General features: G+C 36.9%; 4 protein-coding genes and 1 long non-coding RNA gene across 10 annotated transcripts in view; all 5 read left to right on the forward strand.

The window, feature by feature from the left end:
• The window catches only part of LOC113760603 (putative disease resistance protein RGA3), a 2,404-nt gene extending 584 nt beyond the window's left edge, over positions 1–1,820 (forward strand). Inside the window, exons 1-2 of the mRNA XM_027303253.1 lie at positions 1–1,655; positions 1,747–1,820. The exon at positions 1–1,655 is cut by the window's left edge and continues 584 nt beyond it. Coding sequence (XP_027159054.1) covers positions 1–1,655; positions 1,747–1,820 — 1,729 coding nt within the window. The remainder of the gene's footprint in view (positions 1,656–1,746) is intronic.
• Positions 1,821–33,811: 31,991 nt separating this feature from the next.
• Positions 33,812–36,280, forward strand: LOC113760621 (putative disease resistance protein RGA3). Its single transcript, XM_027303277.1, has one exon. The coding sequence runs from the start codon at positions 33,812–33,814 to the stop codon at positions 36,278–36,280; it is 2,469 nt and encodes an 822-aa protein (XP_027159078.1).
• LOC113776939 lies at positions 35,806–37,848 on the forward strand. Of its 2 annotated transcripts, none has more exons than XM_027321995.1 (2): positions 35,806–36,979; positions 37,699–37,848. In XM_027321995.1, the coding sequence occupies exon 1, from the start codon at positions 36,306–36,308 to the stop codon at positions 36,942–36,944; it is 639 nt and encodes a 212-aa protein (XP_027177796.1). In that variant the 5' UTR covers positions 35,806–36,305; the 3' UTR covers positions 36,945–36,979; positions 37,699–37,848. The 2 variants fall into 2 exon arrangements, with proteins under 2 accessions (XP_027177796.1, XP_027177800.1); XM_027321999.1 differs by lacking the exon at positions 37,699–37,848 and adding an exon at positions 37,330–37,353.
• Positions 37,849–40,157: 2,309 nt separating this feature from the next.
• On the forward strand, positions 40,158–41,480 carry LOC113776953. The gene is made up of 3 exons (XR_003469137.1): positions 40,158–40,617; positions 40,736–40,962; positions 41,175–41,480. It is a non-coding gene; the product is annotated as an uncharacterized LOC113776953 (long non-coding RNA).
• Positions 41,481–44,499: 3,019 nt separating this feature from the next.
• On the forward strand, positions 44,500–52,725 carry LOC113768361 (putative disease resistance protein RGA1). 5 transcript variants are annotated; one of them, XR_003468078.1, is made up of 6 exons: positions 44,500–47,843; positions 50,281–50,480; positions 50,569–50,782; positions 51,776–51,842; positions 51,950–52,176; positions 52,298–52,725. XR_003468078.1 is itself a non-coding variant. In XM_027312879.1 (2 exons), the coding sequence occupies exon 1, from the start codon at positions 44,779–44,781 to the stop codon at positions 47,812–47,814; it is 3,036 nt and encodes a 1,011-aa protein (XP_027168680.1). In that variant the 5' UTR covers positions 44,500–44,778; the 3' UTR covers positions 47,815–47,843; positions 48,750–49,264. The 5 variants fall into 5 exon arrangements, 1 of the variants encoding a protein (XP_027168680.1); XR_003468070.1 differs by lacking the exon at positions 50,569–50,782 and having other exon boundaries at positions 51,931–52,176; XR_003468068.1 differs by lacking the exon at positions 50,569–50,782.
• The last annotated feature ends 11,306 nt before the right edge of the window (positions 52,726–64,031 follow it).

The following is a 64,031-nucleotide window of genomic DNA, read 5'->3' on the forward strand; positions in this document are numbered from 1 at the left end:
TCCCATAAATGGTATGGGAGGTCTAGGCAAAACAACTTTGGCTAAATCGATATACAACAATCACCAAATTGATGGGCACTTTCAGAAAAAGATTTGGGTTTGCGTATCGAAAAAAGTTCCAAGGGTGGAGCTTTTCAAACTCATTTTAGGCCAATTGAAGGACAAAAAGGATGAAGTGGGAGATAGGCAAAACATCGTTCAAGAAGTTGGGAAGGAACTAGGGAAATTAAGATATCTTCTGGTTCTAGATGATGTGTGGGATGATAATCAGGCATTGTGGGATGACTTCTTCACCACCTTGAAGGGACTCAATCCAATCAATCCACCCAAAGGAAGCTGGTGTCTAATCACTACTCGTTTGCATCTAGTAGCAGATAAAGGCTATCCCTTAGGAAGACTACCTGGTGATCATTGTTGGTCTATCATAAAAGGAAAAGTAGTTGAAGGGGAAGAAGTACCTAACGAATTGGATGCAATTAAAGACAGAGCTATACAAATATGTAATGGATTACCACTGGTCGCAAGTGTACTTGGCGGTTTGTTGCGCTTGAGGAAAGATAAATGGCGATCAATTTTGGAGGATAGACTTTTGAATTTGAATGAAGCCATGCAAATACTTCAGTTGAGTTTTGATAATCTACCATCACCAGCCATCAAGAAATGTTTTGCATATTGTTCTATTTTTCCCAAGGATACTGAGATGGAAGGGGATATGCTGATCGAACTTTGGATGGCAGAAGGCTTCCTTCAAGTAGATGTCAAGAACAGAACAATGGAGAACAAAACAATGGAGGAAATTGGAGAATATTACTTGGAAATTTTATTGCAAAGTTCTTTGCTGGAAGAAATAAGAGATGATGGGGAAAGGTATTATAAAATGCATGATATGGTGCACGATGTCTCAAAATCAATAATGTCAAAGTCTACTAGATTCATTAATTCGGAGACTGGTTCAGAAGACAATAGTAATCAGGTTCGTTGTCTTGTAATAGACTCATTTGGAGAAGGCACAAAAAATCTTTTTGAGAGTCGATCAAATTTGCTTCATACATTGTTTCTAAGTCAGGGTAGCTTATCTGATGATATGCTAATGAAGTTGAAGAATTTGCATGTTCTCAATTTGTCTGGTGTACAAAATCAGAATCTGCCAATCTCAATTGGCAAACTGATACACTTGAGGTACATTGAGGATTCTAGAAGTGAAACTTTGCCGGAATCTGTTTGCAAACTTTATAATTTGCAGACACTGAGGCTAAATAGTTTATTTCTTCCGAAGGGGACGTGCGATTTGATTAGCTTGAGACATCTCCACTTTTACACCACTAATAAAGAATTTCAAATGCCACTGAATATGGGACGGCTGACTTGCCTTCAGACACTTGAGTTCTTTAACGTGAGTCGAGAGAAGGGTCGACGAATTGGAGAGTTTGGAAGCTTGAAAAACCTCAAAGGCAAATTGGAGATACGCAATCTGGAACTAGTAAAAGGTAAGGAAGGAGCTGAGGAAGCAAAACTATCTGAAAAGGCGAATCTATTTGGGCTGGAACTTAAGTGGGCCCGTGAACGAGAAGGCGGCGACTACAACGACGAAGATGTGTTAGATGGCCTTCGACCCCACCCAAATTTGGAGGAGTTGGAAATTAGGAATTTTATGGGCGATCAATTTCCTCGATGGTTAATGGATTTGCCAACAACAACAACAACACTCCCCAAGTTAGCGAGTTTGGCATTTTATCACTGCCACAGATGCAGAGAACTCCTTCCCCTGCAAAACTTTACGTCTCTTAAAGAGTTGGAGATTTATCATTGTGATGGGTTAACGTATCTGCCCTGTGACATGCTGCACTCTTGTACCTCTCTCCAGAAGCTTCAGGTGACTAATTGCGACAATCTTATCTCCTTTCCGCTTGATTTGCAACAAACACCTTCTCTCTTGGAGTTGGAATTATTTTGGTGTCCCAAACTGAAAACAAGCATGACGCCCAAAGGATTTGGTTTCCTAACCCGTTTAAGGGAGCTTATAATTGGTCCCTTCTCAGATGATCATGAAAATTCTTCAATTTACAATGAGTTTGATTGGTCTGGATTGATATCCTCCTCCTCCTCTTCGTCATCCGCACTCCGTGAATTACAATTATATGGGTTGCTCAACATGGAGTCACTGCCACATCAGATCCAATACTTGACCACTCTCACGTCACTAACGCTGCGTAACTTTGGAGGTATAAAAGCTCTGCCAGATTGGTTCGGAACCTTCGCTGCTCTTGAAGACCTATATTTATCTGGTTTCAAAGAGCTTCGACATCTACCCTCTGAGGATGCCATGAGAAGTCTCACCAAACTAAAAAAGCTGCAGGTTTATGGTTCTCCTCTATTAAAAGAAAGATGCACTCCTGAGAGCAGCGGCCCCGACTCCCAGTGGTCCAAAGTTTCTCACATTCAAGACCTACGCATAAGTTGATTAACCACTCATCTTCAGATCAAATTCAACCATGTAAGATTGCCTCCTACCTACTTTCTTAATTTGCTTTACAATCAATCTCCCCTTCTCTTCACCTCCCCCTCTGATTAACCTTCTCGTGAGAAAACCTAAAAAGTCCACATGGTTATTTTCACAATTTTCTCTTCTCCCTTTTTATCGTCCTACTTATTATCTTTCAAAGCTACAGCAATTAGCATTTCTTATAAGGTCCAAAATATTGGTGCTCCTCATTTACTCGTTACAACATAATACTCTTGTAACTATCAATTCTGTTCTGTTTCGTGCTTTGATGTTTTACTGTATCTCTGTTCATATTCTGTTCTATGCTTTGTTTTTGTAGGATTGATAGAAGAATAGCTTCACGAACAGAGGTTAGAATTTTGAAGCTTCTTCAGCACCGTCTATATGGCTAGACCGCAATAACTTTTGGCCTACATTTCCTACAAATAGCCTATCAACGTTTAGAACAACTAGCAGCGTAGTTTTGTTTATTTTACATGGTCTGCTTCTGTGGATTTTAAGTTATTATTGCTAAAGTCTCTGCGATTCTAAGGGGATTGAACTTTTACCTCTAGATAATGAACTCGCATACTTATCTGAATCATTTGACTAGCAATTGCTCTATCAGAGTCATAAATGAACTTTCATATTTTTGAGGTAGCCAAGGAAGGTGTGTACTGTTTGAGCAATGAAGTTGCACAAAACTGGGTGGAGCATCTTCCAACATTTAACTCTAAGCGCAAAGTTTTGAAGCGTTCCAACATCTTCTTAATTTGCTTGTTGCGACTTGCTACTGTTAATGAATCCACCTTGATAGAGGCTTTTAAGCTCTCTCTGCTTTTATGATTGTTGGTTGCTTCTTTTTTTAAGGTAAGTTTCTCCTTTTGGGGCTTCAGTTACAATGACAGAAAAACTACAATTATCTGAAAATTTCCATTAGTTTTATTCTATGCTATTCGCCGCCTTCAGTTTGAGTTTTTGTGCTTTGCAGTGATTTTGGGCACAAACCTCAACAGGGATCCTCATCGATGGCTCTTACCTACTGTCTTTACTTTTTGAAAGTCCTACAATTCGTTGCTGAACAAGATCCTGCTTCGGCTGAATAGCAACATCTAGGATGGCATTCTCTTTTCCTCTGTGCCTCTGGTGGTCAAAGTCTGAGATATCTATTGGGGTATGGTTCTTTTAAACTATCGAAATGATTCAGTGATGTGTAGTCATGATAATGAGGAGCTGATTTACATGTTTTAGAACTCAAATTGTCATCTCTAGCATACTGCTCAGAATTAGAGGTTAGAACTAACTGGTGGTTTGGTAGCAATTAAACGTGGATCTCTATTGTGCCTCAGTGGCCCACAGCTCTATTGTTTCTCAATGCCTCAATGTGAAATGCTTTGCCCGCACTACAAATTGTCCATTATTATTTTCATTTTATGAGTTGTAATTACTTGCTTTATGGTTGGAACCAAACTACTGTAATTGTAAACACGACTTAGTACTTGCTTATCTATTTAGTTTCATAACAAACAAGACATATTTTAGCCTTTTGTAGGAATGACAGAACAAAATTATTGCTGAATTTTCTGAACTTTCTGATTAGCTTTCTTGTTCACATATTGTCTCAACTCGAGTTTTCTGTTCTGCAATGATTTCAGGCTCAAATGTGAACTAGAATCTACAATTGCACTTACTTATTGATTGAATTACACAGCTTGTAACTTTTGAAAACTTTGTTGAATCAAATCCTGTTTCAATTGGACAGAAATGATTAGGATGGCACACTACAGGCACACTTTTCTTTCTTCCTAGTGTGTAAAACCTGATAAAATGCTCTATCTGTGTCAGCTGGCCTCTACAAACTGCCCACCAGAATTTCTTTCCCCAGCTTATGTAATGTCTTTCAAGATCAAAAGCCATCATTACCATGAATTTCTGCTAATGATCATGGGGGGTATGGTTGGCGATAGAGCTTGTATTAAAGAAACAGATTGACAATGAGGAGCTTGCAAATTTTCAAGAAGTACTGTAAGGTTAGCGAATTTGTTTAAATGGATTAGTAGATGTACTTAGTATCAAGTCTTATTTCCTGCTCATTAGTTTTAGAACAAAGGTAACAAAAAAAAAAAAAAAAGCTTTCTTTCTGTAAGATTCCTAGTCAAAAAATGACATGGAATTTGCTCTTCTATCTTTATTGTAATGCAGGCAAACATGCCTTCCTGAGATTTTCAATCTAAAAGCTCCTCATCCAACTAAGTACTCTAAAAGTTCATTTGGTTATCAATTTGCTAAAAAAGAATGAAAATGCGTTTACATTCATGAAATAGATTGTTAAATCAAAGTTTGATGGAACACAGAAAATTATAGATAGGCAATGATGGACAAAGATTTTAGGGGTCAATTTCTAGTTTTTTGTTTCTTCAGGACAATATACTCCAGTAAAATCATTACTAAATTCTTTTAAATCTATCCAATATCAGGTGATAGAAATTGTACAATAAGATGATTTTGTTGCAAAATATCTGAAGGTTTTAAACGTCTGCTTCCAAGATGTTGTCTAGAAATCTAACAGTAAGGTCAGTTGTCTGCTTTGTTGAACTTTTCTTGGCCTTTTCAGTCTGATTCAGAAAATCTCAATAAGCGTTGTTCCGGGAAGAAAACAATATTGCTAACCATATATTAAATTCAATTATGGAATACAGATGTTCAAGAGGAGATTATTTGATGTGGACAGTTAAACATGATGTCAAAGCTGAAAACTTTTTGTAGTTACATCTACAGTACAAAATTCTTTGTTTTAAATAAAAAATAGCAGTTTACTTTTGTATTTCCATCATGTCTGCTATTTCTCTTTAAACTTGAGATTCTACCGGGATGGAAATGCCTGTTGGAAATGTATTTATCATCTTGCTCCAAATTAGCTGATTATTGGTATTCTTATTATGTCTCTTAAATGATGGGATTCTACTTTCTATAGCTATGATCTCTTTACCTAAATCCAATGGTCAATCGAGTTACTCTCACTGCCTTTGGATGTGAGATTGGTGGTCTGATAATTTATAATCATCTTCCATTACTTAATGTTGGGTTTTCAGCAGTTTAATAACCAATTCATTAACTAAAACCTTCAAAAATTGTCACGTTACGACATTTTTCAAGCTGCAAAAACTTGGTAGACTATCCTCTACTGAAGTTCAAGTTCAAATAATAATATGATATTTTCAGAGTCAAATAGTTGTAATTAGCTCTGCCTGTTGCATCTTGCAGTCTCTCTGCCTTTCATGCTTGTGGGTGCCACTCATTATCGTTATTGTCATAGACTGACCAGAAAGATTTGATATCTTCTTACCGATTTAGGTTGGAAAAGAAGAACAAAAACAAATGTTGATTTAGCTTTCTGAATATTAAGCCATGCATGGCTCCATATCAATCTCAACTAACGGAACTAAACAATCTTTTTGGTTAATTTCTAATGTCAAATTGGCATTTCTCCAGTTGTATTACATCTTATTTTCTGTTGCAAATTTCTCCCGTTGCATCACATTCAAAGCTTTTGTTGCATATTTGTTTCAGTGACCAAAATGTAGGAGATTTTCTTGGGTTATCTGAATCACGTTTTGGATGAACCAGCACTAAAACAAATGCACTAATGTGGGTGGAATTAAGAATTTAGTTTTGTCCTAATTTTTAATGCTAATGATTTATATATAGGGTAAATTATATTTTACCCCCTGTGGTTTACCTCTTTTTTACATAACCCCACTATGGTTTCAAAAGCTATACATAACTCCCTTATGATTTGGATTAAAGTGTCAAAGCGATGGAAATAGTCACTCGTAACGGCGTCACCTAAAATGTCAAAATTACCCTTATGTAAAATAGAAAATTATGTATTAACCAAGGGGGGTTATGTGTATATTTTGAAAATCATAAGGGGTTATATAGTAAAATATTAAACCATAAGGGGATTATCTGGTAAAATATAAAAATCATACGGGGTAATGTGTCATGTATTTATAAGGGTAATTTCGATATTTTTAGAAGTTCCGTTACGAGTGACTATTTCCGTCACTTTGATACTTTAATCCAAACTATGAGGGGGTTATATATAGTTTTTGAAACCATAGGAGGGTTAGGTCAAAAAACAGTGAACCATAGGGGGGTAAAATATAATTGATCCTTATATATATATATATATATATAAAAGGTTTACCTCAAGGACCTTCAAAGTGTGTTTTGATGTCTTCAAAGTACCTCTTAAATTTCCGTCTTTAATAATTCTTGCCTCGATATTTTCTAATGTCTAATGATTTTATTTTAAAATAGGGTAACTTCAAGTAACTTCAAAGTGTGTTTTCAATGACCTTGCAAAATGTATGAAGATAAATTTTTAATGGGGCTGCAAATGCATATTTCAAATTAGTCTTTGCTAAAGTTCATTCGACCTAAGATTTTTTTTTTAAATTAATCAACCAAAAGGACGGATTGACAGCCCTAGGTGTATTCTATACAAATCGTGGATAAACTCACCATTAAATGCATGCAAACTAATTAAGAAATGGAGAAAAGAAATTGAATGGGTCAAGACAACTGCAAATATTGAGGATCTCCAACTTTTGAAATGGAAAGATGCTCAAAAAGTTAAAAGGTTTAGGTTGCAAATGAACAAGAAGAAATTATAGGCACAAGTTTTAAGAGTATACAAAGATCCTTTGTAGTTTTAGGTGATTCTTGTTTTTTCGAAACATTATGATAGCACATTTTTATGTTCATACTTTATTTTCATACATGAGAAGTAAAAATTCGGAGAATTGAATCCAGGACCTTATATTCTTGAAGTACTTTAATCATTAAATCAAAACGTACTTAACCTATTTATTTCTTGTTTCATTTTACCGTTCTGTTTGAATTCTATGGTCTATTTGTCAAGGCTATAAAGTGTTGGATTGGTTACTAGAAAAGTGCATTTTGATTTGTATATGAGTTTGAGTTCTTCGTTGAAGGTTTGTTTCATTTACTTAAAGTTCATTTACTCAAACGTCTATGTTCAATTGTTCAATTGTTTAGGAATTTTCTGATACACTTGTCGGTGCAGTGCTAATAATTGAGATGGCCAAGCTGCCCTAATATAATAACAAATTAACAATTGAGATACAAACTGAATCTTTCAAGTAAAACGCCAAGTAACTTTGGTGGAAAATGCATTTTCAAGTTTGCCAAAAGATGCAGTACTCTTCTTCTAAGCTGAGAGGGGCTCATTGGATAATTTGTTTAGGAATTTTCTGTATACACTTGTTAGTGCAGCGCTAATAATTGAGATGGCCAAAGCCGCCCTGACATAATAACAAATTAACAATTGAGACCCGAACGTGACTCGTCCATTTCTATATACTAGTAATGGAGCACGTTCTTTGCACGTAAACATATGCTTTTAGATTCTTTTTGCTTTAAAATTTTTAGAAAATTAACTATTTTGAAGGAATAAATGTAATTGAGACAAACAAATGTGATATTTAATATTTATATTATTTTATATTTTTTTTGGAACGTAGTGTGCCCTAACCAATACAAATGCACAAGCAATAAATCATTCATTATTCCAAGAGCACTTTTATATTGTAACATTATCCGTATTTTTTTTAAAATTTTGGTTAAATTTAGATGACCTAAATGCTCATTTTTATGCCATTTGAGTTTAAACTTTTTTATTTTTTGAATAATTTGTTGCTCCCCTTTAAATTATTCTATGAATTGTTTATTAGTTTTAGTGAGGATTTTTAATTATTATTACATTTTGCTAGCTGTGGATTGTAAAATGATCTATTGTACTATTGTAATTATAATAGTATCTAAATATATTGAAATTCCATTGTTCGAATTTAAATCGCTTAACTTTGAAGAGAAATGTTTTGATTTAGTGAAATTTATTTGCATTTCTTATTGATGACATGCTTTATGATTATAGAGTTTATATGATTAAAAATTATAAGAATTAAAATTATTTATTATATAATAGTCAAACTGAACTTGGATATATTTTTATTCATCTTTGAAGTACTCCTTGAAATTGATATTTATAAAAAAAATTTGGCTTAATTCACCATAATTCAAAGGGATGTTTCACCCTTGTAATTATTATTATGATTGGCATTGATGAATATAATATTTATTACTTGTAGTTTTATACTATTAGTTGTTACAAGAATATGATTGATAAAATTCATTAAATTTAATCTTTATTGCAATTTAAATAAATAAATTCCCAACATAAAACTCTTTGCCTACCTTGGTACTCCATTTGCTATTATATATTGTATTAAAGTTTTTTTACTCAACACTAATATACGCATATTAAGAAGGTGTTCTTAAGGCTTAATTTATTTATATCCTAAAAATAAAAAGGCTTGCGGTACTTTTTAAGAGACTCATAGTACCAATTTGTTATGTTTTGTTTCATATTTGAAATACTCTCTAAGCTTGGATTTTGTAAATAAATTTGTTCTTCTTTCTTTTGATAAATAAGAAAAGTAAGCAATCTTTCATTTCTATAACTACTTACATGTTTGATATTATTTATTAACGATGAAATGCAATGCAATTTGTTCATTTATTAGAGGGGAGTATAATTTTGGCATCACAAAAACTAATATCATTTTTTTTTGCTTACACTACTAACCACTAAGATTCACCATACTCTATTATAATTTATAAATAAAATTTGTTCTTCTTTTTTTGATTTAATTCACTATAACTCAGGGGAATATTTTTCATTCTTGTAATTGTTCGCATAACTGATATTAATTATTGATGAAATGCAATGAATTGGTTGTTTCTTTTTTGGTTTAATTCACCACAATTCAAAAAATGTTTCTTTGTAACGGTTAGCATAATTCTTATTAATTATTGAGGAAATGCAATGTAATTTGTCCATTTATTGGTGTCAAGGATAATATTGGTATCAAGTTTTTGCTTACACTCATACTAAAGGTTCATCATGCTTTTTATATAGTAATAGATAGATATTTTCTCCTGCTAGTATTATACATTGTTAATATTTTAGCTGGAAATGTTAGCTGTGCCCACCATTTTCCCAGTATTATTTTTAAATATCTTGAACAACCCAAGCGCCCCCAGCATTGGCGCAAAGCAACTACTCGCTGGAATGATAATTTACTAAACCAAACAACATTGAACACATATAAAAAGCATTGGTTGTTCATCACAGATATTGATTTAGATTTCAGAAAATTTTTTTTTTTTTTTCCGAAACGATATATGGTTGTATTCCTTTTCAAAAGATGTACAAGTACGAGCAAAGGCTCGATGAAACTTTACAAGCGGTCATTTAACTACTAAGGAAACAAAATTTCCTCATCAAAAGTAATGCCTAAAGCATAAGAACTAAGCTTGGAGCTTAGATGATAGTTATCATTTTAAACTAGACAAAAGGAGCACATATGAAACAAAAGTCTAAGATATGGGTTTTCAGAACAATTGACTGAACAAAAAAGTGTCATGCAGTTTCCACCAGTTAGCTTTATGGGTTTTCTATAGATATGGTGTCCTCAGTTTGATTGTCTGTTTTGCCGTGATTTTGGCTAATTAAAAAGCTCAATGGGAAACCCTGTTGGCCCCTAAACAATGCCTTTACTTTTGGAATTCATTTGATTCTTAGCTGAACCGCATCACGGCACTGTCTTTTTATTCTTTATGTCTCATCTAGCAAAGCTTGTGATTTGTTGTTTATGTAGCGAGATGTCTTTCCTAATCTCCAAGAGAAAACTATCGATTTAGCTTTGCGAATAATTAAGCAAGTGATTTGTTGTTGTGAATATAGAGAGTGATGAATGAATTTAAGAGCTGATTACACTTTGATTACATCTGAGACATGAGTAACACTTTATTTCTTTGAACTTAAGATGAATGTATAAAATGTTTAACAACACAAAGATTCGGTCCAAAAATTTAATGGAATCACATTAATGCCCGGAAAAGATAGCCTTTATGTGGGGAACAGGCTTAGTCAATTAGCTAAAGTCGAGACTACAAGAATTAAAGATCCAAGGTTTAAAACTCTTGTTTCTTAGTTGCTTCTTACACCTCACCCTTCCTTACTAATATTTTTTTTAAAATTTTTTGAAGCTTCTTTTAATTTTTGGAAAAAAATGTACATTTTACACCCAAAAAAATATCACCCGTGGATCACTTCCTGTAGTTTTTGGCCACCTTGATTTTGTAAGCGACATAAAATCAATATTTGACGAAAAAATTCATCTAACAATGACAGGGTGTCGAGCCTGTGCAATAATAAATACCTGCTCAAATAAAATACAAATTCTGTATATAGCGGTAAGCAGGGTCGAATCCACAGGGACTGGGGATAATTTAATTTCTTCTCAAGTTCCAGATATGGGGGTTTTTGAAAATGAGAGTAACTAAATTATTTGGAATAAATTAAAATAAAATAAAATAACTACAACTCAAATAACTAATTATCACAATAAAAATAATAATGGACGAACTCTAACCAAGAGACAACTTCGGAGATGGTTCACTTAATTCGATCACAGATGCAAGGATTATTCCAGTTACTATCTGATAAATTAGTTATAGTTGTCATATACGCGATAAACAACCAACTCTTCCTCAATTTGTCGATAGTCAAGGTACGACCGTTGATTATTTCTCTAATCAGGAAACAACCCTAGGTACGACCATAGAAGTTCAATTCCCTAATTGCATGAATAATTAGAAGAGCCTAATTCTAACCAATCAACACGCTACGAGGGTCTCTTTAAGTTAGTCTGTCTATCTCCCTGACACAAACCCAATCATGCCAGTTGCCACCAGTTTAGAATAATTAAACAATTACGGATTTAACTACCCTAATTAGCTTCAGGTTATTGAATTAATCTAGAATCCGGGCCCTGGATAATCGAATAATAAAACAACCATATGAACATAAAGCAGAAGATAGACGAATACCAGAAAATAATAGGAAATAAATAAAAACTAATTCGATCTCACAAATTTAGTAGAACCAAGTCCTCCGTTGTTCCTCGACTAGATGAGAAACTTAGCCACGTCTCATGAGAAAATCTCCACGTAATTTAATTGAGGTCCAGGCCATCAAAAGAACCAAGAAAGAATAAAACTAAACTATGCTAAAAAAAACTCTCCGTAGCCTTTCTTCCGGTTGTCCTTATATAGCCAAAAGGAAATGACTAAAGCTATCTATCCAGTGGTCCCCACGAATAAGGAACAAAAACAACTCTTTGCACGTTTGTTTCCTTTCAATTCAAATGACTAATGCCTTTCTTCTCTCCGTGGTCCCCGCACAAATTGAGAAAGGACTGTACATAAAGTGAAGTTCTCTGAAGTCCTTCTTTCTTTAGTTTCCTCTTGATAGTCAAACACTTCAACACTCCAAGATACTCCTAATCCGCAAAAAAGAAATGCTGTCCGCGTATATCACCATGTGGGCCAGGTCTGTGGCTTAGTTGAAGTCTCAATTATCTTCAGAAAGTCCCTCCTTTTTTGTAGTTTTCTGCTTCACTCCCTGAAATTGGGTCCAATACCAAATATAAGTAAATATTAATAATAAAAACAATATTTGGCAAGGATAAAAGGGAAAATTAACAATAAAATTACTAACAATTAACACCCTATCAATTCCCCCCACACCTGAATCATGCTTGCCCTCAAGCATGAGAACAGCAATTGAATATCAAAATTTTGACAATGGCTATCGCTCCAACTACCGTATTGCCAAGATATCCAGAAAACATATATCAAGCTTCACAAGTTAAGATCCAAGAAAAATCACCCCGGTTAGCTTTCCAACTACCAACTCCTCCAATTTAAAGCAAACTAATCTAAGAAAAAGGAATGGTTGCTCACATTTATCAGCAAATGGTCCAACTATTAACCAACATCTCGACATTAAGATCACAAATCGGCAAGCTGACTTTTCATATACGAACACAATATTCACTTTTTTTTCCACATTTTTCTACTTTTCTCTTTTTTCTTTCTTTTTTTTTCTTCTCTTTCTCTTTTTTTTTCTTTTCTCAATAGTAACAAAAGACTTAGTCGCTAGCCATTAGAGCCTTTTGACGCGAACTCCAACATTGGCCAGATGAAGGAGCCCGGTTACTCAGCTCCAATCGCTACCGGACCACGCACTCATAGCAACTACTACCTTTTGACGCGAAAATCAACACTTTAGGTGAAGATCCCCGGTTATTCAGTAGTAACTACTAGCGGAGTACAGTCAACTCTTATTTACAACCATATAGCACGATATCTAAAAGCAACACAAGAATAACAGCAGCCAGCCTCAAATTTCCAGACATGGAGAACTAAAATTAATAACTGGACCAATTCACATGAAAAATACCAACAATCATTCCCTATGCCTAGAAAAATTAACCAAAAATTGGAAAAGTTAAGCAATTATTGATATTCACCAAAGAGATGTTCCCAAACTCAACCACATCAACTTGATACCTTTTTATTAATAAACTTGGCAATAACAGAATTAGAGACAACAATCCAGCATCAAACTTAGAAAATAAACGAAAAAGGAGATAAATATCAAACTAAAACAAAGGAAAAACCTCTAGAACCTAAAAACAAAAATACTAGCACCACAATGATTCCCCCCCCCACACCTAATTCACACATTGCCCTCAATGTGATAATGTAAAAGTAGAAGGAAGGAGAGGGGCAATGGTACTTCCCTGAAGTCATCAAAACAGGGGTGGTTCAGGTGGAAATTGTGGATCAAGGCCTGCATGGTGCATAAATTCTGCGTCAGGTTATGCAGGTTGACGTCAATGTGGGTCATCCAAGTCTCTAGTCTCTCAACTCGCATCTGGAACTGGTGCCATTCGTGGCTTCACCATGGACTCTAGATATCACTCTAAGCAACAAGAGACTACAATTGCCAACAAATAATGAAAGCTGGAAATTCAAAGCAAGAACAATTTAAAGCCAACCTAATGAACAAAATGCACAATTCAATCACCCAGAGGTCATACATACACCCCAACACTTATAGCAATGGCAATCAATAAGCACTTGTGGTCCCAATTCAGTCAGATGTAGAAACAAAGCAGTCCGAGATTACCAACACAACTAGTACCATTGGTGCACATAAGATGAATAAATTATAAGCCAAACACCTCAACCAGTACCACTGGTGCACATGTAGAAAAGAAGTAAATCACGCGGCCAAACCAAACAATAAAATGCACACCTAAGGCACCCAAAGGCCGTAAAGGTACCCCAATGAACTAAGTAATTGAGATGAACAAGACAAAATACTCCCACACAAGGCAATTAGAGGCAACCCACTTCAATAAGCAAATGCAAAGTCACATTCATATCCTAATTCAGCAAACGGACGCAGAAAAGGACCCACCATACCCGAGCACAGCTCCCAACAATGCAACAAAAAAACAACTCGAACAACTAAGAGCGGTACTAGTGGCTAATCAAAATAACAAATTCAGCAATTGGACACAACTCCACCCAAAATCTCAACAACTGTCTCCAATTGGACAGTCAATTACACAGTTCAACCTACTAAAAATAGCAAATGACCCAAGAGAGGGGGAATTCCAGCAATCACAGTGCAGAATTCGGGCAACACTTTAAGCACAAGAGCCCAGTAGTCAATTAGGCAGTCAAGCACTTAAGATTAAGAAATTTGAGGCAAACTACTGCTACCAGTACCACTGGTAAATGCTCAAGGAAAAAGTAAATCAGATGGCCAACCAAAGCCACTAAGAAATACAAACAGCACCAGACAATGCTCCAAGAGCCTAAACAACCGACAGTTATATCAGACTAGGCAAATCAGCTGCAGGACATAACCCAACCCACTGGCTCCAGTAACACAGATGCAATCCAAACAAATTTACTCAATGAAATCGCAATCATCAAAATCCCATCAACATCAAGAAATTGGAATCGGGGACCAGAAAATTAATAAAGAAAAACCTGGCACCAGGGAGGTTGGGCTGTTGGCGTGCGGCGGTGGTCGAAATGGTGGCAAGCTGGTGGTGCTCGCGTGGTGGTGGCGTCGTATGGAGAGAGGCGCGGCGAGCCTTGGCCGCGAGCTGGTGGTGGAGTGAGTGGGTAGGAGGAGCTGCGCGCAGGTGAAGATTCGGCCGTGGGCTGTGGGTGAAGTGGAGAGAGAGCAGAGGGAGCTTGGTGGCAACCTTGGTCTCTGTCGGCAGCTGTGGCGGCTAGGAGTTGTGTCAGGGAGGAATAATTAGGGAGGTGGCCGTCGACGGAAGTCTGTCAGCTTGGGCTTCGTCGACAAGCTGTGGCGGCGCGCGAAGAGCTGGTGGCACACGAGGCGAAGCTGGAGCTGGAGAGAGGCGCAGCTGAGGTCACGTGGCTGCAGAGGTGGAGAAAGGAGGAGATCTGGCGGCTGGCGGTGGACAGCGACAGCGTGCGTAGAAAGATCGGCAGCCGAAAGAAAAAAAAAAGAAGAAAAAGGGAAACAGGGGCAGCGGAGAAGAAGGAAGAAAGAAAGAAAAAGAAGAAAGAAAGAAAGAAAAGAAGGAAAAAGAAGAAAAGAGAAAAGGGAAATATTTTTTTTTTTTCAAAATTACTCCAACGTAAATCGTCCAAATTGGAAATTACTTTAAAAAAAATTTATTATTTTTTTTTTGTAATAATAAAATTTTTTAAAATTTTTTTTTTTTGAATTCATTTTTGGGTCGTCAAATACCGCGTGGGCACGCCAAGATTGTAAAACGTCCACTGACCATGAGACTTGAATTTAGACGCTTAACGCGTGCCCTCCTCGCGTGGGCACGCCAAGATTAGCTATTCTGGTCATAGTGAGGAAACATCAAGAGTGATTAGTACCCAAGTGAGAAATGACATATTTAAGAAATTGAACACAAAAATAACAAAATCAACAATTGGGTTGCCTCCCAAAAAGCGCCTTTCTTTAATGTCTTTGGCTAGACATGCTATGCTTGTTCACGGAGGATAAAATCTTGTAGCTCGTTTCAATGCTTCATCTTCAATGTGATCCTGATAACCCTCATAGATGGAGTAATCTTTGAGCACACGAGCTACGGTCTTCCATGGACTAGTTGATGGCGCCAAATAATCAAGCATTGATCGCAATTCTTCATCCACTCCTCCATCAAGAGCACTCAACGGTTCAAGATATTTGACCATAGCTACTCTTAACTTATTTCTGCCATGAGACTCAAAAACTTCCGGTATAACAAAATCAATTTCATTAACAGAAATTATAGAGTAAGAGTTAAGAAAATGCGGGTTAGGGAATGGAGGTGGTGTCACCACATTTGATGATTCTTCACTGGATTCTTTCACTTGAATGGGTTGCGGTTGGGGTTCCATTTCTTCCTTTTCGGCTTCTTTTTCAACTGCATCTGTAGATCTCTCATTTTGATACTCTTGCATCTCCTCATCACTAGTCAAGCAAGTTACACTCTCATTTTCTTCAAAATCAACAATGGTTTTCGAGGGCAATTCTTCAAATTGAGAAGCCAATCGATTTATTCTGGATGTCAATAGACATATTTGATCTTCCAGATTACTCATTGCATCCTTCATCATCTCATTCCTCATTTGTGTCTCCTGTTGGAATCGGTATGTATTAGTAGCTATTGATTCAATTATTTCTTCAAGAGACATACCTGACATAGAAGATGATTCTTGAGACTCATACTGCTGAAAATTCATTGGCCCTGTTGTATAATTATAATTGGAGTTATCCCACCATCCTTGATCATACCCGTTTGGATTAGGGTTATACCACGTTTGAGACCAGGGTGAAAAATCTCCATAATTATTGAGTGGGACACTCAGATTATCTTGATATTCGGGGCACATACCGGTTGAATGATCCCTGGCATAACAAATTTTACAGGTTGCAGCAGCCATTCTTTCTCTAATAGAGTTTAGTGCCTCTGCATATGCAGACTTAGCAAAAAAACAAGACTCATTGCCTTCCCCGGAAACAAAATCCAGTCTATCACCAAAATACGGAGTGTTAGAAGCCATAAACTATATAAAAAAAATAAGAGAAAAATAAATAAAAAAATAAAAATAAAAACAAGATGAACTAAAAAAGAAACAAATTAATTTGGCACCAGTCCCCGGCAACGGCGCCAAAAATTGACAGGGTGTCGAGCCTGTGCAATAATAAATACCTGCTCAAGTAAAATACAAATTCTGTATATAGCGGTAAGCAGGGTCGAATCCACAGGGACTGGGGATAATTTAATTTCTTCTCAAGTTCCAGATATGGGGGTTTTTGAAAATGAGAGTAACTAAATTATTTGGAATAAATTAAAATAAAATAAAATAACTACAACTCAAATAACTAATTATCACAATAAAAATAATAATGGACGAACTCTAGCCAAGAGACAACTTCGGAGATGGTTCACTTAATTCGATCACAGATGCAAGGATTATTCCAGTTACTATCTGATAAATTAGTTATAGTTGTCATATACGCGATAAACAACCAACTCTTCCTCAATTTGTCGATAGTCAAGGTACGACCGTTGACTATTTCTCTAATCAGGAAACAACCCTAGGTACGACCATAGAAGTTCAATTCCCTAATTGCATGAATAATTAGAAGAGCCTAATTCTAACCAATCAACACGCTACGAGGGTCTCTTTAAGTTAGCCTGTCTATCTCCCTGACACAAACCCAATCATGCCAGTTGCCACCAGTTTAGAATAATTAAACAATTACGGATTTAACTACCCTAATTGGCTTCAGGTCATTGAATTAATCTAGAATCCGGGCCCTGGATAATCGAATAATAAAACAACCATATGAACATAAAGCAGAAGATAGACGAATACCAGTGAATAATAGAAATAAATAAAAACTAATTCGATCTCACAAATTTAGTAGAACCAAGTCCTCCGTTGTTCCTCTACTAGATGAGAAACTTAGTCACGCCTCATGAGAAAATCTCCACGTAATTTAATTGAGGTCCAGGCCATCAAAGGAACCCAGAAAGAATAAAACTAACCTATGCTAAAAGCTCTCTGTAGCCTTTCTTACGATTGTCCTTATATAGCCAAAAGGAAATGACTAAAGCTATCTATCCAGTGGTCCCCACGAATAAGGAACAAAAACAACTCTTTGCACGTTTGTTTCCTTTCAATTCAAATGACTAATGCCTTTCTTCTCTCCGTGGTCCCCGCACAAATTGAGAAAGGGTTGTACATAAAGTGAAGTTCTCTGAAGTCCTTCTTTCTTTAGTTTCCTCTTGATAGTCAAACACTTCAACACTCCAAGATACTCCTAATCCGCAAAAAAGAAATGCAGTCCGCATATATCACCATGTGGGCCAGGTCTGTGGCTTATTTGAAGTCTCAATTATCTTCAGAAAGTCCCTCCTTTTTTGTAGTTTTCTGCTTCACTCCCTGAAATTGGGTCCAATACCAAATATAAGTAAATATTAATAATAAAAACAATATTTGGCAAGGATAAAAGGGAAAATTAACAATAAAATTACTAATAATTAACACCCTATCAAACAAACAAAATGTAAGAGACATTTTAAATGATTTTTCCAAAAACAAAGTATAATAAAGAGCAAAAAAAAAAACCCAGCATTGATTTAGAAACATTCAAGTAAAATGCCAATCAGTTTTGGTGGAAAATGCATTCAAGTTTGCCAAAAAGAAGCACTTAAGTTGTTGTTTTAGGTGCAATAATTGAGATAGCAAAGCCGCCCTAATATAACAATTGAGAGTTTGGGACTCAAACCCCAGCCATCCACTTCTATAATTTTTCTGCTATTATTATTGCTAATATTTTAGGTGGAAATGCTAGTTGTACTGTACCTACCTTTATTTTCGGCATTTTTTTCAAATATCAGGGATTAGACTTTTTGAGCATCCGAAGGCCCCGGCATTAGCGTAAACTAAGCAATCTCTGTAATCATAATTAACTAAAACCAAGCAGGATTCGAGGAAGAAGCAAGTGGCTTCATAATTCATACCAAGTAAGAAATTTTTTTTTTTTTTTTTATGTAGCAAGATGTCTTTCTTAATCTCCAAGAGAAAACTATTGATTTAGCTTTGTAAATAACTAAGCAAGTGGCTTCATAATTCAGACCAAGTAAGGGGAAAAAAAAGAAAAAGAAACTTTGACCAAAACCTTGACCCTTTTCTTTTGTCCTCCTCCATCTTCTTCCAATTTATTAGTTTGATTTTGACTCTTTACTATTGAGCATTAGTTTTAATGAAGAATATAACAGTGACACTTTAATTCAAATTATGAGGGAGTTATAATAGGTTTTTAAAGCATAGAGGAGTAATGTACTAAAGCATCAAATCACAGGGGTAAAAGATAATTTATCATAATAATAATAATAATAATAATATTAATATTAACTAGTTACCTAAAAATAATAAAAATCAACTTCTTAGAAAGAAGGAAGGGAATACGTTTTCCACACAAAAGTTTCAGATGAACTCATTTCTACATCGACGAGGGAAGGCTAGTTTCCTCCGGTAGAATTTTTTGGATATAGACTTTTTTCATCTGAATTGACAAGTAAATAAATGAATAAGTAGGGGAACATTGTTTGAAGAATAATAATATGGAAAAAAATTTTTGAATATCCCTCGCATTTTTCTAAATGAATTTTTTCGTCATTTACTTTGAAAATATTAATTTTACATCAATTACAAATTCAAGTCTGCAAACTTTAGTCCCAATCTAAAATTTCAACAATTTTTTTAGTTTGAAATCACCACGTGACTCACATGTGATTATTTTCTAGGTACAAAAAGATTAGAGCTCACTTATTTATGGGCAAAAGTGAATATAAATTGGGTCAGATCTAATTTTTTTAAAGAAAAATGAATATAATTTGGGTTGGATTCTACTTTTTTATGACAAAAATGAATATAAATCAGATCATTTATTAAATACAAATGATATCTAAATCTTTTTGTCTCTAAAAATGATCACGTGTGAGTCAAGGATAAAATTAAGAAGTGATTGAAAACTTAGATTGGAAATAAATTTTATTAACTTGAATTTATGAGAGACGTAAAATTAATATTTTAAAAGTAAAGAATTAAGACGAAATGTGAGAGATGTTTTGATATATGCCAGCGGGTCTCTCCTTCTTCCATTTGAATTCCTGGGAAAATCTATTCCTTTTTCTCCTCCACAGCTACCAACCTATACCACTGCCATTTGCCGGTCAATCGCCATTCACTTGCCAGAGTTGTCCCCGCTGATTTGTGCTGCTTTCGAAAGTCCCTCTGATTCTAAGCATTTCCTTTTTCCCTTATTTTTTTCTTTTTAAATTTCTGAGCAACGTAACTGGTTTCGGCAATTTCTACCTAGTTCTTGAACTACATTCGGAAGAGTTTTTCTAGACTATCTCGTGGTGGTAGCATTTGATGGTTAGAATTGCACATTATTCGCCTTTTTCACTTGACACTGGCAAACTTATTAGGTTAAGAAACTACAGTAAATTTTCTGCACAAGCCCCAAAAATCGCCAACATTAGACTAGTGCATGGGTATTTATAAAGTTCAAGTTTCGATCGCTGATTCGAAATTTTGCTTCTGTTTAATGAGAGTTATGAATTGAAATTATTGATGAGATTCTTTGTATTATTAATGGGATTCTTGTAAGAAATGCATTTCTCTTTTTAGCTGAAATGCTGTTTTGCATTTTCTACTTGGTATCTGCACTGTTTTCTTTTTCCTGTGAAAAGTAATGGAAGGAATTAGACAGAAATGTAGACAATTTCAAACATATTGGAACTGAAAGTTAATGTCATTTGAAATAATTAGGGTGCGAAATCACAAAGATTGCAGCTCCTTTAATTTCGACCTCTTTGTTTTAATTTGGCCAGATTCCCTTTCGTCTCTGCTCGGACCAATTAGGAAATAGAAAATGTGGTGTTATCCCCATAGAAACGGATTCAAGAGTTGAATTAGTCAGCTTTCCCCTCCCCACCCAGCGCCCCCCCCCCCCCCCCCCAACCCCAAAAAAAAAAAAAAAAAAAACCGTTCTCTGGTCTACCAGAACTTTCACTGGAATTTCTTCCATGACAAACTTTCTGTCTTTATCTTCTGAATTTCCATGGCAACCAAATGGTCGACATGTGATCACATGGTGGAGAAGAGTTAAAGTGGGGGTAAGGAATAAACAACTACTTTCTCTAATCCAAGGTCAGAGAGATCAGCATGGTGGTCCTCATTGAAGATATCAAGGCTCTAGCTAATTTGTTTTAATTATGTTCCTTTTGTTTAGAAAATACCAACGATATGGATCTATATATGTACTCATCTTAGCACATAATGCTCCAAGTTTAAATTGTCATGAGAGGATATACCCCAATCCTTAGTGCAACTTTGCACTGTTGGTTAGCAAATGGACCTTGTCCAATTACTAAACAATTACATTCTCAGTTGTTTAATAAAAACTCCTATCGTTCAAGCAAAAAAAAAAAAAAAAAAAGATCACATGTTAGAGATCTACGAGTTGGAATCCCTGTTTAGTTGAGTTAAAGAATTACTATGATACTAGTAGTAATGTATACTTCGAGATTTGGAAGGTGATCACCAAAGTAAAGTGGATCTTTATGCAAATCATAGGGGGTGAGTTAAGCATATATTATTATTCTATGATATGTATTTTTAAAGATCATTTGGTTCAATCACTGTAACTGGTGGTACATTTTGTGTATTTTTTACTTTACATAAAATTACAAGGGATTTATATGGCCATTTTAAAATCTTCGAGGGTTCATAATATTGTAAAAAATCACGAGGGGATTATATATAATTTACTCACACTTAAACAAGTGTACGTTGTAAGGTGAGTAAAAATTGCATAAGAGATGTTATTTTTCAAAAAGCACATGTGCTTGGTTCCCCCACCTTCCCCCTTTATTTTTAATTTTTGGGATAATTACAGAAACGTCCCTCGAGGTTTCTGACAATTTCATCTAGTACACTTGAGATTTTTAATGTTACACTTACCTCCCTTGACCCTATAAAATGACCATAATAACCTTAATATATTAATATTTTCAAGCAATTAAATAATACGCTCCTAATCTTGTGCATAGGAATGTACCACACAATTAAATATTTAATGGAAACAAAAACAAGGTTCACTTATAAAATAACTAATTATGTCCTAAACATAATTCTAACACGTTACAAATTAATTTTAGCTTGGTTTGAAAGATCTAAAGATGGATAGAAGAAGATGTAAGTTGAAGATTTAAATGTAACGGAGCATGTATTGGTACTCCAACATTTGTGAGATGGGATGCTATATTAATATAGTTAGTGAAATTTTTTTAAGTTTAACAGTATTGATGGTGGTAGTGGTCATGATGATATTGGTACTAATTCGAGATGTAGGAATATGAAAAGTTTAAAATAGTAGGGATGAGGGTTAAAAATGGGTTCAAGATTTTGTGCCTATTCTATATTTTTTTATAGAATTTTATAAGAAGATAAAATGAACTTCACAATTTCATGAGGGCAATTTGGGTTATTCATTCAAAATTTTGACCATTGAATAGTTTTTGTTACCAAAATGATAAACTCAAGGGAGGTAAGAGTAATTTTTAAAATCTCAAGGGAACTAAGTGAAATTGTTAAAAATTTGAAGGGAACTAAGTGAAATTATCTCTTTATCCCCCCTCCCCCTCTCTTTAGGTGCACCATGAGCCGTAACACGTAAGCGTTCTTAACAGCAGTTTGTTTTCCTTTTGTCGAATTCTATAGTTTTACTGATACAGGAGATTAATAGAAGGAATTCAAGTAATTAATTAATTAGCATATTTCGAGAAAATTTAGAAGAGCTGAAAATAAATATCTCAATTTGTCACATCCAATAGATCTGACTTGACATATATATTGTTTTAGCATAAGTTTTCAATGATCTATTAGTTGAGGATGGTGTGCCTATATTGAATGCTAAACAATTTCTGTCTCTATTTTAAAAAATTGGATTGTTAGGTTTCGAAGTGCGTTTTTAATCATCCATGACTTTGCATATCCATCGACTTGTTGGTCTGTTTCTCAGCATTTGGAAAATGCAGCCAAAGGAAGTTTATCATCTAATATTTATACTCGAAAATAAAAATTTAAAAAAGTTCGTCATCGAATGTCAAAAAAAAAAAAAAAATCCTGGGTTCGACACTAAAGAAACACTTTGAAACTTTACCATTCAGTTGTTAGATTTTACTATAAAGGAAAGACGGGAAAAAAAATAAAGGTTTTTAAAATCCCTATAAACTCCCCATGTTGGTATTACTTTCACTATCTATTGCAATAAAAAAAAACCCCGTAGTTACAAACATTTGAAACCTATGTCTACAAATCATGTAAGAATTTGTGTAATATTACCTAGACTGAGTTATATCAAAGATAGATGTTTGCTATTCTTCCTTTAATTTTTATTTTTTGATTTGCTATTTAGTTTAAACTAATTGAATAAATATGGCACACTTTAAGCTAATTGAATTTTATTGGGGTAATATGAAGTGCTTTTAGAGATATCGAGAATTTTGAAAAAGAAGTTATGATATCATTAGTATGATAATTACTTTACGATAAAAGATTATTATTTAGACTCCACTAGCCATTTTATCAAGAAAAGCTGCATGGAAGAGAGTACCGCATTGCCATTGTAAGTGCTTGAGATTGAGTTCACGATTTATGCATTGGATGGTACATATAGATTTTTGATGGAGTTTAACAATTGTCTTGGACTCAAGCCATGATGGGATAGATTTTAATGGGAAGAGAAAAAAGGAAGTGAGTATGATAAAAAGCAACCTAGTTGCTTCCATAAGTAAAGCAGTAGGCAATTATTTTCCCTTACACAAAGTCGTTAATAATTGTATAAATAAGTATACAAAAGTAAAAATGTAACAGAGGATTTGCAAGTTAGGTAGGTTTTTATAAACAGATTTTCTTAAAAAAATACATATTTATCTTAAATTTCTGTTTTAAAAAATTCTGCCTCTTTATTTTCTAATGCTAATGATTTATTTATAAAAAGGCTTACCTCAAGGGCCTCCTCAAAGTGTATTTTCCATGACATTACAAAAGGTTTAATTAAATGATAACAGAATTTTCTTTCGAAAAAAAAAATAAACATGCCTATTCATCTTAAATTTCCATATTAGTAATTCTTGCCTCTTTATTTTCCAATGTCTAATGACTTATTTAAAAATAGGGTTACCTTATATTTTCAATGACCTTACAAAAGGTTTAATAAAATGATGACTAGTAAATTTACTTCACCAAGAGAATAAATTTTTAACAGTGTTGTGAACCAGAGAAAACAAAAGACCAAAAGTCCTAACACTTTCTAATGCTTAAACTTATTATACTTTTATTTATGCAGTAATAAGAGATGGATAATAGATAGATAGAAGCAAATGCATATTGCAGATGGTTTATTGCCCTCCCCGTTTGGAAGGTGAGTTTTTTGAGTGTTTGTATAAAACTTTACTGTAGATCACTGTAGAAGTTGTAGAAAAACTTTTGTGAGATGAAGAAAAAACTTTCTTTCCTTTTCCTTTTCTTTCTTTCTTTTTCTTTTTTCTTTTTCTTTCTTTCTTTCTTTTTTCTTTTCCTTCCTCCCTTCCCCTCCCCCCCCCCCCGCGTTCCCTCTCCCGAAACTGCTAATGAAGCAGCAACTTTTTTCTTTTCTTTTTTTTTTCTTGTTTTCTCTCCGCTCTCCTACCTGCCACCCCTCCCGCTCTCTCTCCCCTTCCTTCCCCTTCCTTCCCCCGCCACCCCCTCTTCCCCATCCTCTCTCTTGCCGGCAGATGAAGCACCAACAGGAAATTTTTTTTTTTTTGCAATTTTCCTCTCCCCCTCTCCTCCCCTTCCCCCGCCACTCTCACCCTCTCCTGGTGCGACCTGGTCTTGCGACCAGATCGGCCAGAGGGGAAGGGGAAGGTGGTGGGGGAGGAAGAGGGGAAGGATGGTAGGGGAGGAAGAGGGGGATAGGGAGAAAGGAAAAAAAAAAAAAAGAAGACCGGCACCGGAAGAGGTGATCGGCACCAGAACCGGCGACGGGGGTGGTGGCGGCGACGGAGGTGGCGGTGGGTTGGGGTGGGGGAGGAAGAAGAAGAAAAAGGGAAGGGATTTTTTGTATGTTTTGGGTATTTTGAATTGTGTAGGTAAAAAACTTTGTGAAGGTTTTTGGAGTTCCTATAGCAAAAGTTGTTAAAAAACTAATATTATACAAACTTGGTAAAAAACCAAGGTTCCAAACAGGCAGCCAGAAGATTTGCATATTTTTTTGTTAGCCTAGCTCAAAGCTTGATTCACAGCCATAGAGCTAGCCTGTATAAATTGTGGTTGTTAAAATGCATGCAAGTTAATTGTGAAGTGGAGGAAAGAAGTTGAATCGGTCAAGACAACTACAAATATCAAGGAATCTCCAATTTTTAGAAGAAAAGATACACAAAAAAATTAAAACATTTAGGTTCCAAATTAATAAAAAGGAACTATAGGCATGATATTCTATGGTCCCTTTAGTATTCTATAAAAAGTAAAAGGGCAAATTACATTTTACCCCCCTATGGTTTAGCATTTTTTTACTTAACCCCCATATGATTTCAAAAGCTATACATAACCCCCTCATGGTTTGGATTAAAGTGTTAAAGTGACGGCAATAGTCACTCGTAACGGAACTTCTAAAAATGTCGAAATTACCCTTATAAATACATGACACATTAACCCCGTATGATTTTTATATTTTACTATATAACCCCCTTATGGTTTAATACTTTACCATATAACCCCCTTATGGTTTTCAAAATATATACACATAACCCCCCTTGATTAATAAATAATTTTCAACTTTACATAAGGGTATTTTTTACATTTTAGGTAACTCCGTTACGAATGGTCATTCCCATCATTTTGATACTTTAATCCAAACCATAAGAGGGTTATATATAGTTTTTGAAACCATAGGAGGGTTATGTAAAAAAAGGTTAAATCACAGGGGGGTAAAGTGAAATTTGCCCAAAGTAAAATAAGTGTTTTGGACTCGATGATTGTCCTATTAATGGGATCGTATTTTCATATTAGGTTAATAAAAAAGAAACTATAAGCATGACATTTAGGTTTGTTCATTTCTATGTTTAAATTTTATTTTCGTACATGAAAATTCTGTTCATTTTACCGTAAATGGAATGATGCGATCTACATTATTTATTTCTTATTTCATTTTACTTTGCTGAGTGTATTTTTTATTTGTGTTTGAGTTGATCGTTGAAGGATTGTTTTTACTCCAATGACTCGGCAATAACAATCCATGAGATCAAGCAAAGTCGCAGCATTGAGAGTAGAGCCATCCACTTCTATATTCTAGGTGGAAATGCCAGTTGTACTTGTACCTACCATTTTTTCCATTATTTTTTTACATTTGAAAATCCTTGGATTCCTTGTTGAAATAATAAATCATGGCAATCTCCTTTGATACTCTCTGTCTTCAAACTGTCAATAATGTTAGCAACTACCAAAAAAAAAAAAACAATGGACGAAATCTCAAGTATGAACAAAGAAGTATGAATAACGAACAAGTAGGCAGGGGAGGATTTAGAATTTTGTTCTCTAATTTTCCCCAATTATAAATGTACGGCTCCTCCAAGTTCTCATATAGATACATATATTACTAAATCTATTCTAATTCTAATACCCAAACATAACTCAATTCTATTTTCTAAACCAACTTTGATACCAATTTTAATCTAGTTACTATCTACTAAATCTACTTCTAAAACTACGATACAAACTTCTAAATAGCTTGGTTTAAATTTTGTCAACAAATACCCTTAGATTATAAAGTTTAATTACTTTCCAAAGCAATTCTTAGCAAAAATATAAGAAAAAGAGCGTCAAGTTTTCAATGTCAAATTTATTGTTTGACGAGCAATAGTTCTACCTTATGATAGAATACTTTTCAGGGTACTTTACGAGGGATACATTTTCTTTCTAAATTGGAGATGAAGTTATTGTCGTCATACTCTTTTAGAGTTTGTGAATTTTTAGGCTGATGGAATTACCACATTTTGGAACAAGTAGTTTTGACCATTTCTTTTTGAGTTAGTGTTCCTTTTGATTGAAAAAATATATTGACAAATAAAAATTGGATGGCATTCAAAGTTGTTAAAAAAAAAGTCACTAATTCAACATTTAGAGTCGGTGATTATATTTTTCTATGGTTTTGCTAGCAAAAATATAAAAAGAAGGAATAAGAAGAGAAAGGAAAAGGAAAACAAAAAATAATTCTAGATCCCATTCTTTGTATATGCATGACAGGTGCCGAACCTGTGCAATAATAATAAATAAATCCTAACTACCACCTGAAACAGTCAGTAATCAATTCGAGTACTGGAGCAGGGACTCTAGGTGTGCAATGGGTTACTTGATTCACCCTGTTCCCGAAGAGTTTGCTTAATCCGATGTACCTGAATTAATTATTTAACTGAATTCCCTAACTAGTAGACAGTGGTAAGCAGGGTCGTCTCCTCAGGGACTGGAGAGAAATCTATTTCTTTTCAAGTCAAGATTAATGGGGGGTTTTAGGATTAAATGCTAACTAAACAATTTAACTGCAGAAAAGTAATTAATTAAAAGAAATAATTAGGAGAGTTCTAGCCAAGGGTACACTTCAGAAATGGTTCATGCACTGATCATTGATGCAGAAATAATTCCAACATTTATTAATAGAGTGGTTATAGTTGTCTCGCACGCGCTAAACAACCAACCCTTCCTTAATTTATCGATAGCTAAGGTACGACCGTTAGCTATTTCTCTAACCCAAAAACAACCCTAGGTACGACCGTAGGATTTACTTTCTAGATTGCATTAATAATTAGAAAGGCCCAATCCTAATTAACAAACACGCTACGAGGGTTTGTTTAAACTAGATCGTATGTTTCCCTGACATAAACCCAATTACGCCAGTTGCTACTAGGATAGAGGTAACGAACAATTACGGATTCAATTACCTCTATTTAGGAAAATAGCCTATATGAATAATCAATTATTGCGCACTAATCAATCATCCACACGAGTTATAACGGTTAAAAGCAGGAAACATATGAATACCAATAAATGGAGGAAGCAATTAAAATAAATTAGATCTCACAGTAATTGTTGAACCAAATCTTCAATTGTGCCCCTTGACTAGCATTAGGAGGTTAGTTCTCCATTGAGAGTAACTCACGCAATTCCATTGAAGGAAATTGCGTCAATATTTTACAACAGAGGAACTACTCTGCGGACCAGAGCCAAGCGGCTGCCTTCTTTCTTCTTATTCCCTGCCAAGTCCTAATCACGTGAGATCCCTAGCTCCCTAGTAATCCCGCGGGATCCGGCCTCTTCCCCTCTTCAAAGTCGGCTGGCCTTTTGTAGCCTTTTCTCCCTTCAATTTCGGTCAAAGCAATATTGGAAGACAATTGCAATGGTCCCCCCTTTCCAAGGCCAACAACCGTGGCTTTTTCCTTAGTTTCCTAATGGAAATCTACCACCAAATAGAACTAGTTTCCTAAATAGCAAAATAAACCACAAAAGAAAGTATTTCAAGTTTCCTAATTCAACCATAAGACTAATAATTAGAATTCAAGTCTTCCAAATCTTCCTCTACAGCTGCCCAGAGTTTGAATCGAACTTGGAAATCGATCCCGAACGTGCCACTATCAAATTAATTGGAAGATTGCCCCTTTTTGTCACGTTTTTCTCTTTTTCCTACAATTTAGCACCATTAACCAAATATAAGTATAATCCATCAATTAACGCAATATTTGGCTGAAATCAAGGGAAGAATAATTATAGATTTAGCGACAAATAATGACTTATCAATTTCCCCCACACCTAAACAATGCTTGTCCTCAAGCATGAGAACATAAACCAAGTAATCAAATTCAAAAAAAATGGCTATTGCTCAAATCTTCTATTGCCACGATATAATTAAAACTTATGTCAAGTATTAGTGGCAATTTTCAAGAAATATCTCTCCAGTTAGTTTTGAAGATTAAGGACTCTTTCAATTTATGACTAACTATTCTAAGAATATAAAATATTCAACCAGTATCCATAAGCAAATGGTTCGACTATTAAGCAAAATCTCAACAATAAAATTCATGGGTCAGCGGGCTAGCAATTCATTCATATTTTTCACTATTAGCACATATTTTTTTTTCTAGAATATCCCCACACATGAATGATGATTTTTTTTTTTTAGGGGGACCGCTTAGTTTTTAGCCATTCAAGCGTTTTGACGCGAACTCCGACATTGGCCATATGAAGGAGCCCGGTTACTCAGCCATCATCGCTTAAAAACCACATACTCATAGCTATCGTTGCTTTTTGACGCGAAAGTCGACATTTGTGGTGAAGACTCCCGGTTACTAGACAACGATACTAGCGGAGTATAGCTGAATACTATCCATAAATAAGCACCAAAAATGAAATTAAATACCACACAAACCCACTTCATTTCTTAAACATGGAGAACTAAGATTAATAGCTGAACCAATTTGCACAAAAAAATGCTAGACAAATATTTACAATACTTAGAAAAGTTAACCAAAAAGTGGAAAAGTCACAAAATCTCAAATATTCACCCGAAAGATACCCTTAAAATCAACCATGTCATACTCAACACCTTAAACTGTAAACTCTTAGCAATAGAAAAATTTGAGACATCTAACCATCGTTTATCAGGAATAATCACAAATAAGTACAAAGATAGGCAAAAATTGGACAAAATTCGACTAAGTCAAACAAAAAATTCCAACAAAAATGCCTACACTTGCACTTTTTCAATAAAACACCGATATACTACTCCCCCCACACCTAGATCTTACATTATTCCCAATGTAAGCAATAAAGAATAGAATTCAAAGCAAAAAGGGATAATGAAACTTCCCTGATCATCAAAGGAGGGGTTGTGGCACAACTGTAGGTGAGAGGTACAAGACATGTAGAGCTTGATGGCAAAACTGATGAAGATGAAGGTTATGATCGGCAGCTAAAGATGTCGGGTGACTCACGATGGATGAGGAAGAATTAAATGCGATGAGCAGCGATAATCAAGAATCGACGACCCACGTTGAATAGCGCAATGGTGGTGGTAGAATTTGAGGTCCTTTGGTTGCGGTCTTGAAACACTGCGTTAGACGTGGGCACGCCTAACTGCTATAGAGTCCGCAGATCCTGAACGAAAATTCTTTCCCTCAGGCGTGACCACCTGGCGTGGGCACGTCTAATTGCTATAGAGTCCGCAGATCCTGAACGAAAATTTCTTTCCCTCAGGCGTGACCACCTGGCGTGGGCACGTCTAACTGCTATAGAGTCCGCAGATCCTGAACGAAAATTTCTTTCCCTCAGGCATGACCACCTGACGTGGGCACGTCTAACTCCCACTTTCCTGCCACCAAGCAACAAATCACTAAATGCAACTAACACTTAACAAAAACTCCAAAAACATAAGAAAATTAAAACAAAAGCCTTGGGTTGCCTCCCAAACAGCGCCTTTCTTTAATGTCTTTGGCTAGACATCGTCCTGTTTATTCATGGAGGATAAAATCGCGTAGCTCGCTTCAGTGCTTCATCTTCTATGTAATCCTGATAGCCCTCGTAAATAGAGTAATTCTTGACCACACGAGCTACGATTTTCCTTGGACTAGTAGATGGCGCCAAACAATCAAGTAATGACCTTAAGTCTTCATTCACTCCTCCATCACAAGCACTTACTGGTTTGAGATATTTTGCCATCGTGGCTCTTAACTTGTTCCTGTCATGAAACTCAAAATTTTCTGGTATAATAAAATCAATCTCACTAACAGGAATTAAAGAATAAGAGTCAGGAAAATATTGATCAAGGAATGGAGGAGATGTCACCGCATTTGGAGATTGTTCACTGGATTCATTCACTTGAACCATTTGATGTTGGGGTCTCAATTTTTTCTCTTCAACTTTCTTTTCAACTGCATCTTTAGATTCTTCTTCTTGAGACTCTTGCAGTACCATGTCATTTGTCAGAATAATTGCACTCTCATCTTCCTCATGGTCGATAATAGTCGGTGAGGGCAATTCTTCATAAACTGGAGAAATCAATTTGCTCGTTTTAAATGCCCATTCAAGCCTTACTTCTTTCATCTCTTTACTCATCCTTTGTGTCTCCTGTTGAAGTTGATGTACCTCCTGTTGAATTTGATATGTGTTAGTAGCTATTAATTCAACTATTTCTTCAAGAGACATACCTGACATGGATGACGGTTCTTGAGACTCATACTGCTGAAAATTCATTGGCCCTGTTGTATAATTATAACTGGAGTTATCCCACCATCCTTGATCATACCCGTTTGGATTAGGGTTATACCACGTTTGAGACCATGGTGAAAAATCTCCATAATTATTGAGTGGGACACTCAGATTTTCTTGATATTCGGGGCACATACCGGTTGAATGATCCCTGGCATAACAAATTTTACAGGTTGCAGCAGCCATTCTTTTTTTAATAGAGTTTATTGCCTCTAAATATGCAAACTTAGAAAAACAATCAGTCTCATTGCCTTCCCCGAAAATAAAATCCAGTATATCACCAAAATACGGAGTGTTAGAAGCCATAAACTATATAATAAAAAAAAATAAGAGAAAAATAAATAAATAAAAATAAAAACAAGATGAACTCAAAAAGAAACAAATTAATCTGACACCAGTCCCCGGCAACGGCGCCAAAAATTGACAGGTGCCGAACCTGTGCAATAATAATAAATAAATCCTAACTACCACCTGAAACAGTCAGTAATCAATTCGAGTACTGGAGCAGGGACTCTAGGTGTGCAATGGGTTACTTGATTCACCCTGTTCCCGAAGAGTTTGCTTAATCCGATGTACCTGAATTAATTATTTAACTGAATTCCCTAACTAGTAGACAGTGGTAAGCAGGGTCGTCTCCTCAGGGACTGGAGAGAAATCTATTTCTTTTCAAGTCAAGATTAATGGGGGGTTTTAGGATTAAATGCTAACTAAACAATTTAACTGCAGAAAAGTAATTAATTAAAAGAAATAATTAGGAGAGTTCTAGCCAAGGGTACACTTCAGAAATGGTTCATGCACTGATCATTGATGCAGAAATAATTCCAACATTTATTAATAGAGTGGTTATAGTTGTCTCGCACGCGCTAAACAACCAACCCTTCCTTAATTTATCGATAGCTAAGGTACGACCGTTAGCTATTTCTCTAACCCAAAAACAACCCTAGGTACGACCGTAGGATTTACTTTCTAGATTGCATTAATAATTAGAAAGGCCCAATCCTAATTAACAAACACGCTACGAGGGTTTGTTTAAACTAGATCGTATGTTTCCCTGACATAAACCCAATTACGCCAGTTGCTACTAGGATAGAGGTAACGAACAATTACGGATTCAATTACCTCTATTTAGGAAAATAGCCTATATGAATAATCAATTATTGCGCACTAATCAATCATCCACACGAGTTATAACGGTTAAAAGCAGGAAACATATGAATACCAATAAATGGAGGAAGCAATTAAAATAAATTAGATCTCACAGTAATTGTTGAACCAAATCTTCAATTGTGCCCCTTGACTAGCATTAGGAGGTTAGTTCTCCATTGAGAGTAACTCACGCAATTCCATTGAAGGAAATTGCGTCAATATTTTACAACAGAGGAACTACTCTGCGGACCAGAGCCAAGCGGCTGCCTTCTTTCTTCTTATTCCCTGCCAAGTCCTAATCACGTGAGATCCCTAGCTCCCTAGTAATCCCGCGGGATCCGGCCTCTTCCCCTCTTCAAAGTCGGCTGGCCTTTTGTAGCCTTTTCTCCCTTCAATTTCGGTCAAAGCAATATTGGAAGACAATTGCAATGGTCCCCCCTTTCCAAGGCCAACAACCGTGGCTTTTTCCTTAGTTTCCTAATGGAAATCTACCACCAAATAGAACTAGTTTCCTAAATAGCAAAATAAACCACAAAAGAAAGTATTTCAAGTTTCCTAATTCAACCATAAGACTAATAATTAGAATTCAAGTCTTCCAAATCTTCCTCTACAGCTGCCCAGAGTTTGAATCGAACTTGGAAATCGATCCCGAACGTGCCACTATCAAATTAATTGGAAGATTGCCCCTTTTTGTCACGTTTTTCTCTTTTTCCTACAATTTAGCACCATTAACCAAATATAAGTATAATCCATCAATTAACGCAATATTTGGCTGAAATCAAGGGAAGAATAATTATAGATTTAGCGACAAATAATGACTTATCAATGCACACCCAATACGGGAGTTTTATTAAAATGTCAACATTAGTATTGTCATTTTATATGGATAGGGAAGGTAAGTGTAAGTTTTAAAACTTTGAAGAAGCTCAATAAAATTGTCAAAAATCTCAGGAGAGGTTTGTAAAATTATCCGTATTTTAAAATAGATAAATTGAACATTTCACTTTAATAAATGAAAAGAAATATTAGAGAAAAGCACGCAATAATAATTATTAAAAATATTTAAAATCGAGCTAATATTAGAGAAGACTCACTCTTGTCGTTTCAAAGGAGCAAAAATGGCAGGTCGTGAAACCTCATTGGATCATTTCTTTAGAATATTATTGTTTTTTCTGGACACACTTGTTGTTGTTGGTGCAGGTGCAATAATTGAAGAGATTCTTCAAAGTTTTTCTAGTAGTAATATACTAACAATAGATTTTTTTTCCTCTATACTACTTTTCTAGTAGTTTTATTGTTAGTAATATTTTAGATGGAAATGTTAGTTGTAACTTGTACTGCACGTGCCTTCCACGATTTTTTCCAGGATTTCTTTTTTAAAAAAATAAATAAAATCAAGGATTAGACATATTTTCAGCAACCCAAGGGCCTGGCCTGGCATTAGCGTGAACTGAAGCACTAGCTGCAACAATATAATTAACTAAAACCGAGGAAGAAGCATGTGGCTCCCTTTATAAATTGGATTAAATTACATATAACCCTTTATAAATTGGGTAAATTACGTAACTCTCTTAGTGGCTCTACCATCTCTCATACCACCGGCAACCCACGGTCCCAATCTAAATTTGAAAAATAAATAAATACATCGGTTCTCACCAAAACTTTGACGAAAGCCTCCTCCCATCTGCCCGCCTCCATCTTTATAATCTGATAGCAAAAGGCATCCTAGCAAGCTACATACATACAAGGAAATCACCAATCTGATATCAACAAAGCATCCTAGCAATTAAGCCCCCATACAAGGAAAGGAAAATGGCCGACGCCGTCATTAGTGCCACTATTCAGGTTGCCTTGGAGACGGCAGCATCTCTTGCCACTGACAGGATTGGTATGTTGTGTGGCTTCAAGAAGGATGTGGCCAGCATGACTCGAACTCTTAGCTTTATCAATGCTCTCTTGGCTGATGCTGAGGAAAGGCAACAAAACCAGGACCGGGGAGTCCAAGAATGGTTGAAGAGTCTGGAGGAAGTTGCTTATGATGCTGGCAATGTGTTGGATGAGCTCAACTACGAATCTCTTCGTTGCAAGGTGGAGTCCCGGAACCAACTCAAGAGCAAGGTATGTTGCTTCTTCTCCTGCTCTAACTCCGTTGGTTTCCGTTGGAGAATGGCTTCTAAGGTCAGGGACATCAAGCTTAAGCTGAATGAGATCAATCAAGAAGCCGATGGATTGGGACTGATCGGCAGGGCAGTCATGACAGCTGCCCTCCCTGCTGCTGCTGATGCTGGAGACAGAAGAAATCGGCAGACCGACTCGGTTGCTGTTCCAATGACTGGAAGAGCCGATGATGAATCAAAGATAGTGAAGATGCTGTTGAGCCCATCTGAGAAGGTTGTCTCTTGTCTTCCCATAACTGGTATGGGAGGTCTAGGCAAAACAACTTTGGCTAAATCGATATACAACAATCACCAAATTGATGGGCACTTTCAGAAAAAGTTGTGGGTTTGCGTATCAAAAAAAGTTCCAGTAGTGGAACTTTTCAAACTCATACTGGTGCAATTGACGGGAGAAAAGGTTGAAGTGGATGATAGGAATGTCATCGTTGGAAAAATTCAGAATCAACTAGAGGGAAAAAGATATTTCCTTGTCCTTGATGATGTGTGGGATGATAATCAGGCATTGTGGGATGACTTTTTCACCACCTTGAAGGGGCTCAATCCAACTGATGGAAGCTGGTGTCTTGTCACTACTCGTATTGGTCAACTGGCAGATATTGTGTTGAAAGTTCTGAGGATGGATGATGAAGCCTATGCCTTAGGAAGGCTACCTGATGATCTTTGCTGGTCTATCCTAAAAGAAAAAGTAGTTGGAGGCGGAGAAGTACCTGATGAACTAAAAGCAATTAAAGAGAGAGTAATCAAAAGATGTGATGGTCTACCATTGGCAGCAAGTGTAATTGGAGGTCTGTTATCTTTAAAGAGAAAAGAGGAGTGGCGATCAATTTTGGAGAATAGGCTTTCAAGTTTGAGTGGAGATGAAGATCGTGTCATGCAAATACTTAAGTTGAGTTTCGATAATTTGCCATCTCCAAACATTAAGAAATGTTTTGCATATTGTTCTATATTTCCTAAGGATACTGAGATGGAAGGAGATATGCTAATCGAGCTTTGGATGGCAGAAGGTTTCCTCCAAGCAGACGTCAACAGCCAAATGATGATGGAGGAAAATGGAATTAATTATCTGAGAATTTTATTGCAGAGTTCATTGTTTGAAGAAATAATTGATGAGTCAGAAACATCAACATCTTATAAGATGCATGATCTGGTGCACGACCTTGCCGAGTTAATGTCAAAGTCTACCAAAGTCATTATTGATAGGGATACGAGTATAGTAGACAATGGTAATCAGATTCGTTACCTTGCAACAGACTTATTTGGTGGTGGAGAAGACAGAGAAAAACTTTTGGAGAGTCTATCAACTTCGCTTCATACATTGTTTGTAAAAGGTTACTTATCTGGTGATATGTTAATGAAGTTGAAGAACTTGTATGTTTTGAATTTGTCTCATACAAGAACTCGAGAGCTACCAGTCTCAATTGGCAAACTGATACATTTGTGGTACGTTAACCTTAAGTGGTCTGCAATCAGTATTTTGCCAGACTCCCTTTGCAAGCTTTATAATCTGCAGATATTGACGCTAAGTCACTCAAATGTTGACCGTCTTCCGGAGAGGATGTGCAATTTGATTAGTTTGAGACATCTCCACTATTACGCCTTTGATGAAGCATTTCAAATGCCGCTAGAGATGGGACGGCTGACTTGCCTTGGGACGCTAGAGTTCTTTAACGTGGGTCGAGAGAAGGGTCGGCGAATTGGAGAGCTTGGAAGCTTGAAGAACCTCAAAGGCAAATTGGAGATACGCAATCTGGAACTAGTAAAGGATAAGAAAGGAGCTGAGGAAGCAAAACTATCTGAAAAGGCAAATCTATTTAGGCTGGAACTTGAGTGGGCAGATGATCGAGAAGGCGACAATTACAACGACAAAAATGTGTTAGACAGCCTTCGACCCCACCCAAATTTGGAGGAGTTGGTAATTTGGAATTTTATGGGTGATCAATTTCCTCGATGGTTAATGGATTTGCCAACAACAACAACAATCCCCAAGTTAGCAACAACACTCCCCAAGTTAGCGCGTTTGGAATTTAATTGCTGCAACAGATGCAGAGAACTCCATCCCCTACAAAACTTTACGTCTCTTAAAGAGCTGGAGATTTATAAGTGATGGGTTAACGAATCTGCCCGGTGACATGCTACACTCTTGTGCCTCTCTCCAGAAGCTTGAGGTGAGTGGGTGCGACAATCTTATCTCCTTTCCGCTTGATTTGCAACAAACGCCTTCTCTCTCGGAGCTGAAATTATTGGGGTGTCCCAAACTGAAAACAAGCATGACGCCCAAAGGATTTGGTTTCCTAACCAGCTTAAGGGAGCTTGAAATTGGTCCCTTCTCAGATGATGGTGATGATCATGAAAATTCTTCAATTTACAATGAGTTTGATTGGTCTGGATTGATATCCTCCTCCTCCTCCTCTTCGTCATCCGCACTCCGTGAATTAGAATTATATGGGTTGTCACACATGGAGTCCCTGCCCCCTCAGATCCAATACTTGACCACTCTGATGTCACTATGGCTACACGACTTTGGAGGTATAAAAGCTCTGCCAGATTGGTTCGGAAACTTCGCTACTCTTGAAGCGCTGCGGTTAACTGGTTTCAAAGGGCTTCGACATTTACCCTCTGAGGATGCCATGAGAAGTCTCACCAAACTAAAACGTCTGCAGGTCCATGGTTCTCCTCTGTTAAAAGAAAGATGCACTCCTGGGAGCAGCGGCCTCGACTCCCAGTGGTCCAAAGTTTCTCACATTCAAGACCTAGACATAACCGATTAATAACCAACTTTCATCTTCAGATCAAATTCAATCATGTAAGATTGCCTCTTACCAACTTTCTTAGTTTGCTTTACAATCAATCTCCCCTTCTCTTCACCTCCCCCTCTGATTAACCTTCTCGTGAGAAAACCTAAAAAGTCTCCGTGGTTATTTTCACAGTTTTCTCTTCTCCCTTTTTATCGTCCTATTTATTATCTTTCAAAACTGCGGCATTAGCATTTCTTATTAGGTCCAAAATATTGGTGCTCTTCACTTACTCCTTACAACATAATAGTAATACTCTTGTAACTATCAATTAGAATGACCCCAAGCACCTGTTCTGTTTCGTGCTTTGATGTTTTACTGTATCTCTGTTTATATTCTGTTCTATGCTTTGTTTTTGTAGGATCGATAGAAGAATAGATTCACGAACAGAGGTCAAAATTTGAATCTTCTTCAGCACCATCTATATGGCTAGACCTCAATAACTTTTGGCCTGCGTTTCCTACAGATTGCTTATCAACGTTTAGAACAACTAGCAGTCTAGTTTTGTTTATTTTACATGCTCTGTTTCTGTGGATTTTAAGTTATTATTGCTAAAGTCATCTCACTCTGTTTAAAATTGTGAATCTAAGGGGACTGAACGTTTACCTCGTCTCTTGATAATGAACTTGCATACTTATCTGAACTATTTGACTAGTAATTGCTCCATCGGAGTCATATATGATGGTTTTCTGGCTCACTTTTCCTTGATTTTGGCTTTTTATCCATGAAGACAATGGTCAATTGAGGAGTTTTCGCAGCTGTTGGTCATCACTTTCATGTTTTGGTTCAAAAATTCTGGTAATTTTAGATATGCTTCTCTTCTTTCACTACTCAATTTTGACTTCTAACCACTTTAATAACTAATATATTACGTATGAAACAAAAGAAATCTTGCCGTCACGAAGATATTTTTGAGGTAGCCAAGGAAGGGGTGTACTGTTTGAGCAATGAAGTTGCACAAAACTTGGCGGAGTATCTTCCAACATTCAACTCTAAGCGCAATGTTTTGAAGCATTCTGGTAGTTAGTCAAATCTACCTGCTGTGACTTGCTGATCTTGATGAATCCAACTTGATAGAGGCTTTTAAGCTCTCTCTGCTTTTATGATTGTTGGTTGCTTCTTTTTTTATGGTAAGTTTCTCCTCTTGGGGCTTTAGTCACAATGACAGAAAACCTGCAATTATCTGAAAATTTCCATTAGCTTTATTCTTTGCTATTCGCCAGCTTGAGTTTGAATTTTTGTGCTTTGCAGTGATTTTAGGCCCAAAACTCAACAGGGAACCTCATCAATGACTCTTACTTACTGTCTTACTTACTGTCACATAATTTATAATGCCAATAATCTTCTTCCACTGCTTAATATTGGGTTTAATATCCAATGAATTAATTAAATCCTTTAAAAAATTGTCATGTTTAAGACCTTTTTCAAGCATCAGAGACTTGGTAGACTTTATGTCCAAATGCCATGATTTGAGATTTTAAGAGTCAAAGAGTTATAATTAACTCTACTAGTTGTATCTTGCTGTCTCAAAGAGTTTGCCTTCATGGCAATTCTGGAGCTCTCTGCCTTTCACGCTTGTGGGTTCTACTCATTATCATTATTGTTATAGAACTTCTTTTTTTTCAGTGTTTTGAACCAAAACTAACATAGTTTCTATGGCACTTCTGGTACTTGTAGACTGAGCAGAAAAATTTGATATCGTCTTACTGATTTAGGTTAGAAAAGCACAACAGAAACAAATATTGATTTGGCTTTCTGAATAATTGACTAAACAAAAATGTCATGCAATGTGAAGTCCTGAACCTGAGTTTTCTGTTTTGCAGTGACTGTAGGCTTAAAGCTCAGTTGGGGAACTAAAGTACCGCCTTCACTTTTGAAAATCCTCTCTTTCCTTCAAAGTATATCAACTGATAATTGAAGCAACAACAGAGTAGGTTCTTTAACCTTTACCGCTAATAAGCCATGCACCGCTTCATATCAATTAATGGTACTAAACAATCTTTTTGGTTAATTTCTAATGTTAAATTGGTATTGCTCACGTTCTATCACATATTATTTGCTGACGCAAAGATCAAACATGGCAAATGGAGGCTTAATTCAATACCATGTTTCTGTACTAGATCAAACATGGCAAATGAATGAGATGTTCTTGGGTTAACTGAATCATGTTTTGGATGAACTAACACTGAAACAAATGCACTAATGTGGGGCAGAATTGAGCATTTAGTTTTGTTGATCGTGTATGTCAGTTACTGTCCTTTGTACGTTGTGTTTGCTAACATCAGCACACTCTCTTTAAACTCGTGATTTCACCTGTTGAAAATGCATTGGACGTTTTAGATTCGATATCTCATGCACCAATTCTAGAAACCTTTTCTACAAGACTTTAAACCAGCAATTCTCTGCTGCACGTCTTTCTCCTGCACTTAGCAAGCAGATTTTTGTGGTCTCTCCCCTAGATGAACTTAGATTAGATTTTTATAGCTGGTATTAATTAATTTTTGGTTTTCCATTTCTGTTTATACTGTCTGAGCTTGTTCACAGAAGCCAAATTTTGTATTAAGTTGCTTCAGTTTACTATACAAATTTTGATTGCGGTTCTTGGATGACAGAATAATTGAATATTGTCTCCAGAAAAATAGTTCAGCTGCTGGTAAAAGTTGGAGACCTAATATAAGAGGTATTCCTAGCGATTCTCAGATAAATACTTTTCTGGTGTTTATCTTGAAGCCTTTTAGGAGAAAGTAATGGCTGTGGTTCTCGAGGTGAAGGGATGACATTAATTTGAATTGAAAGGGAAATGAGAAGAGGAATGTTATTTACCTCTTGTTGGTTTGGTGCTGGAGATTGAGATTAATGTAGTAAGAGATGCTTCTTGGTAGAACGGCAAAACGTTTCTCAGTTTATCCATAGTTGGAAACTAGATCTCAGGAAAGGAATTGGAGTAGGAAAATTGGTGTACTTGGAAATCTGAAACTATGAGATGATGTCAATAGTGGGCACAGAAATGTATTCCTAGTAAACAACAACATATGATATTCAAGGTATGAACGAAGACAGTTCCAATTTCCAAGCAGTTGCTGCTTGCTTGGGGGGCTTCTCTTGAATTACCTGGAAAATCAGCTGCTATATGCAGTTTACTTTTAGGCTACTGATTTGAGGTAGATCGGAGTGGAAAGACTGCTGGCACCGTGGCTCAGTCCCTATCAAGGGACCTGCATGTCATAAGGGAGTAAAATTTAGATTACAGTAATGAAGTTGCAACTTTTTCACATCATCATTTCTGCTTTGTGGTTAATATTCCTTGTTAGGGCCAAGTTACTCATCAATATGAAATAAGCACTAGGAGTTTTGTTTTGTTGATTTTATATATCTGCTTTTGTGGATGTAAGATGTGATTGCTAAAGTTATCAGCTCCCTAACTTATGTTGCTAGGGGAGTAAATAGTTGCTCCAAAGTTTAATCACCTCTTGAAGGAGCATTTATCAAGCTTCTTGAACCATTTGATTAGTGATTTGTTCGATAATCTCGTAGATGATGGGTTTCTGTCTCACTTTTCCTTGGTTGTGATTTTCTAGCCATAAAGACTTCAGGAGTTTCCAAAGCTGTTGGCTGTTAAACTGGTTTTTGGTTCTAAGAGTCCAGTAAGGTAATATATACTACTCTTCTTTTACTACTCAATTTTGACTTTTAAATACTTTGATTCTGATTACATTACAACTAAAACTTGAGAAATCTTCTCCTAATTTGGATGTTTTTTGGAGCAGCCACAGAAGATGTCTGTTCATACAATAAAGCTGCACGGACTTGTTGGAGTATCTTCTAACACAATCAAGTCTAAGCTGCAACTTTTGAAGCATATCGCCGTAGTTAGTCGAGACTGCCAAGCATAGTTGTTGGCTGCTGCTACTTGCTGCAATTATTTCATCCGCTGTGATGAAGGCTATTAAGCTCATTCTGCCACCTATACTTGTTGGTTGCTCCTCTGTTCATGGTAAGTTCTTATTTTAGTGTTTCAAATACAACAAAAACGTCATGCAACTATGTGTTGGCTTTATTCTTGACTACATGTTGTCTCAAGTTTGTTGAGTTTTTGTGTTATGCAGTGATTTTACGCTCAAAACCTTCATAGCTCTTACTTATTATCCTTGGTACATTATTAAAAGTCCTATGATCCCTTACTGAACCGGATCCTGTTTCAATCAGATCAGATGAAAACATCCAGGATGGAATTCTCTTTTGCTCTCTGCCTTGGATGGCTAAAGCCTGAGATCTTCCTTGTTGGCTTGTGATTTTAAACTGTCCAACCATTCAGCAATTTGTAGACATGTTAATGAGGTGTTCTTTTACTTCTTTTGGAGCTCAATTTGCCATATCTTCCGTACTGCTTGTAGTTCAAAGTAGCCAGTATTTTGCAGCAGAAAGATGTGGATTAGCTGAACCCTGATAGCTGCTTGCATCCTTCTTGAAGTTGTATCTTAGCTCTATAACAGGCAACATATTTTTTCTCAAGGTATTGGTGCTGTCCCCGCCAATTAATGCTGTCTTTGCCATCCACTTGCCGGAGTTGTCCCCGCCGATTAGTGCTGCTCTCAGAAGTCCCTCTTCTCTCTCTGATTCTAAGCAATTCCTTTTTCCCTTCTTCTTTCTCATTTTTTTTTTGGTTCTTTTTGAATTTTCGAGCAATGTGACTAGTTTCAGCAGTTTCTACTTAGTTCTCGGATAAGTCCCTCCCTGTTTTAATTTGGCCAGATGTCCTTTTGTCCCTGGTCGGACCAAATAGGGCACAGAAAAAGTGTTGTTATCCCAGTATTGGAAGTTTCAGGTCTATTGCCTGTTATTCTGTGACGTTGTAGCTGGCTCTGAATTAGTTTATAATGCAAATTTTGTTCCACACTGATCATATTGCTGTGCCTTCTTTTGGATGTGTAGTCCTCCCTTTCATTTCTATTGCTTGACTGCAACAATTGCTGTCATTTTTCAAACCTCAGATATTTGGCTATTCGTGTTGAAGGGTATGATTAGTTAGTTGATCATCTTTATAATCTCTCTGTCTCTTTGGCATTTAGGAATGGCTCTGCTCTTCACTCTTCACTATCCTCTCTGTTAATTTAATGAAACTCAGGTTTGTATGGCATTAATCACAGCTTGTCATGCCTTATTTGTTGGATTCACTATTTCATTTGAAGCATATTGACTTCTTGTGTCAAATAACCAAATATACAAGGATTTTCTTAAGCAATCAAGAATCATCATATCTGATTCTTATCAGTACATGTTGCAATCCAGTTTCCTTCATCATATTTCTATGGATTGAAATGGTAGCCATTTTCGATTCAAGGCATTACATGCAGCCAATTGCAACCAATTTCTGGCCAATTTACGTGATCAGATTGGCAATCTTGATTCTTAAGATGACAATCCATGTTATATACATATAATTCTGTATAGTATAATAGAACCAAATGAGAAGCAAAATAAGTAATTCTAGCAAAAAATGGGGCATTTGACAAAGCCCAGCGCGGTACATTACAAAAAGCAAACTTAGTGAAATCTTTTTATTTTGTTTCTCCGGAACTAGAAAAATGAGATGAATAATGTAGCCAAAATCACAGCATCATTGTCAATTTCCCTTTTTTTTTTCTTTAACATTCTAATTGTTAAGGACAATACTTTCTTGTGCTTCTTGGGTCAGACCATTATTTTTTTGAGATTTTTGGCACAATAGAAGGCCCCAGCAGTTTTAAGGTTTCTCAATCAGAGTAGAGGCCTCGGCAAGGCATTAAGTAGGAAAGGTGAACTGGAAATTTAGTGCCATACATGCCATGCAATTTAGGTGCTGACACAATAGACGTGTATACACTGAGATATTAAATGCAGACAAAATTAACCTAATGCAAAATTAACACAAAAGCACAATACATGTTTCATTCATTGAAAGTTTTGCGTGCTAATCAATTCTATTCATCCAATTTCAAATTTACCTAATGTAAAATATAGATTGCAATCAATTGCAAGAAGTACTCACCACACTTATCATTGTTATCACCTTTGTTTTTTTACCCTGTCACTATTATCATTAGATAAATATATGAAAAAAACAATTTATACTTATTCCATCACTTTTTTTTTAATTTTACCGGCCACCATTCTGTCTCATATACATTATATAAAAATACAAAAAGTATTATATTATTAATCTAATTTTTTTATTTAACTAATCCTCGATTCGATCACACTTTTATTTGAGTAAAATGATACCGTTCCCGCTTTCGGATCATTCATGTATATTTTTTTTTCTAGGTTTCCAATTAGACTGCACTAAATTAATAAATGTTTCTTCTTTTCACAAATGTATCATAGCTAGAGGTGGCAAAATGGGCGGGATGGGCGGGATTTGCTTGGGTTTGATATGGAACCGAGTCATATGGGTTTGGGCCCAACCTTACCCATATGTGTTTTGGGACTAACTTGGGCGGGATCAATCCCGCCCAATACCCAAATCCATTTTCTACATATTTTTTTTCCTTTAATTCATTTTTTATTTTTATATAATTTTAATATTTTTGATTTATTAAATTTCTTTTAGTTTTATTAAATAAACATGCAAGTGCTTTATACTCAAGATTTCCACCAAAAATTGGATTAACAAATAAAGGAAAAGATAGATATACAGCCATATTCCAACATATATCAAGATGGCCAAGGTCCTTAGGATGTTGAATATTTATCCTTATCATTGTCCAAGGATGACAGGTCTAAACTAATTGAAATGCTGGAAATTCTTGTGGATAATGACTAGGAAGACTACTAGATTATATTCGCTGGTATGACTATAAAAATTGTTAAAGATAATTTTTGAATCTAAGATTCCGTTTGGATTGACTTTTTTTTCAAAAAATAAGTTTTTCAAATACAATGTTACAGTAATATACAATAACTCAAGAAACATCCCATCCATATTAATATATCAAATATTTCAAAAAAATTTTATAGTAAAAATTTTTCATATACACTGCTACAATAAAATATTTCAAAAACACCTACCAAAAACAGCTAATCCAAACGGAGCCCTTGCCATTTGAGCCCAATGGGTACCCAAGTATTTCCCATCCTTTCCCATTCATTAATGGGTATAGTTGGGATGTGTCCCAACTTAAACCCAATACCAAATTATAATACTCATCCCGCCCAAAGTTCCTTTGGGCATGGATAGCCCATTGGGACTTGGGACAAATTGCCAGCTCTAATCATAGCTTTTATGATTGCATTGCAACTAACATATTTTTTCCTCAACATATCATTTGTTTACCCTGAATTGGTTTACAAATCTCCCACTTTAACGTAAAACTTGTCGTAGTAACCTTAGATGTACCCTTCTGTTTGCTAGTGCACCAAACCATTTTGTGACTCCTATACATGCGCAACATTAATTTGAATTAGAAGAAACTGCTTAATTTGTATTATCTAAACAATTATTTTGGACCTTTCATTGTTCAGCACAGTTTCTCATCCTTCTTGAGTGGAATTTTCCACGATCAGGGGCCCCAGGCATGTGGAATGTGGATCAAAAGCAGATGTAGAATCCCTGCAATGACTATGTTTTATTTTCAACTGAAAATGCCAAGCAATTTCCGTTGCAAAAGCATCCCATCCAGTTTGTCAAAGAAGCGCTGCACCAAAAAATCCTCATAACTCTTGTCACTTCCGTTTGAGTCAAAGCAGTTCCTTGCTGCTTCTAGCTACAGCTAATACCTTCCACTGCAAAAGAGTATTCTTATCTGAAGACTGTACCCAAGGAACAAGAAGAATGGCTGATGTACTTATAGCTTCCACAATAGAGGTAGCATTGAAGAAGACACTTTCCCTTGCCAATGAAAGGATTGGCAAGTTATTCCAATTCAAGGAGGATTTGGAGACCCTCAAAGGATCTGTTGCTATGATCCAAGCTGTCTTGGCTGATGCAGAGGAAAAGCAAACGCATGACCAGGCCGTGCGACTGTGGCTCCAGAGGCTAGAAGCCGTGGCGTTTGATGCCGAGAATTTGTTGGACGAGCTGAATTATGAAGCTCTTCGTCGCCATCTCGTGGGCAAGGTGCGCTCCTTCATCCTGTCCTCTGACATTAATATTGTTTTCCGACGGAGAATGGCCTCTAAGATCAGGGACATCAACAAAAAGTTGAATAAGATCAATAAAGAAGCCAATGATTTTGGACTGATCAGATTCCAAAGAGCAAGTTTCCCCCCTTCTACTACTGCTAAAGTCACACTAAATAGAGAGACGGATTCTATTGCTGGCCATTATATTGTAGGAAGAGCTAAGGATGAAACAAGGCTGGTGGAGACCTTGCTAAGCTTGTCAGAAAAAGCCGTTTCTGTAATTCCCATCCTTGGGATGGGCGGATTGGGAAAGACTACTTTAGCTCAATCTGTATACAAAAATAGTCACGTTCATAGCCATTTTGAGAAAAAAATTTGGGTTTGTGTGTCCGACAACTTTGACGTGACCAGGCTTTTGAAAATGATTTTAGAATCACTCACGAGAAGAAATGTTGAAATGACCAGTAGGGATGTCATCGTCCAGGAAATTCGAGAACAACTTGTGGGAAAATTTTTTTTTCTTGTTCTTGATGATGTCTGGACCGAAAATCTTACCTTGTGGGATGATTTTTTTGGTTCATTACTGGGACTAAATGCAACTAATGGAAATTGGTGTGTTGTGACTACTCGTAAACAACAAACTGCATCCATTGTGGCCACACATGATCCTTATGTGCTAGGAAAGCTATCTGATGATGATTGTTGGTCTATCCTAACAAAGAAAGCCATTGCAGGTGGAGAAATTCCCAAACAATTGCATGTCATGAAAAAGGAAATTGTAAAAAAATGTGGTGGTCTACCACTGGCTGCAAGTGTAATGGGAGGTTTATTGCGCATGAAGAGAAAAGAGGAGTGGCAATTGGTTTTGAAGAATAAGCTTTCAAATTTCAGTGGAGATGAAGATGGTGTCATGGAAATACTTAAATTGAGTTTTGATTGTTTACCATCTCCATCCATTAAGAAATGTTTTGCATATTGTTCTATATTTCCTAAGGATACTATGATGAAAGGAGATATGCTAATCGAACTTTGGATGGCAGAAGGTTTGCTCCAAGCAGATGTCAACAACCAAATAATGATGGAGGAAATTGGAATGAATTGTTTGAGAATTTTATTACAGAGTTCGTTGTTTGAAGAAACCAAAAGTTATCAGGAAACACATTATTATAAGATGCATGATCTAGTGCACGACCTCGCAGAGTCAATGTCAAAGTCTACTAAAGTTATTAACAATATTCGTTACCTTGCAGTAGATTTATCTGGTGGCAGAGAAGACAGAGAAAAACTTTTGGAGAGGCTATCAACTTCGCTTCGTACATTGTTTGTAAAGGGTGACCTATCTGGTGATATGTTAATGAAGTTGAAGAACTTGTATGTTTTGAATTTGTCTCATGCAACGACTCAAGAGCTACCGATCACTATTGGCAAATTGACACATTTGCGATATGTTAACCTTTCGAGTTCTAGAATTCGTATTTTGCCGGACTCCCTTTGCAAGCTTTATAATTTGCAGACATTGGCACTAGATAGCATGTATGTCAAAGATCTTCCGAAGGGGATGTGCAATTTGATTAGCTTGAGACATCTCTACTTTTACACCTTTGATGAAAAATTTCAAATGCCACTAGAGATGGGACGACTATCTTGCCTTCAGACACTAGAGTTCTTTAATGTGGGTCGAGAAAAGGGTCGACAAATTGAAGAGCTTGGATGCTTGAAAAACCTCAAAGGCAGTTTAAGTGTACGCAATCTTCAACTAATAAAGGATAGGAAAGCAGCTGAGGAAGCAAATCTATTTGGAAAGGCAAATCTATTTAGGCTGGTACTTGTGTGGGCCTTGGCTTGGGATCGAGAAGGTGACAACTACAACTACGACAAAGATGTGTTAGATGGCCTTAGGCCTCATCCAAATTTGGAGGAGTTGGTAATTCAGCGTTTTATGGGTGATCAATTTCCTCGATGGTCAATGGATTTGCCAATAACACTTCCCAAGTTAGTGCGTTTGGAGTTTTATTATTGCCACAGATGCAGAGAACTCATTCCTTTGCAAAACTTTACGTCTCTTAAAGAGCTGGTGATTTGGTTTTGCCGTGGATTAACGAATCTACCCAGTGACATGCTACAGTCTTGTATCTCTCTCCAAAAGCTTCAGGTGGCTTATTGCGACAAGCTTATCTCGTTTCCGCTTGATTTGCAACAAACGCCTTCTCTTTTGGAGTTAGAATTATACGCGTGTCCCAAACTGAAAACAAGTATGACGCCCAAAGGATTTGGTTTCCTAACCAGCTTAAATCGTCTTGAAATTGGTCCCTTCTCAGATGATGATGACCATGAAAATTCTTCAATTTACAATGAATTTGATTGGTGTGGATTGATATCCTTCTCCTCTTTGTCATCCATACTATGTGACCTAGAATTATTTGGTTTGCTACACATGGAGTCCCTACCACATCAAATCCAATACTTGACCACTCTCACATCACTTCGGCTACATGACTTTGGAGGTATAAAAGCTCTGCCAGATTGGTTCAGAAACTTTGCTGCTCTTGAATACCTATGTTTATTTGGTTTCAAAGAGCTTCGACATTTACCCTCTGAGGATGCCATGAGAAGTCTCACCAAACTAAAAGTTCTACTGGTTTATGGTTCTCCTCTGTTAAAAGAAAGGTGCACTCCTGAGAGCAGCGGCCTCGACTCCCAGTGGTCCAAAATTTCTCATATTCAACTCCTATTAATAAGCGATTAACAGTTCATCTTCAGATCAAATTCAATCATGTAAGATTGCTTGCTACCTACGCATAAGACATCTTTGCCTTCTCTTCACTTCCCACTCTAATCAACCTTCTTGATAAGTGTATTATACATTCTTTTAAGTAGTATTATGTGCTTATTGTTTGGTATAATTTATTGTTTTTACGGTGTAACTTGCTCTCTAAGTCTCTAACTTTTGCAAGATTCATTTAGGAAGTTGAATGTGCAAATGTGGTTATATTGGTAGGATTTGAGGAGAATTATCAATATTGGATCGAGGCGAATTCATTTGAATTCATTAGTGCCTGATTCAATGATGATTTGGAATTAGAAGAGCATCAAATGCAAGTATTATTGGTTCATTGCATGAACAAACATTGGGACATCTTGCTTATGATCTTAGTGAATTGGATAGAAAGACACAAGAAAACGTAACAAAAGAGAAAACACAGGCTTTGAATACACGAGTTGAGGTCACGTATTCCAAGCCTGCTTATTCTCCCCTATTTTTTTGTAACTTGTTTTGCAACTTGCCCTATTTTCACACTTCTTTTCTGCTCAATTCTAGCACAGAATTTAGGCTACACATGCTCAAGAAACTCTAGAAAAGTGCAAAAGAAACTTTATGTCATATTAGTTAGCATTTTTTGACTCTCTTGAACACTATATATTTAAGAATCACTAAAGAGAGAAAGAAGAGAAAAGGAGGGACAAGAAACACCGCAAGGAGAAGACGTGATGTGTATTTAGCACTATATATGAAAGAATCATTTAGCACTTTTCCACAGTGATGTGATGCGCAAGGAGAAGACTCGCCGACCTCTTGTTGCATTTTTTTTGCTTTCATATTTCCTTGTAGTTTTATTTTAACTCTTTTTATTGTACAAGTTTAACTTGAACTTCTCATCTTGCATTTGGGACTTGTGGCAGTTTTCATAGATGGTTGTAGATTCGTCGATGGCTCATGATTCAAGATTGAGCTGGATCTCAGCCATTGAATTGGGGAGTAACTTGTTTTTACTTTTTTTTCTTTGCTTTCCCTACACATTGAGGAAAATGTGTATGTTAAGTGTGGGGGAGGAAATGCTGTTAAGTAGGAGTTACTTTGGTGCTTATATGGTAAATGCTTGGATATGATATTAGAAATTTGCCTTGTGCTTAAAATTGTTGATTTTTGGGTTTGCTAACAGAAAGTTTCATCCAGTTTTAAAGGAAAACTCTATCAAAATTTTTTCAAAATCTTGTCCAAATTTCAAAATTTGCCCCAAGTCTTTCATAAATTGTTCATTTGAATCCACAAGTGGATGAAGTTCATGTCCCTTTTGTTTCAAAATTCTCCTATACAAGTGAGATGATTTTAGTAATTGGACAATTCAATTCTCACTTGATTTGGAAGCAATTATCATATGACTAGAATTATTGCATGTGAGAAAGTATATCTTGTAAAATAGAGAAAATTATGCCTACATTTTGCATAGTAAATAAAATCTCTCATCTTACTTATTTTTAAAGTAATTGATTTATATAGTTGCTAGAATATTTTTCTTCCAAATGTGACCTTATTGAGGGATTTTATGTTCAAAAAAATTCAATAAATTCTTGTACTGAGTAACCCAGAGTTTTCATCTACATATATCGACTTTTGCATCCAAAGATATTGGAATTGGGAGTAATAAGTGAAGTGTTGAGTAACTGGAGATTTTTATCTAAAAATGTCAATCTTCACCTCAAAAGGCATTTTCACAATTTTAAGAGTAAATAAAAGAAAAAAGAAAGTGAATAGTTCCCTCTTAAGTTTGTGAAGCTAAACATCTCATTTAGAAGGAAGAAAATCTCCAAGGTAACTATATATGTTAGTTATTTGTGAAATTAGGTAAGATAGAGAGATTAAATTTGTTTGGTTGAATTTTGGGTGTAATTATCTCTCTTTTACGTGATATGATGAGTATTACAGGTAATAGGAAAAAATTGCATAATCAAAGCTTGCCAAAGTTAAGAGAGATTGAGTTTCAAGTTCACTTGATTCATTTCACTTCTTAAATTATTGCTGGTTTGTATTTCTTATTGCTCGAGGACAAGCAATGATTTAAGAGTGGGGGAATTATATGAAAAAAGCTAAAAAGTTCCCGTGGTTATTCTTCACAATTTTCTCTTCTTCCTTTTTCTCGTCCTATTTATTATCTTTCAAAGCTGCGGCATTAGCATTTCTTGTCAAGTTCAAAATACCGTGCTTCTCATTTACTCCTAACAACATAATACTCTTGTAACCGTCGATTAACATGAAACCAAGCACCTATCCTGTTCTGTGCTTTGATGTATTACTATAACTCTGTTAATATTCTGTTCCACACTTTGTTTTTGTAGGATTGACAGAACAATAGCTTCACGAAATTATCTAAATTGTTTTGTTAGATCTCTTGTTTACTACATAATGTCTGAGCTTGAATTTTCTATTTTGCAGTGATCTTAGGCTCAAGGTTTAAGTGGAAATCTCCATTGGCCATTAATTACTCATTGAATTGCAAGGCCAGTAGCTTGGACAAAAATATTTATGATGGCAATTTTTCTTTCGTATCGGTGCCTTATATAGCCAACACTTGATATCCTTGTTGTCGGAGCTTGCACATTGTCTATCTGCCTTTTCAGTCACGAGGTCCAGGAGTAAGAATTTACCTGCTATATTACTATAAATTTGCTTAATTTTTTCCCTGGCTTTTTGTCTTTGAAACTAGTTGTACCTCAATTGCAGAAAGTTTTCTGTCTGTGTTTTGATTGCTCAATGACTGTCAGCTGGCCTGTACAATCTACTGGGAAAAAATTTCTTGCCCCAGCTTATCAGATGTTTTTGAAGAGCCATCATTACCAGGACTTTTTGATGATCTTTATTGGCAGTTTGATGACCATTACTAGAGAAATAGATTGACCATTAAGAGGTTTTGCAAACTTTCGAGTGTTATCGCAAGGTTAGCATATCTAAGTCAAAAAAATATACATACATTGTATCGAGTCCTAGTACCTGCTCATTATCTTTAGGGTAAAAGTGGCAAAAGAAACTCACTTTTGTAAGATTCCCATCACAAGAAAATGTAATAGAACTTCCTGTTCTTTCATAGTTATAATGCAGGAACAAGCTTTCTCGAGATTTTAAATATGAGGGCTTTCATCAAACTTAGGCATACACACCACCATTTACTGTGAAAATTTTATTTTCTTATTGATTTGTTTAAAAAAAGGAAAAAGATAATGCATTATATTCATGGAGTAAATCCTCAAATGAATGTATGTCAAAGCAAAAAAAATTGTGAACTAGCAACCGCAGACAAAGATTTTAGACTTCTTAATTTATAGCTTCTTTTGTTTCTATAGGAGAACTTACTCTAATGAAACTTTTATGAAGATTTCTATTTGTTACCTTTTGTGAGGTGATATAGATGGTAACTAAAATGATTAAGTTGCAAAGTTTAGGAGGATCTGCTTCCAAGGATGTTGTCTAGCAGTGCAATAGCTTGAATTTGAGAGGATTCCATTGTGCACCTTTAGACCAGCAATTCTTGCCGCACTCCTTTCTTCAATGCTTCCCAAGATGATTTTTGTGGTCTCTTGCTTAGATGAACATAGGTTAGAATTGTGAAGCTTCTTCAGCACCGTATATATTGCCGGAACTCAATAATTTTTTGCCTGCACGTCCTACAAATAGCCCATCGACATATAATAACAACTAGCGGTCTAGTTTTGTTGATTTTCCATATTTGCTTCTGTGGATTGTAAGATATTATTGCTAAAGTCAGCCCACTCTCTTTAAACTTGTGATTCTAAGGGGATGAAATGGTTTCTCTGTAACTTTTACCTCTCAAAAATGCATTTAGATACTTCTCTGAACCATTTGATTAGTAATAGCTCTGGGTCTCAAAATAATGGTTTTTTTGACTCACTTTTTCTCGGTTATGATTTTCTAGCCATGAAGACAATGGTCAATCAAGGGGTTTTCGCATCATCGCTTTGGTGTTTTGGTTCAAATTTCTGGTAATTTAAGATACGCTTCTCTTTTTTCACTACTCAATTTTGACTTTTAATCGCTTTGATTTTTAATATGCTACATGTAAAACAAAAGAAATCTTGTCATTGCGAAGATATTGCTGAGGTAGCCGAGGAAGATGTTCATGCAATGAAGTTGCACAAAACTTGGTACTTGGTGGAGTATCTTCCAACATGGTCAAGTTTAAGCAGGATGTTTTGAAGCATTTCAAAAGTTAGTCAAGTCTACTTGTTGCAACTTGCTGCTCTTAGTGAATCCACCTAGATAAAGGCTCTTAAGCTCTCCCTGCCTTTTGTGACTGTGAGTTGCTATTTTTTTATGGTAAGTTTATTCTTTTGGCGGACTGGTTACAATGACAAAAAACTTGCAATGATCTGAAAATTTCGATTAGCTTTATTCTTTGCTATATGCCATCTTGACTTTGAGTTTTTGTGCTTTGCAGTGATATTAGGACCAAAACTGAAGGGGGAACCCCGCTGATGGCTCTTACATACTGTGCTTACTTTTTGAAAGTCCTACGATTCCTTGCTGAACAAGATCCTACTTCAGTTGGATAGTAACATCTAGCATGCATTCTCTTTTGCACTGTGCCTCAGATGGCCAAAGGCTGAGATTCCCCCTGTGGTTATGGTGCCTTTAAACTGTCCAAATGATTCAGCAATTTGTAGTCACAATAATGAGGTGCCGATTTTCTTGTAACTCAATTAGCTATCTCTGGCATACTGAAGTTAGAACTAGCTGGTGTTTTGGTTGCAGTTATATGTGGATTCTGTTGTGACTTAATGGCCTTTCATTTCCTGAGTTCCACCACATAAATTGCTTTGCATGTGCCATGAATTGCCCATCATTATTTTCAAGTTTACGAGTTGTAATGACTTACTTTGCAGTTGGAACCAAACTACTATGATTTTTATACGAATAATTGTAAGTAAGACTTAGTACAAAAGTAAGGCTTATTCATTTAGTTTCAAAACAAACAACACACGGATTTTGTTCTGTTGTGAGATTTGACAGTACAAAAGTATGGTGAAATTATCTGAACTTTGTCATCAGCTTTCTTCTTCACCACATATTGCCTCAGTTTGAGTTTTCTGTTTTACCGTGGTCTCAGTGTTAATGATCAACTGGACTCTACAATTGATCTTACTTACCGATTGAAATACACAGCTTGTAACTTGTGAAAACTCTGTTGAATCAATCCTGTTTCAACTGAACAGAAATGTTCAGGATGGCCGCTACAGGCACACTTTTTTCCCCCTCACCAACTAAAACCTTTGCGGGAGCTTGTGCACTATCAGCCAACCTTTTGGTCATGATATCTGGTATTACCTTTTTATTTTCTGGCAACTAGCTGACACTTAATTGCAAAAAGTTGTATTATAAGTGCTCTAACTTTGTCGGCTGGCCTGCACAAACTGCTTGCCAAAATTTCTTTCCCCAACTTATGTAATGTCTCTCAAGAGCCATCATTACTGTGAATTTCTCCTGATCATCATGGGGCATTTGGTTGGTGATGGCACTTGTATTCGCAAACTGATTGACCATGAGAAGCTTACAAATTTTTAAGAAGTACCCTCAGGCTTACAATTTTTTTTTTTTAAAAAAAATGGATAAATAGATGTGTTTAGTATCAAGTCTTATTTCCTGCTTATGGACCCATTCCCATATATGGGACAGTCTCCCAAGCAGTAAGGCTCTGCAGAGCTAGTCAACTCAGGGGAAGGCTGTGGAGTTTGATGGAACACAGAAAATTATAAATGAGCACTGATGGACAATGATTTTAGGCATTATTTCTAGTTTTTTGTTTCTTCAGGACAACATAAGCCAGTGAAAACATTACTAATATGTTTAAATCTACCTGATATGAGGTGATAAAAATCGTATGGTAAGATGATTTAGTTGCAAAATATCTGAATTTTTAAAACATTTGCTTCCAGGGATGTTGTCTAGTAAAGTAACAGTAAGGACCGGTGAGTTATCGTTTTGCACCTACAAGTTGATTGCAGGTTGCAATTCGAGATCTCAATCGTTAATTATGCTATCTTATAAGCTGTGAATTATGGAAGTAAATTGGCAATTTGGGAAATGATGCAACTGTTAAACTTTAGTTTGTTGAATGCTCAGTAATCTGCTTTGTTGAACTTCAGTGCTGTTCAGGGAAGAAAACACTGTCACTAACCATATATAAAATTCAATTATGGAATACAGATATTCAAGAGCAGATTTTTTGATGTGGAGATTCAAGCACAATGTCAAAGCTGAGAACTTTTTTGCATTTACGTCTACGGACAAAATTCTTTGTTTTAAATAAAACCTAGCAGTTTACTTTTGCTCATCCCAGATGTCTGCTACTTCCAGTTGTACGCTATGATTTGTAATGGTATCGAACAGTAGCCAGGCAACAGACCAGCTCACAGTGGACAGATATAATGAATCTAGCGCAGAACAAGATTAAATAACAGGAAGAATCAATAACGATCTAATGAATGATCAATGAACTGATATTGATATTGATTAAACAAGAGATTACAGAATTGGCGGGATGAAGAAAGAAATGATAGAATGAAGGAAATCAGAAGAGAAAGGTTCAGGGAATGATCCCTTACAAATTGCTAACAATAATCCTAACTTTCCCTCTACTACTCCTGTCTATATATAGCTAGCTGATAACAAACTCCTTTGGCGTCTTCCAATCCAGCTTGGCCATGTGAATAGCTAACTGAATCTGTTTGCAGAGCCACTTGTTGTTGAGCTCACGTTGGTTGAGCTTGTTTCCAGCAAAGGCATGTTTCTAACCACACGCCTTCGTTTTCTGCTTTTTCTTTCTTCTTCACACTTTCCTCTCCCAGTGCACGCCTTCCTTCTTCTTAGTAAACGCGATATCATCTTTCACGCCTTCAGCTTCCCTTCTGTTATCTTAACTAAGGCGCGATATTAAATCCACGCCTTCAGCTTTATTTCTGCTCCATGACAATTGCTTCCCCTTCAATCAATCTTGTCCTCAAGATTGAAATCCAGGAAATTCCTGCTCAATTCGTTCAGCATCCTCCCAAGTAGCTTCAGCTGGTTGAGTACCCCACCAATGGATGAGCCATTGCACAGTTGCAGCATTTTTCTTTTTAACAATTCTTCGGTCTAACACTGCTACTGGCTCTACTCTGAGATGTCCCTGTTCGTCTACATTTGGTAGTTGGAGTACAGGGGTGGTATGGTCTCCCACCTTCTTTTTTAGTAGGGACACATGAAATACTGGATGTATCTTGGCTCCTTCAGGCAGCTTAAGTTAATAGGCGACCTTTCCTATCTTCTGCAATACTTGATAAGGCCCAAAGTATTTGGCAGACAGTTTGGTGTTGCCCCTTAGTTCCACAGTAGTTTGTCTATGAGGTTGTAATCTGAGGTACACCCAGTCTCCTGCATTGAAGGTCCTTTCACTCCTCTTTTGGTCAACATATAGTTTCATTCTGTTTTGTGCTTCTTGTAAGTTGCTTTTAAGTAGTTCATCCAGTCGTTGTCTGTTCTTCAGATGGTCTTCTACAGTAGCCACCCTGGCTTGAGTGTAAGGACCTAGAGCTAGCTGGGGAGGGGGTATTCCATATAGAGCTTCAAACGGGCTCATTTGAATGGCAGTGTGGTAGGTGGTATTATACCACCATTCTGCAAGAGAGAGCCAAGCATTCCATCTTTTAGGTTCCAGATGAGTCATACACCTCAAGTACATTTCTAGTACTTGATTCACCCTCTCAGTTTGGCCATCCGTTTGGGGGTGATAGGCCGTGCTCAATTCCAGTTTAGTTCCCAGCAGGGAGAACATCTCAGTCCAGAAGTGGCTAGTGAATACCCTGTCTCTATCAGAGAGCATGCTGAGAGGTATTCCATGCAGTTTGCAGACATGATCTAAGAATATCCTGGCCACTGTTGGAGCATCAAAGGGATGAGACAAACTAATAAAGTGAGCTGACTTGGTGAACCTGTCCACAATTACCATGATGGTATCCTTCCTTTCAGATAAAGGTAGCCCTTCAATGAAGTCCATAGTTACGTGGCTCCAAGAATATTTGGGAATAGGGAGTGGCTGGAGGAGTCCTGGATAGGCTGTGTGTTCATCCTTGCATTTTCTGCAGGTATCACATTGTAACACAATATTCCTGATGTCCTTATACATACCTGTCCAGTAAAAAAGTTGTTTAGCTCTGAAATAGCTGGCCTGTACTCCTGAATGTCCTCCTAGCTGAGACTCATGTAGTGTGGCAACAATCTTTTTCCTTATTTCCCCTGCTGAGCCAACTACTATCCTGCCTTTGTATCTGAGCACTCCATCCTGGTATGAGTGTTCTGGTGGGTTCCCAGGTGTAAGTACTATCTGTCTGATCATGTTCTGTACTTCCTCATCTCCTTGGTAGCTCCCTATCACTTCCTTCATCCACTCAGGTATGACACAGGTTAGTTCATTACAATCTCCTTCATTTCCACCTGCCCTTCTGGATAGAGCATCCGCTGCTATATTTTCCTTCCCTTTTCTGTACTGAATCTCATAGCTGAGTCCCAGCAACTTGGTGAGCCATTTCTGTTGGAGTGAGGTAGTGATTCTTTGATCCAAGAGATACTTATGGCTCTGATGGTCAGTTCTTATGATGAAGTGGTTTCCTTCCAGGTAGTGTCTCCATTTAGTAACTGCAGTCACTAAGGCTAGCAATTCTTTCTCATAAATAGACATTCCCAGGTTCCTAGGTGCCAGGTTTTGACTTAGGAATGCTATTGGCCTCCTGTCCTGCATAAGTACTGCTCCAATTCCTCCATAGCATGCATCTGTTTCAACCACAAATTGTTTAGCGAAATCTGGCAGGGCTAGTACAAGAGTGTTGCACATTGCCAGTTTGAGTTTCTGAAAAGCCTCATCTGCTGCTGCACTCCAGTGGAACCCATCCTTCTTTAGTAACATGGTGAGAGGTTTTGCAGTAGCCCCGTACCCTTTTACAAATCTTCTGTAATATCCTGTTAGACCAAGGAATCCTTTGAGCTCCTTGACAGAAGTTGGTGTGGGCCAGTTCATCATTCCTTCTACCTTCTTGGGATCTGCCCTCACTCCTTTTCCTGAGATAATGTGGCCAAGGTACTCCACCACTGTTTGTGCAAAAGAGCATTTACTTTTCTTGGCATAAAGTTGGTGTTCCTGCAATAGATTCAGAACTTCTGCTACCTGCTGCAGGTGTACTTCCAGGGAGGGGCTGTAGATTAGTATGTCATCAAAGAAAACCAAGACATACCTCCTTAGTTGATCCCTGAAGATGTGGTTCATAAGGCTCTGGAATGTTGCTGGAGCATTCGTTAGTCCAAATGGCATAACCTTGAATTCATAAAGGCCTTGAATTCATAAGAGCTGGTTCACAAGAAGTGGCTGTCGAAGCCTTCTAACTTCCACATTAGACTTCCTCCCACTAGGCCATTTCCAAGCACCGTCACAGAAACATTTTGCTACAGGATCAGACTTCGATGGATTGAAGCCAGCAAGCAAGTTCTCAGAGAGGTGCGGATACAATGGCCCTATAGGGTGCCATCAATCACGCCAAAAGTTGGTTTCCTGTCCATTTCCAATCACCTGTTTAATGAAGCCTTGACCTATTGTTCTCAATTTTAGGAGTTTGGATTGGCTCTGTTCTTCAGTCTTCATTATCTTCTCTGATAACTTAATGAAACTAACGTCAAATTCCCGGTTGAATCGCAATGATAAACTCACTTTGGTATCGCATTAAACAGACCTTGTGACCCTTATTTTGCACAAAATTTACTTGGGTTGCCATTTTGCAAGAGCTTTTAAGAATTATATTTTCTGATGCTTATTAAGTGTATGTCGCAGTCCAGCTCCCTTCATCATATTTCTGCTACTTATGCTAGCTGGTTCTATGGGTTGAAATGGTCGCCATTTTCTATCCAATTTCACCGCATTACATGTAGTTGGTAGTGTATTCATTTCTCTCAGATTGCCATCTAATTCATCTTTCATGCGTATTGGGCAGCAATTCTTGGCATTCAATTTTTATTATTCGACTTCTTCAGGACCAGCCGCCATATGTATAGCTGGAATTGCCAATGTGTAAAGGCATCTTGGAGGGAGAGTTCAGTTTTATTGCTGATTTGCTAACAAAGGAAAATAATGAAGCTTTATACCTATGTATGTCTGAGCACAGAAAATCGCTTTGAGGTTTAAGCAGTGGAATCATTTCTTCTTCTTTCAGATTTTCCAGGATCCGATTTTGCATTTCACTGGGTGAACACCAATGGCTATCTACTTTTCTTGGTTTACGGGGGCTTGGGCCAGAATCAAATTGATAGACCGTTTTTGTTGCCAGTCGGCCTGAATTGGCAGTTGGGCTTCTTTGACAAATATTCTCATGTGTCCTGCGGCCAAGAAATCGTAGAAGTTGGAGTGGGTTTGGGGCGGGAGTAGGGCTGGCGAGGTATCGGGGAGGGGGCAGGGGAGCTTTTTGGACAAGGGGTCAGGTATGGAGAGGGCTTCCTTCCTCAAATCCACCCCGTTATAATCATTTAGAAGGCCTAATAATTATTTGTTAATTTAAAATAACAAGCCTGATTATTGAGCCAAAAAGCAAAACATAACTTAGTTTTTGGCTAATGAAAATACTCAATGTAAAATTGTCGAGTCAATTAATTTCATATATACAATCTAAATAAGGTTTTTTGCCCCCAACTCTTGAGAAAATCAAAGAAAATAAGATGTCCATTTTAATTCGAATTTTTGAGGACCAATAATTAAGACCAAATTATATTTTAAGTTCATTTTCCAAGGATAAACTAATGAAATTAATGTTTCCAAAGAGCAATTATAGTTCTCATTTTGCTTTTCAACTTAGAAATTAATAATTGTCCTTCGCGAATGTAACAATCATTGAGATATTGTCCACAATCAAAAAAGTTGAAGGTCCCAGCATTCAATCAGAAAACAACGATGGTTGAGAAAGTTAAAGTGAAAATGCCAATGCAAAAGCATCCAAATTTGTAAGGTTTGTGACATATAAATGTCAAAAATATTAAGTTAATATGACTTACCAATTAGATAAAAGTTGCCAAAACAACAACTTCATGTAATTCTCGTTTTTCTTGTTATAATTTCATTGTTGTGGACATATCTTAGGTGGAACAACCATTCATATATTTTCCAACAACAAAAAAATAATAATGATGAAGGCCCAAGCAAAAACAATGATTGAAAAGCATCTAAAGTTACAATAATTGAGAAGTGAAAATGCAAATGCAAAGGCATCTAAAGTTTGTCGAGGAAGCGTTCCATTTCTCTGCAGACTAATTATCAATGCTCTTTTCTTCATAACCACTTATTCTAGTCTAGATAAGTTTACCAGTTCCTGACTGCAAAAAACCTTCCTTTATTAAAAAAAAATAAAAATATTGATTTGATGACTCTGGTCGAGGAAGAAGAAATGGCTGAGACTTGTATTATTGTGGAAAAACCAAGCTTTTCTTGTTAGGAACTTCAATAATCCATACTTTAAAAAATCAGCATTTCTTCTGAAAAACAAAAAGAGAGAATGGAGTGAGATACAAATTGCATTATCAATCGCAATAATAATGTTATTGAATCTCACTTGCAGCCATAATAATGACGTCATTTTTCTTTCTTGAGTCCAACTTAGTTAGACGACACAACTAATATTCTCCTCAAAACTGCCTGCTATTCTTGTATAAACCTCAATCAAGAAATTCTCCTTCAATTTTGCTTTAAAAGTCTTCCCATAATACTATCATACGAAAAGGATATAAATGAATTCAAATCATTCATCTATAAGAAATTTGTTCCCGTAACATACAATGCCTTAATTCTATTTATTGGGTTCTTGACAGGCGTCAAACCTGTGCAATAATAAATACCTGCTTAAATAAAATACAAATTCTGTATATAGCGGTAAGCAGGGTCGAATCCACAGGGACTGGGGATAATTTAATTTCTTTTCAAGTTCCAGATATGGGGGGTTTTTGAAAATGATAGTAACTAATTTACTTGGAATAAATTAAAATAAAATAAAATAACTACAACTCAAATAACTAATTATCACAATAAAAATAATAATGGACGAACTCTAGCCAAGAGACAACTTCGGAGATGGTTCACTTAATTTGATCACAGATGCAAGGATTATTCCAGTTACTATCTGATAAATTAGTTATAGTTGTCATACACGCGATAAACAACCAACTCTTCCTCAATTTGTCGATAGCCAAGGTACGACCGTTGACTATTTCTCTAATCAGGAAATAACCCTAGGTACGACCATAGAAGTTCAATTCCCTAATTGCATGAATAATTAGAAGAGCCTAATTCTAACCAATCAACACGCTACGAGGGTCTCTTTAAGTTAGCCTGTCTATCTCCCTGACACAAACCCAATCATGCCAGTTGCCACCAGTTTAGAATAATTAAACAATTACGGATTTAACTACCCTAATTGGCTTCAGGTTAATGAATTAATCTAGAATCCGGGCCCTGGATAATCGAATAATAAAACAACCATATGAACATAAAGCAGAAGATAGACAAATACCAGTGAATAATGAAAATAAATAAAAACTAATTCGATCTCACAAATTTAGTAGAACCAAATCCTTCGTTGTTCTTGACTAGACAAACTTAGCCACGCCTCATGAGAAAATCTTCAAGTAATTCCACTGAGGTCCAGGCCATCAAAAGAGCCAAGAAAGAAACAAAACTAAACTACGCTAAAAGCTAAGCTAAAACTATTGATTGATTGATAAGAGTTCTCTGCACGTTTTTCTCCCTTTTTAAAGCCAAAAGGAAGTCTAATGCTATCTCTAGTGGTCCCCACACCAAATTCAAAGTCTTGTACGTTTCTTTTCCTAGAGTCCAAATGACTCATGCTTCTTATCCGTGGTCCCCGCACATGTGGACAAAGCCTCCAAAGTACTTGTTGTTCCAAATCTCTCTACGTTGCTTTCTTTGAAAAGCCCAAATGACTAAATGCCTTGCACTAGCTTGTGGTCCCCACCAATTCAAGGACCCAAAGGTTGAAGCCCTTAGAAGTCTGCATTTTTCCATACAAGTCCCTCCTTTTTGGTAATTTTCTGCTTCACTCCTGAAATTGATTCCAAATACCAAATATGAGTAAATATCAGCAATTAACACAATATTTGTCAGGGATAGAAGGGGAAATCAATAATAAATTTACTAACAAATTATACCCTATCAATTCCCCCCACACCTAAATCATGCTTGCCCTCAAGCATAAGAACAGCAAGTGAACACCAAAATTTGACAATGGCTATTGCTCTAACTATCATATTGCCAAGATACCCAGAAAAACATATATCAAGCATCACAGTTAAGATCCAAGAAAAATCACTCCGGTTAGCTTCCCAACCACCAATTTTTCCAATTTAAAGCAAACTAATCTAAGAAAAAGGAATGGTTGCTCACATTTATCAGCAAATGGTCCAACTATTAACCAAAATCTCGACATTAAAATCACAAACTGGCAAGCTGACTTATTCACATACTAACCCAATCTTTATTTTATTTTTTCCTTTTTTTTTTTGAATAACAAAAGACTTAGTCTATAGCCCTTAGAGCCTTTTGACGCGAACTCCAACATTTGATAGATGGAGGAGCCCGGTTACTCAGCTCTAATTGCTACGGGACCACGCACTCATAGTAACTACTACCTTTTGACGCGAGAATCGACACTTTAGGTGAAGATCCCCGGTTACTCAGTAGTAACAACTAGTGGAGTACAGTCACCTCTTATTTACGATAACATACCACAATAACTAGAAAATATCACAAAGATAACAGCAGCCAGCCTCAAATTTCCAAACATGGAGAACTAAAATTAATAATTGGACCAATTCACATGAAAAATGCCCACAATCATTCCCTATGCCTAGAGAAGTTAACCAAAAATTGGAAAAGTTAAGCAATCATTGACATACACCAAAGAGATGTTCCTGAACTCAACCACATCAACTTGATACCCTTTTATTAATAACACTTGGCAATAGCAGAATTAGAGACAACAATCCAGTATCAAACTTGGTATTCATATGAAGACTGACCACTAGAAAAAGAAAAGAAAAGAAAACAAACGAAAAAGGAGATAAATATCAAACTAAAACAAAGGAAAAACCTCTAGAAACTAAAAACAAAAAATACTAGCACCCCAACTGATCCCCCCACACCTAATTCACACATTGCCCTCAATGTGATAAATAAACAATAATAGTAAGCAAAAGAGCAACGGTACTTCCCTGAAATCACGGGGACCATGGCGGGGCCACAGCAGTGAGTGAGGCGGGGAATGGTTGAGTTGGGTTGGAGTAGGCTAAGGTCAAGAGATTCTGGACCTAGAAGAGAACCTTGATCTCACTATTGCCGCTAACAAGTAACCCAATCAATATAAACAAAATTGCCAACATATAGAGGAACAAGTAAATGCAGATCAGTAGAAATCCATATCCTCTAATGAAGTCAAAAATCAACCCAATAAGCACAGGTATCTCCCAATTCAAAAGGGTAGTGCATAATAAATGGCTCACCAAATTAGCAATTTAAAGCCCTGAGCAATTTAAGCCCAACAAGTCAATCAGTACCAGAAAATCACTCCAAACAATGTAACAGTTAAACTCCACAGGCAAAGGACGTCCAACCAATTTCACTCAAGCAAACTAGGAGCAATGCGACTGATTAAACAAAGCAACAAATTTCAGCAAGTGGACACAAATTCAGCCAAGATCTCAACAACTGGTTTCAAATTGACAGCCAATTACCCAATTTAAATTCCAGCAGCAACCGAATATTATTCGATCAAATTTCAAGAATTTCAAGCAATCACCGCGACCAGTACCACTGGCGCATATACAAGAAGGGATGAAATCAAACAGCCAGCAATATAGCAGCAATAACGATAGGCAAAAGATCTCAACCAGTACCACTGGTGAGTCACAGGGAAAAATTAAATTTAATAACAAACCCCAACCAACAAAATGCACACTGTAGGCACCCAAGGTCGAGACAAACGTCTCAACAAAGCATCAATTATAGGCACTAAGCAATTAGGGTCCCAACGTAGTCAAGCACAACAACAAGTCAGCCCATCAATTCAATTAATAGCAGAAAACACCCCCACAGATAGCAACAATCAAACTCAATTCCGTCCAAACTGATTCCGCAGAAATTACCCAATGAATTTAACTGCTCGAAACGCCCTCACAGAAAACCAACCCCAAACTGTGCAGGAGAAACCCCAAATAAATCGGCAGATGATAAATCAAGAAAATTATCCCAATTGCAAATCAATTCCAGCAATTAGTTTCTAGAAATTGCGAAGGGGGAAGGGCAAGCAATACCTCCACCTGTCAATTTTTGACAGGTGGCGAAGGTGCGGCGAAGAGGAAAATGTGAGAGGGGGGGTCGCCTGCGCGGTGGAACTGGAGGTGTCGGCTGCGGCGTCGAGCGGCGATGGTGGCGTGCTGCTCTTGCGCCTGGGGGTGCGCGCAAGGAGCTCCGCTGCTGCTAGCGGCGGACGAGATGAAGCTTCAGACGGCGGTGGTGGCGTGCTAGGTGGAAAAAAGTGCGGTTGGTGAAAGTCAACAGGCTTGCTGGCTGGGCTGCGCGCTGGTGGAGGCTGGTGGTGACCGCGAGGGCGACGGCTGAGCTGGTGAGCGACGGCGGCGCGCCTCGTGCGTTGAAGCGGCAGTGGCGGAGGTTAGCTGATGCAGTGGAGCTCGTGGGCCGCGGCGTGCGGCTGGAGATGGGAAGCCAGAATGTCGCGGCAGGTGGAGCTGGGAACGGAGGAGCTACGGCGCTGCTGGTAAGCGAAGAGAGGCGCGCGAGCTGGTGGAGCTGCGCGCGATGGGGGAGGAGCCGCAGCGTGCGAGGAAGAAGACCTGCGATGGCCGCTGGCGGTGGCTCTGCCCACGCGCGTGGTTGTGCGCACGGCTGTGGCTCTGGTTGCCGACGAAGCTGGAGGAGAGCTGGTGGAGGTGAGCTGAAGTGCGGCTGGTTCACGAAGTGGAGAGAGAGCAGAGGGGGAGCTGGGTGGGCGGCGTGCGAGTGAAAGGAAGAAATGGGAAAACAGAGGGAGCGGTGGAGAAGAAGAAGAAAAGGAAAGGAAAGAAAGAAAGAAAGAAGG

This window comes from Coffea eugenioides, chromosome 1, assembly GCF_003713205.1.
Source record: "Coffea eugenioides isolate CCC68of chromosome 1, Ceug_1.0, whole genome shotgun sequence".
NCBI lineage: Eukaryota > Viridiplantae > Streptophyta > Magnoliopsida > Gentianales > Rubiaceae > Coffea > Coffea eugenioides.

Bases quoted from the DNA above. Each gene is read 5' to 3' on its own strand.
- LOC113760621 (XM_027303277.1), top strand. From the start codon at position 33,812: ATGGCCGACGCCGTCATTAGTGCCACTATTCAGGTTGCCTTGGAGACG.
- LOC113776939 (XM_027321995.1), top strand. From the start codon at position 36,306: ATGCTACACTCTTGTGCCTCTCTCCAGAAGCTTGAGGTGAGTGGGTGC.
- LOC113768361 (XM_027312879.1), top strand. From the start codon at position 44,779: ATGGCTGATGTACTTATAGCTTCCACAATAGAGGTAGCATTGAAGAAG.